Source organism: Amaranthus tricolor, chromosome 12, assembly GCF_026212465.1.
Source record: "Amaranthus tricolor cultivar Red isolate AtriRed21 chromosome 12, ASM2621246v1, whole genome shotgun sequence".
In the NCBI taxonomy this organism is placed as follows: Eukaryota; Viridiplantae; Streptophyta; class Magnoliopsida; order Caryophyllales; family Amaranthaceae; genus Amaranthus; species Amaranthus tricolor.
This window is the reverse complement of record NC_080058.1, coordinates 10656619-10728707: the sequence shown is the minus strand read 5'-3', so window position 1 is coordinate 10728707 and position 72089 is coordinate 10656619. Positions and strand designations below refer to the sequence as shown.

General features: G+C 33.7%; 3 protein-coding genes across 3 annotated transcripts; 1 reads left to right on the top strand and 2 right to left on the bottom strand.

Annotated features, from left to right (window-relative positions):
• Positions 1-17346: 17346 nt before the first annotated feature.
• Positions 17347-20000, bottom strand: LOC130797170 (uncharacterized). The gene is made up of 3 exons (XM_057659657.1): positions 18662-20000; positions 18441-18584; positions 17347-18355 (listed from the first exon to the last, which is right to left on the bottom strand). Exons 1-3 carry the CDS (start codon positions 19994-19996, stop codon positions 17414-17416), a joined length of 2421 nt encoding a protein of 806 aa, XP_057515640.1. The 5' UTR covers positions 19997-20000; the 3' UTR covers positions 17347-17413.
• Positions 20001-32812: 12812 nt separating this feature from the next.
• LOC130828161 (uncharacterized) lies at positions 32813-47317 on the bottom strand. The gene is made up of 12 exons (XM_057693990.1): positions 46935-47317; positions 41332-41442; positions 39886-39972; positions 39664-39717; positions 39433-39578; positions 39183-39333; positions 38963-39100; positions 38302-38373; positions 38142-38215; positions 37861-38002; positions 34257-34335; positions 32813-33250 (listed from the first exon to the last, which is right to left on the bottom strand). Exons 1-12 carry the CDS (start codon positions 47079-47081, stop codon positions 33153-33155), a joined length of 1299 nt encoding a protein of 432 aa, XP_057549973.1. The 5' UTR covers positions 47082-47317; the 3' UTR covers positions 32813-33152.
• Positions 47318-59560: 12243 nt separating this feature from the next.
• Positions 59561-63857, top strand: LOC130796869 (uncharacterized). Its single transcript, XM_057659289.1, has 5 exons — positions 59561-59957; positions 61286-62152; positions 62818-63188; positions 63389-63458; positions 63573-63857. The coding sequence occupies exons 2-5, from the start codon at positions 61401-61403 to the stop codon at positions 63643-63645; spliced, it is 1266 nt and encodes a 421-aa protein (XP_057515272.1). The 5' UTR covers positions 59561-59957; positions 61286-61400; the 3' UTR covers positions 63646-63857.
• The last annotated feature ends 8232 nt before the right edge of the window (positions 63858-72089 follow it).

The following is a 72089-nucleotide window of genomic DNA, read 5'->3' as shown; positions in this document are numbered from 1 at the left end:
GAGTTGTTCCACTATCTAGGAGGCATTAATATTTGAACCCATTTTCAAACTGATCCCTATCTTCATATTAAATAAATAGATAGTTAAAATAAAATTTCATTAAAAAAATAGGAATTAACTGTATTATAGAGGGTTTTCCCAAATTGTACAATATACTGTATTATTTATGTATACTTAAAAAAATACGTAAAGTAAAAGGTAAATGAAAAAAAATGCACATAGATATAAATGCAAATACAGCAAATAAAAATGCATATATAAATATTTGAGAATGAAAAATAATACTAACCGTTAGGCGGTAAAAAAAATTAACCAGCCAATATAGGCAATATAAAATAATAACAAAAGTAATAAAGTGTCCTTGTCATCCGTAAAGGTGACGTATTGTACATTTTATGGGTTATTTATCTTGCAACGTTTAGTACTTGTTTCTCCCTCATCATCTTTAGTTCTTTTATTACTTAGTGAGGGTTTATTTTCAGTTAATGTTGTTGGAGCATTATTAGTTGATTGTGATGATGAATTATTTGTTGATCGTACCGGTGGAATATTAGTTGGTGGGACTAGTGGATTATTCGTTGGTCGTATATGTGAATTACGAGTTGGTGGTACTGGTGGACCATTAGTATTATTGGGATTATTATGTCAGAGCTGATTTAAATCAGTCCTTGCTGGTAGGGATGCAGGCGGGGCGGGTCTAATAGGAGACCCGCCCCATCCCCGCGGTACCGGTTTGATGGGTCATGGGGCGAGTACGGGTATAAAATTCATACCCACCGCAGGGATGGGGATGGGGATGGGTTTTAGGTGATACCCGCCCCATCCCCGCCCCGCCCCGCCCCGCCTCACGAAATGTACAAATTTTAAGAATTGGAATACCCTAAATTATTTTTCAAATTTCTGAATTTTTTAAACCTTGAATTATTTTCAAATTTTTTTAAAAACTTTGGGTTGGGCCTTTGAAAACTTTTAAAAATTATTTTCACTGCTTCAAAAATCAAAAACCCTAAATTATTTCAATCAACACCTTGAATGCTGGCCGTCATTTCTCATTTGCTTCACTCATTCACTACTTCATTTGCTTCACTGCTGGTCTTTTCTCCAATTGTCATCTTCTCCAGTCACTACTGGTCTGTTCAATCTTGCTGCATATCGTCATCTTCTTCAATCGTCTCGGTCTTTTCTCTAGTCAACCAGCACTTCTTCAATCTTGAAACCATCAATAGGTAAGTTTCTGATTTTCTTGATTTTCTCCAGTCAATCGTCTCGGTCTCGGTCTGTATTTGTTTACCATGCGTCCATGCCAGATGATTTTCATATTTTCTCTTGAACTAAAGTTAATTTCGCAATCTTTACTCAAATGAAAAAATAAGGAAGAAGAACAAGAAGAAATCAAAACCCTAATTTTTCACTTAAAACAACCACAATCAAACCCAAAATGACAAAAAAAAAACTATGAAATCAACAAGGTGTAAATTCTCGTATTCTCTATGTACATGTTCCTGTGGCTCGCCGGTTTAGCCATTGGGGATGAGTCCAGCGGTCAACAAAGGGCTTCTATCTACAAGTGAAGAGGCAAGCTGAAGAGGCAGTGGGTAGGGGAAATGAAGGTCTGGAGCAGGATGAGTGAAATGAGTAAAGAGAAATAGGCAGAGGTGAATGAATGTGCTGTAGCATATGTAGTAGACTTCCTTAATATTTGTGAAAATTAAAATTGAAAGACGATAAAGGAAGATTAAAAGGCATTTTAAAGGAAGCTTTGGAGATGCTTGTTAACCTGGGAAACACCCTAGTTTTAGTAACCAAAGAAGCAAGTAGCAGCAGAGGGGATTTTTTTCCGCTTTGTAGAATGTTCTATTTTTTTTGCTTTCTTTTTTTTTTAAGGCTCTAAGGTTGTAGAAGCAAGTAGTAACCAAAGAAGCAAGATGCTTGTAGAATGTTGTAGAAGCATGTAGCGGTCAACTAGAATTAAGGCTCTAACTTTCTTTTTTTTTTTTTTTACAATATTTGAGATTATGGGCCTTTCAAAGGCCCTTTGCTCTTGGGTTTTTTGTACACCTTTATATCTTGGTGAGTTTATTTAATCTAATTTCAATGTTGCAAATAACTGGAATTTCAAGATGCTTGGTGAGTATTCCAGTGTTGCAAATATTTTATAGTATTAGTAAGAGGATAGTAAGGATATTACTTTTGGTTTGTGGAATGTTAAGATTTAATGTGTAAATACCTAAATATCTACTAGAAATTCTTTTGTCTTCATAAAATTTTTATTTTCTACTATTACATCATGAATATTCAATTAGTCATAGTATTATTAATTTTCCCTTTCCTGCGACGTATAACTCATACCATTACATATAAGAAGACAAGCTTCTCTTCAATTAGTCAATCTGAATCATATAAGTTTCATATCTCATAATGCTTATATTCTTGGTAATGACAAATATGGCTTTTCATACTCATTAATCATTCTTACTTGTTAGATAAATATGGCTTCAAACCCATCAACTACTGCAAGTTGTACTCCTATTAGCGTCGATGAGTATGAAAGTCCAGCACATGTTGTTTCCGATCCTAACGTGTTACCTATAACAAGTAAGCACACTTCGACGGTTTGGAATGATTTCAAGAGAAAGAGAGTTAGTGGGGTAGAGAAGGCTGAGTGCAATCATTGTAATAAGCTACTTTCCGCCGGTGCAAAGGCGGGAACTTCTCATTTGAAGGACCACATTCAAAGTTGTCGAAAGCGAATATGTCAAGATCTTCGGCAAACAAGATTATTCGGTACACAACATAATGTGAATGATAATAGTGATTCTTTGACTTTGGCTCCTTATGAATTCCGTCAAGAAGAGGGAAGAAAGAACTTGGCCGAGATGATTATATTGCATGAGTACCCCATTAGCATGGTTGAACACTATGGCTTCAGGAAGTACTCTAAGACTTTACAACCTGGTTTTAAAGTACCGTGTCGTACCACTACTAGGAAGGATATAATGAAGAGATATGAGGATGAGAAGGACAATATTCTAGCTTTCTTGAGGAAAGTCAAAAGTCGAATTTCATTAACTACGGACATGTGGACTGCAAGTAATCAAAGGAAAGGCTATATGGCAGTCACTTCACATTTCATTGATAATACGTGGAAGTTGCAAAGTCGAATCATAAGGTATTACTATCAACTAATAATTGTACTTGTGCTAACATACTTTACTTACCTATTTACTTCTGATGCAATTAATTTTTTTGACTAGGTTTCTTTATGTCCCTGCCCCACATAATGCCGAGGTTCTTGCAGATGCATTAAAACAATGCATTCAATCATGGAACTTGGATTTGAGATTGGCATCTATCACAGTAGATAATTGTACGACTAATGATGCTATGATGAACATCATAAAGGACTCTTTCCCATATGGTTCTCTACTTTTGGATGGTGAGTTCTTACATATGCGTTGCTGTGCACATATACTTAATCTAATTGTTCAAGATGGATTAAATGCTGTAGTGTGATGGAGTTAATCGAATAAGGGAAAGTGTTGTGTTCTGGACTGGTTCTGATAAGAGAGTGCAAAAGGTTGAAGGTGTAGCTAATCAATTAGCCTCCGGTTACAAAAGGAAATTAACCCTTGATTGTAAAATTCGTTGGAATTCAACATATGAAATGCTTTGTGTTGCTATTAATTATAAGGAAGTGTTTGCTGTTTTAAGTGGTCGAGAAAAACTATACAACAACCCACCAACTCCTGAAGATTGGGAAAAAGTTGGGAAAATATGTGAGTTATTGGAAGTGTTTGCTAAACTTACCCTTGATTTCTCTGCCTCAAAAACTCCTACGGCTAATATTTACTTTTCTAAAATTTGCAAACTTAAAATTACTCTATCTACTTGGCTTTCATCTCCATATGATTATGTTGTGAAGATGGCGGAAGTAATGTTAGAGAAATATAAGAAATATTGGGATAGTATGAATGGTTTGATGGGAGTTGCAACTATACTTGATCCTAGGTATAAAATGGCTCTTATTCGATTTTATTTTGCAAAGTTATTTGATAAATATGAGTATGATAGAGAGGTTAGTAGAATTAGCAATCTATTAAGGAGATTAGTTGATGAATATGAGTCTAGGAGTGAGAATAATCAAAGTAAGAGGCAACTACCTTCCAATTTAGCAAGTGGTGGGAGTTCTTGTGATGATGTTGATATGGAAGAGTTTGCACAATTTCTAGAGCGAGACAAAAATCAAAGTTATGAAAAATCTGATTTGGACAAGTATTTGGAAAATGCTAACATACCACTTGAAGATAATTTTGATATTTTAAATTGGTGGAAAACAAATGGAAGCACATATCCCGTTCTTCAACAAGTAGCACGGGATATTTTGAGTATTCCTATTTCTACGGTTCCATCCGAATCAGCTTTTAGCACAAGTGGTAGAGTTCTTGATCCTTATCGTAGTCGACTACTACCTCAAGCCGTTGAAGCTTTAATGTGTTCTCAAAATTGGATTTGGGCTGCCCTCAAAAGTAAGCATTAATCCTATCAATATTGTGTAATTTTTATGCATTGATAAATTTTGGTTATAAAAATATTTGTGTTTGCAGATTGTGGAGAATTCAAAGACAAGAATTTTGCTAAAATTGTTGGAGAGTTGGAAGAAGAATGCGAAATGAAATTTGATAGTGATGAAATTATTCGTGATTGATTTACTTTAGATGATTTTGAGTTGATGTTGAAACTTGAAATACTTTTGTTTTACTCTTTTAGACATGTATATTTGTTTGAGACTTTGATTATGTGTTTGTTTGAGACTTCGGATATATGTTTGTTTGAATTGAGACTTTGGATGTGTTTTTCTTTGAGACTTTGGAGTTCGGATATGTTTTATGGGTTTTAAGGCCCAAATAATTGAAAATAAATATGTGACACAGATGGGTATTAAGCGGGGATTTGACGGGTGGTGGGGCGGATAAAATGGGTATTAGACGGGGATGGATACCCAGATGGGGATGGGGATGGTATTAGGTACAAACCCATCGGGGCGGGGACGGGGAAAAAAATTATACCCGCCGCGGGGATGGGGATGGGGATGGGGATTGATTTACCAGATGGGGATGGGGATGGTAAAGCCAATACCCGCCCCGCCCCGCCCCGTTTGCATCCCTACTTGCTGGGTTTGTAGTGAAGGGTATGGAATTATGCTCAATATAAAATATAAAAAATGTGTTAGAAACACCTTGGATGACGATGTTGATACCATTTGATTGTTGGTTCATTTGTGGGTACCGATGAAAAAAGAATGCTCAATTAGGTTTTAAAAATATTACCTTTTTTATTATTAAGGGTAAAGCTCGTGTTGATCACGTGTTAAAACTTAGAGAGATAATGAGGGGATAGAATGAGTAAAAGTTAGAAGATAGAAATGTTTTTACTCATTGATGTATTTTTTACATTGGTGAACTTCTATATTTATAGGCAAGTTCACCCACAATTACATTGGATGTATTCACATTAAGTTCAATTCGTTAATTACCTTTTACACTATATTTCAACAAACATATTTTTTTTTCCTTTTTCTTACTCATGTAATCATGTGATGAGTATTTTTCGGTGATAGTACCGAATGATAGGGCCCACCGTCCTATTTGATTATTTTCAGTAAAATCTGTTCCATTTGATTTTAATTTTTTATTTTGAAAATTAGATTTTAAATGTTACAATTTTAATTAATTTATCATTTGGAATTTCAAAATTTATAAGTACATATCATTTTAATTTTTAATTTTTTTTGATTGCTTGTTATGGATTGAATTTGTAATTTTTGTCCTTTTTTCCCTAAATATTTATTGTAGACAGTAAATTATATATTTCTATTCACAAATTCTTATCAGAGATGATTGAATAGAGATAATCTCTTTGAGAGACCATCTCTAATTTGGTGAGCCTATTATTATTTTGTATTTAATTTAATTAAGCTTTAATCGGTTAAGTCTGTAAGACGTCTTTTAATAAAGACAATCTTTTAGAAAACCGGTTGTTCTCCATTAACATTTAGGTCCTTGATGTTGAAGTTGTTAGAGAATGTCATTGTGAAAATAATTGTGAATGATTTAACTTAAGAAATTTGTGAGAAGAGAAAAATATGTGCAAGTAAATACTATAAATTAAACCAGATTTTTCAAATGAATGTTGTAAGATGTTTACATTAAATGATTTAATATTAGGACAATTATATTACAAAGTTAACAAAGTCTAAAAACCATACCACACAAGAAATAAAAGCAATGACATTGCACTCTTGAATTGTCATTAGGATGAGATTGTAAGTGTTGTTGATGTTATGTAATCCAACTCCTTATCCTTAATCTTGAAAATTAGTCACATAACTCAATAATTGATTCACTAAATTGGAGTTATTATGAGAACAATAATAAGAAGGAAAAATTATCTAGAATAATAAATTACTGATTTATCTACAATAATCCCTATAACAATGCCAACTTTTGATTAACCATAAATAATCCCCAACTATAGAGGGTGCTTGCTAAAAATGCACCAAAAAAACACCTTACCTATACAACTTTTTGTCAAAGCTTATTCATTTTAAGTCAAAGTTTTCTTATATTTTAGTATTATTTATTATATTAATACCTTTCTTATTCTGTCGTCATCTCTTTTTAATTTTTGTCATAAATCTTTATAACTTTCTCTAAAAAATAAACTCTCTCAACTCAATTTTAATATCAAACCAAAATGGTTTTTGAACTCAACCTCAAAAATGTTGAGATAACAAATAATTTTTAAGAATTTCATTAAATTTATTTCATTTATTTTTTATTTTAAACAAAGAAAAAAATTGCACAACACGTGTGACTGGACCTAGGTCAAGTCGCACATCACATTCGACTTGATCTAGGCCGTCAAGTCGCATTAGTCGCACATCTTGTGCAATTTGACATAGGTTAAGTCGTGCCTGTGACTCGTCCAGGATCAAGATCGAAGTCCTCCAAGATCGAACGTTTTTGTGCCTGCGACTCGTCCAGGATCAAGATCGAAGTCCTCCAAGACGTTTTTGTGCCTGCGACATAGGTATTTATGCTAAAAGGGAGTTGATAGCTGCAAAGAGAGAAGGCAAGATGGATGCAAAGGCTATTAACAAGACATCTAAAAAGTTTATTTCTACATTGATTCAAAACTGTTAGAGTATATAACATATCCTGGGGCATCAACCATCAGCTTAAGCTTTTGGTTGAATTGGTTCCTACCATCTCTCCCATACCCAAGGACCCAGTTAGTGCTATTCGTGACCCAAATTGGAAAAATGCGATGTTAGATGAATTTAATGCTCTAATTAAAAATAAAACATGGGAATTAGTACCTAGACCTAAAGATGTGAATGTTATTCGATCTATGTGGATTTTTCGACACAAAAAGAATTATGATGGTTCTTTTGAGAGGCATAAAGCCCGTCTTGTAGGTGATGGGAAAACCCAACAACAGGGTGTTGACTGTGATGAGACATTCAGTCCGGTTGTTAAACCGGCCACTATTCGCACTGTTCTTAGCATTGCTCTTTCCAAGTCCTGGCCCATACATCAGTTGGATGTCAAAAATGCTTTCTTACATGGTCATCTAAATGAAACAGTCTACATGCATCAACCAATTCAACCAAAAGCTTAAGCTGATGGTTGATGCCCCAAGATATGTTATATACTCTAACAAAAACATGTAGCTAGAAAAAAAATTGACAGTGATTTATGATGATATGTTTTGTAAACTGTTTATGTTGCTATTTGCTAACAAATAAAACTAGTGTAAATCAATTTAGCATTGTAATTGAAATATTTATTTTAAATATGTCATGCATTTTTTTATGATTTTGAATTAGAATGTTTATATATGGTTAGATGTGCTAGGTCTAGGTCATATGCCGATTTGATGGATTAATTACACTGTTATAATAATCATTTTGGAGAGAAAAAAAAAGGTAGGGAGGGAAGGAAAAGGAAGAGAAAAAAATAGAAGGGAAATAATTTTTGTTTGTATTAGAGGCAATGGATGAGAAAGGAAGAGAGATGAGAGTTTTTCCTTCAAATCTTTCCAACTTTGAAAAAATTGAAACCTTACCAAAAAGCATTCATCAAATCCTTTCGATTCCCTTCCCTTCAAATCACTTCCCTCCCATTTTACTATTCAAATAAGAGATCTTTCTTCTCTCCAAATCACTCTTTTTCCTTTTCCTTTAATCCTTTCTATTCAAACGCATCTTTAAAGTGTACACTTCTGAGTAATATTCTAGATAGGTGCATGATGTATTCAAATTGTGGTAAGATCTGGTGGTGTAATTAGTGGTTGAGATGCATAAAATTTCAGACCTAATAGGTTAGTGTTTGTGAGTATATATCATTTAAACTTAGGACAAATTATTCTGACTAGTACATTAAGACTGTAAGTGATTACTTTAAAGTTATAAATGATCAGTAATTGCTTTTAGATTATGTAGTGATATCAGTCTAACACTTATTTGTTACAAGAGATCACTTTATTAATATAAGTGATCTAAGGTTATCACAAATTCTAGTGAGAGACCATCTCTAATTGAGTTGGCCCATTATACATTTTTTAAAATATTGTAAATAGGCATTAAGAGCAATGTAATTAGACATTTAAGATATTGAAAGTAGGCATTAAAGATACGATAAGTAAGCATCAAGAATAATTTAAGTAAGTATTAAGAATACGGTAAATAGGCGTTAATCTTTAATGGACTGGACTTAAGATACGTCTCTCAAAGAGACGGTCTCTCAAGAGACCAGCTATAAGGTTATAAGTTATCAGTTTTCACTTTTAGATTATGTAGTGATATTATCTAAATTTTCTAACACTTATTTGTTACAAGACATCACTTTAATAATATATGTGATTACGTAAAAGATCACTTTAAGATTATGTTGTGGTCACTCTAACACTTATATGTTATTAGTGATCACTTTAATACTTTAACTGTTCGTTTGGTTAGTGATATTAATTGATGGTAATAAGAATGATTTATAACGTAAAGTTTCATTTAAAAGTATCATGTCATGCCCATGGTGATGAAACATTAATTAATCATAAAAAAGTTCTTTTGTTTACAAATTTTCATTACCACTTAATCCCACCTTTCCTAATGTTAATGCATTGAAATGAATCTTATGAAGAAAATAAGATGATTAAAGTTGGACGAGCATGACCATCAAAGTAGCCAAGAGATTTTTCAATCAAAATTACACTAATTTTCATTCCCATTACTACTCTTTATTACCACCTATCAAACGGGCACTAAGTGTTTATTTTAAAATCATAAATAATTTTAAGATTACGTAGTAATTAGTCTATCACTTTAATGTTATAATAAGATTATTAATAATCACTTAAAAATGATTTTTCGATTAGTTGTAAACTTGTAATGATTGATAATGATGCATTCATTTGTTTTTCCATTCAGTTTGATCATATAATTGATAATGATTAGCCAGTTATTTGATTTTGAGCAACATGAAAATTGGAATTAGTTACATAATGTGTTTTTTTTCTTTTATAAATTTAAATTTAATTCATTAAATATCTAAGTATTACTTTAATTAAATAAATTTGACTCACAATTAAACCAATAGGATTAATAAATCCACTAAATTTGAGTATATTACATCTTCCTTAAATCAAGTTTGTAACGAAATGGGCCGATACGCAGATCTTTTATTTTGATTGAATGTGTTTTTTTTTTGTTTCTTTATGTGGTTGGGTCAATGGGCCAAATATGAGTTGTGCCTAAGTATTAAACCTTAACCTTCTTTCATACTTCAACCATTATTATCAGTTTGGTTTTGTATGGTTTTGTTTCTGATAAATAATAAAAAAAAAATTTTGTCAAAAAAAAACTTTAATTATTATAAAATGTTCATTTTAAGGCTTAAAATTTCTACGCCAATTTCAAACATTAACATGAACAAATTCCCAACTAATAACTTATTTTATTTTTTATTTTTTTTAATTATTCTTGTGAGAAGCATGGATTTTTACACAATCCAAATATTAAGATATATTGATTAGGGTAATTTAGAGATGTTTAATTCAGAACAACTTCCCTTATCAAATTTGATTTTGTAGTGAGGCAACGTAAATATTTTACTTGCATATTTAAGGGTCGAATTCAACACTAATGGTGTCAGATTTGATTTTAAGTTATCAGTTATCATTTTAAAACTGTGAGTGATCTCTTTAAGATTTAAAGTAATCATTTCAAAATAGTATATATATACATTGAATCAACCCAATATGATCTTCAAAAATAAATACTTCCAACATGGTAGAAATTTCTAGATATTTTCAAAGAATGATCCAAGTAAACAACTAACAAGATCATTCTCAACTTTAATTTGGTAGAAATATCTAGAATAATGCACCAATGTTGGCAAAGAGGTCACTTCACCCTTGTTGCTTCACGTTACGACCCGTTTGATTAATGGTATTAGTTGGTGGTAATGAGAATGATTTGTAATTTAAATTTTCATGATATGTATCATGTCATTATCATGGTAATAAAAGTTCGATCATAAAAAAGTTTTTTTGTTCACAATTTTTCATTACCACATAATACCATATGTTCAAGTAATAATGCATTGGAATGAATTTTGTGAAGAAAATGAGTTTGTTGAAGGAGAATAAGTGTGGTAATTAAATTTATCAAGAGATATTCTTACGAAAATTACACTAATATTCCATTACAATTTCTATCATTTAGTATCAATTACCAAACGGGTAGCTTTCCTATAAAAAGCCTTTTGGTCTTGTCATTAGCGATTTGGTCGCTACAATTCTCGTCTCAAATTTATTTAGTCAGCTTGTCATGGTCCTGCTTGAGTTCTTTGTAGTGTGTAGTGTGATGTTGTCGTTGACATCGTCATCATCATTATTAATGTTAACAATTCTTTAAAACTAAAGAAAATTATTATACCGATTTAATTATACAGTGTTAATAATATTATTTTTCTTAATTTTTATAAGTATTTTTTTAAAAAATTATCATCATAATGTATCAGACTGACACTAACCTAGTAATTTTTAAATTCAATTAGTTTAAATATTATCATTCTATCAAGATCAAAACATGTGCAAAATATAAAGACGTAAATGATAATAAATTTCTACCAAAAAATTATCATATATATCAATAAATTTCTATAGCTAATAATATCATTCTATCAATCAACTATACATAATTAGTTGGAAAACCAATTTTACACATGGATTGTTACAAATCTTCACAAAACAATTTAATTAGTTTTTAGACAAAATTCCCAACAAAACCATTCTAATTGAGATCAAATATCTATATAACTCCTTAACTTTCTCTTCTAAGGGTTTTAAACCTTCTATCACTCTAAAAGTTGTGGTCAAACTATCAAAATCAATGATTTTATGATTATGAGAGTTAACTTGATTTTGCAACATTTTAGCATGGATAACCATCTTCTCTAATTCACTCATCATCCAAGGAGAGCTTTTCTTTTGAGTTTCGGTTTTTTGATTTAAGATCATCTGCAATTGATTCAATGAACTAGACCATGTTGCAGGCAACTTGGACTTTATTTTCAAAGGCCCTTGTCTTGATTTGAATGACAAGGCTCTTTGAAGAATATGACAACCCATAGATGCTACTTCTCTTGAACCACTAACAACTTCTTGCAATTCAATATCATGTTCTCCATTTTCAACATGTAATCTCATGATTTCTTTCCTTCCTAGTAATTTGCACAATTTTGGACTACATTTGTCCAATTCCATACATTGTGCCTCTATTTTACCACATTCCTTAAATAATTCTTGGCTACGTGTTTCAATCCCAATTGAACGTATAGTTGTTTGTAATGAATCTACATACTTATACACCATGTCAATCTTTTCTACCAATCCATTGCAAGCATCGAGTAACTCAACATTATCTTCGAGATAATTATCAATAATTCTCTTATCCATTTCAGATAAAGTCAAATCACGAATATTGTTGACTAAGTAATCTTGTGCTACCTTTTGAGTGGTAATAGTAGCATCAAGAACATCAACAAGCCAATCAGCACTAGTAAACTCAAACTCTGATACTCGAAGTTTATCCAATCTTTTTGTAATTTTTCCTGAAAATGGACTTTGTTCAGGTAACGGTACCACAGTCGGAGATATCGATCTTCGTGCCAATAGCCGTGAAGAAACGCTTCTAAGGAAGGAAGTAGGTCTCATTTTGCCCTTTGACATGAGGTATCTTTTGTGAGATTGGATTGAAGTTTTTTTGTAGTTGGCTTGTTACAACTTACAAGAAACTAGCATATGTCACTAGGCTTATTTATAGAGTGCAAACATCATTGTAATAATAATTATATGATGGCCCATTCTGAAGGCAACAAAAGTGGGTCCTAGTTGGTGGCTTGTGCCCTTTGAAAGGGTCAATGTGGACCAATGACAACAAGAGTAGGGGGACTTTTAGTGGGGCCTACTTTAACCAAATTTAGCAAAATTATTGAGGCTGGTGATTAAGCATTAATGAGCTGTGTTGTATACTGTGGCCCATCTAGATTTTGACACGTATAAAATTAGCATGTCATTTAATTTTGTAGAGCCACGCACGAGCTTTGTTGCCTGCCACCCGTTGCAAAGTAGTTTCAAGTTTCAATATTAATTATTTACTATTATTAATTTAAAACAATATATATACTCTTACTCTTTATGTTTTTGAAATTAATATTATTAAATTTGTAAAATTAAATGATCTTGAGAAATAGCACAACATTTTACATTTATACTGGAGGTCAAAAATTTTGGTCTATTTAATTTGTTAATAGAATTGAATTACCCAATTTTATAAGTTATATTCTCTTTGTAATTTTTAGTTTGTACCATAAAATTTAAATATGTGAGAATTATTTGAGTTTTTATGATGTAAATTCAAACAGATAGAGGAAATAATGATGTACATTCTAAAAAAAATACTTAAAAATTATTATTCTAGATTGATTTTTATATATTAAACAATTATGTAATAAAGAAATTTACTCCCTTTGTTCCCTAATGAAGTTCCAACAAAAAATGTTTACGAAAATTAAGAGAAATAATATAAGTATTCTAAATAGTGGATATATTATTTAATTGAATAATAAATTTATTGAAAGTAAAAGCAGGGACAATAAACAATAAAAAAATATTACAAGAAAGTTAATGAAAAAAATATGAGAATCACAACTAATAAAAAATATTTTTATAAAGTTAGTGGAAAACATGTAGGGACATAAAAAATATAAGAATGTTACAATGAAGTTAGTGGAAGATATATAAAAACCATAAGCATTATAAAAATATTAAAATGAGAATGAATAAGGTTATTTTTGTCCAAAATTTGTGATATAAATGAGAAGCTTCTCTATGAGAACTACAAATAGAACACTTAAAATAGCAAATGAAAACTTCTTTAAGAAACAAAGGAAGTATGTAATAAGCATTAATAACCTCGACTAGTGTATAATTTTTGTCATAAATTAATAACTAAATTTTATTTTAGAATATGTAAGTAATTGTAGGATGATTTATAATGGTTTACTTAAAAATAATCATTTTATTCCTTTTGTTTTTTTGGTTGTTTTTTTAAAATTGTAAATAATCTCTTTAAGGCTATAAGACATCACTTTAAGGCTTCATTTTATGATTCTAAATAATATTTTCAAAATAATTAATAATTACTTAATTAAAATTATATATAATCATTTTGAGACCATAAATATATATATATTTAAATCAGTCCAATAAAAATAATTTCATTACTAAACCTCATTTGGAAAATTGTGTTTATATGTTAGTAGTTTGAATTTAAGTTGTGTATAGTTAAGTAAAGAATAAATTAATTATTAGATCCAATTTTAAAGAAGGGAGTTGGAATTGAGGACATAACAAGGCAATAGCCATCCACATGGCATGCAATTGACAAGAAGCATGGAGTGGTGTAATTGGGCAGTTTGCCACGTTTATAATTATGCATGCTGCATTCTACTCCCTCTCTGTTCGATTAGATGGATATATTGAAAATGTCACAAAAATTTTTAAAAATAGTAAAAACAATAGAATTTGGTGTGATGTGAGGATACAATCAAAAGAAAATATATGAATAAAAATTTAAAAAAATATTATTCAAAATAAAAATATCGTAAGATAAATTAAAAAAGAATACCCAAAATAGAAATATTAGCAAACTCACGATAATGCAAGGTCGGAGTAAAAAATGATAAATTTTATGAATACCCTTTGCAATTCCAAAAATTATGACGTTTTAAAAACTTTGTATCTTTCAACACCTAATATATTTTTTAATTTAATATTAGGGCTCCTATTTTTTTCGAGCCCTATGCGATCGAACATATTGAACATGTTCAGAACTTCCCATACGATAATAAACAATGATATATTTTAATTATAAATTTATGCAATTATGAGGCATGGTTTCTTTTTTAGGAGTAGTCTTTAATTTAAAATGAGTATATTCTATAAACAGAGTATTCATGGGCAAGGTTGCCTGGGCCAAAATTAAAAAAAATCCGCTCAAGCCAAGAATGGAATGATTTTTGCTTGTAATAATGTGCGGACAAAACATATATATAATATGTGTTAACTCTACAAAAGTTATAATGTATTCTATTTTTTTCTAACAAATATTTTATATTTACTTTTAATTTATGTATTATATGTATTATATTTTTTCTTATAAATATATTATATTGGATATTATTAGATTTAGGGAATGAGTGATAAAACAATATAATGATGTGTTAGAGTCAAGATGTTTTCTTTATTTTCATATACGGTAAAGGCTAACAAGTTTGTAAATTTTACTTAATTTTTTTATATTTTACATTTTATATGCATTATTATATTTATATTTTATATTTTTCGATGTAATGTAAAAAGTAAATTTTAATTTAATAGTGATTTAAAAAAATATTTAAAAATCCTGAGTTCGCCCTTGGAGAATATTATATTTGATAGCATATGGCCACTGACATATGGGTGAATGCACAACGGACTAGTCATCATGTACAAAATGTCAGATATTGTAAGGATATATATAATAATAATTGATATAAAAGTAAGATCATACTTCATACAAATAATATCTTTGAAGCTGATTATCGGGCATATATTACCAATTGCAAACGTAAGTGACACCAACATTTTTTTAGGGACATTGAAACTAGACGTTTTGTATCCATCCATGTTATATAAAGCCGTAACCGTCACTCATAATTTTGAATTTGAAAAAATTATAATGAACTTTGGCCTACTATATTTATCCATATCCACATATATAACATAGTGTTGCTTTCACATGATTGAAGCAATGATTAAAGAAACATCATCATAAAAATTAGGCAAAATGTTAAAAAACTACCTAACATAAACCCAACTTTGCAAATAACTACCTTAACTAAAAAATTTTGCAAAAAACTACCTTACATAATACATTATTTTGCAAAAGAGTACCTTGTAACGGAATTAGGCCTTTGACCGCTAATTTTGACGTTGACCAGCACGTGCCAGTCACGTGTCACCTTCATTAACCTAAGTCTCCTTCTTTTCACTTCCCAGCATTCAATCCTGCTTCATCTTCCATTCATTCCTCTTTTCTCCCATTTGCGATAAACCCTAATTCTCTCAAAGATCATCGTTTTCTTCCAATTAATCAGTTATGTCTGCTTCTTCTTCAAGCGAAAACTCTTCCATTGAAAATTGTGCGTGTGGAGTTCCCTTTGCAAGGAGGGTTTCATGGACCAAGGAAAATCCTGGAAGAAGGTTTAATACTTGCGTTTTTTATAATCCTGATACAAAATCGAGGGGTTGCAAAAAGTTTAAATGGGTTGATGAACCTGAAATGGTTGTTTGGCAAAGAAAACTCACTAACAAGCTTGTGGAGGAAAAGCGTCAATTGGCAACCGAAATCAAGATCTTGACATCAAGGATATGTTGCTTGGAACACGAAAATGAACAAGCTCTTTCAGAAATTAAAATGTTGAAGAAGAAATGGTTGAATCAGAGGGAGCTTGGAAATCATATCAAAAGCTTTTTTTTAGGGTTTTTGTTTTGTTTTCTGTTGGTATTTCTTGTATTAATCAAGGGTGCTAACTGATGTTTAGCACCTAGTTAAGCATTATTGTAAGATTGATTTGGATATTGTAACATGATGATTCTGATTGAATGAATGATCTTTTTATTTTTTCCATTTAATTTTCTTTGCAGGTATTGTTCTGTGCTTCCTTTGTTTGATGTGGTGCTATGTATGTTTGTTGTGGTGCTGTGGTGTTGTGTATGAATGAATGAATGAATGATGTACTGAGTTGTTGAACATTGCTGTGGTGCTGTGTGTGAATTGATTTGCCAAAATTTGCTGTGTGTTTGCTGGTGAACTGATGAACTGATGTGGTTGATGATCTGTTGAACATTGAATACTAAACATGGCTCTCTTCAATTATTGAACATTGCTACATACTTTAATGTTCAACATCAACATCAACATTGTTGCATACTAAAATGATCAGTTATGTTGGTGATGTGTTTGATGATCAGTTCAAAATCATCCTCAAACACAATTCAAACACATTTGCACCACAAGATCAGTTCATTGCTGTTTCAAACACCTTGTTGCACAACATCAACATCAACACCTTGTTTCAAACACATTTTCTGATTATGGCCAATATTGATTCAATTTGTTGATGCACACACATTCTTGATTCAAACACACATTGCTAATGATAAACTTAAATTACTGAACTGATCATTTCAACTTCTATTCAATATTCAATTTTAGTTGAATTACTGATTACTTCAATACATGCTGCACAAACAATCAGTTCAACTTCAAACACACAGTTGCTGCAATAGAAATCAACTTAAATCCACATGATCAGTTCAATTACTATTCAATTACTATTCAATCAACTTAAACAATCAGTTCAATTACACATTGCTGCACATATTTTCTGCATACTCATCTTCTGCATACTGATTCAAAGCACAAAAAGTACTGATTCAAAGCACACTTTGATACTCAGCTTCACTGATACTCTGTATACTCATCTTCAAAATGTGAACTGATTCAAAGCACTTCAGGGTACAGGGTACAGCAACATTACTGATTCACACATATATGCCTACTGATTCAAGATAGTGCAAATAATTCAATTACTGATTGCAAGGAACATTACATTAAGTTCAACTGGGTACAGCAATATTAGAGCAACAGTACATTCTGAGTATACATACTTCATTTGCTAAAACACATTTAATTAAGCTCAACATTACAGGGTACATCCCAGACATAATTCAACATAGTACAAGTCTATATTTGACTATTTTGATCCATTATACATGAAGTAGATGCAGCGTTTTGCGTTTGTTGTTGACCACTGGAGCTAGGCACATCATTGGTTGTAGATTGTTGAGTAGAAGAAGATCCCATTTTAGGCCTTCCACCTTTTGACTTGGTCTTTGTTGGTGGTGGTGGTTTAGGTTGATTTTTGCAGCCCTTTTTGTAGTGACCAACTTCACCGCAATTACCACATCTCCTTTGCTTGAATTCTGTAATAGCCTTCTTTCCTCCTTTACCTTCACCAACTTCCTTCTTTCTTTTCCTCTTGTTAGGCCTTCCAGGCATCTTTCTATATGGTGGAGGAAGTAGTTTGGCTAAAGTGGTTGTTGGCCACATTTTGTGTCCTGGCATACCATAAAACTTTGGACTATACGTTTTTCGATACGTTTCTATGAGATACGCCTCGTGGACAAAGTCTTTGGCATCTAATTTTCTAAGCACAATACAAGCAACGGCATGTTTGCAAGGAATTCCTATAAGCTGCCAACTTCCACAATGGCAAGTTCTATTGGCCAAGTTTACAACGTAACAGTCTTCAATATCATCCACCTCAAACTCATAAACATCCACTGGGATTACCCTTAAACCATATATTTCTTTTGCATTTTTTTCAATAATTTTAGTGATAGCTGGCATCAACTCACCTTGAAAGTTACTCAACCCTTCCCTTTTGGCTGCGCTTCGTTGCATTACATATCTCCTAATCCACTCCATTAGGGAAATTATAGGCTTCGCCCTTGCTTCTACTAACACATTGTTGAATGCCTCACAAATATTGTTCAATAACATCCCAGACTTACTCCTACTACAAAAAGCATGCCTAGACCAATGTTTTGCAGGAATAGCAGCTAGATATGCATATGCGTCAATAGAAATATTCTTTATTACATTCATTTCTCTATCAAAATGATTCTGTAACGAAAATTGTTACTAATTAGTTTGACATTAAATTCATTTATGTATCTAAAAGATTCTATAAACATAAATGATTCCATACCTTGTTGTAGGCTCTGGCTGCACTCCAAAAGTGTTGTTTGAACAACTCTCCAGGGAACTTGATCTTGAAGTTCGCCCATATATGCCTACAGCAGAACCTAATTTCGCATTCAGGAACCACTGAGTTCAAAGCTTCGACCAAACCCTGCATTTTACACAAGTTTTTTTAGGGTAAATTCATTAGTTACATTTGAAACAAGAAATGTATTAACAAGAAATTACCTTTTGCCTATCGCTCATGAAGGTGAAAGCTTCACCTTCTGCTTCAACCCAACTACTCGATGCAGTTACCGACCTAAGGTCTTCCACCAGAAGATTTAGAAACCATATCCATGTTTCTACATTTTCAGTTTCAACCACAGCCCATGCAATGGGAAAGATATTATTGTTCCCATCTTTACCAACAGCAGTCAACAAAACCCCAGGGAATTTTCCCTTCAGATGTGCCCCATCAACACCTATAATAGGCCTACAGCCAGCTACAAACCCCTCCTTACACGCTGTCAAGCATATATACATCCTTTGGAACAAAGGTGGGGGTGTGTCTATTCCAATGCATTTAACGATTGCTGTGCTTCCTGGATTAAACGTCCTTATTGCTTCCGCATAATCCCAAACCCTGCTATACTCTTCACTAGCATCACCATATAGCATTTTCATTGCAATTCTTTTAGCCATGTAACACTTAGAATACTTCACTTCACAACCTAACTCTCTATTAACCCGTTTCTTAAATGCCTTTAATTCCCAGGTTGGATTGTCCCTCCAATCATCTATGTATTTCTCAGCTAAATACAAAGCAGTGACTTTCTTATTTTGGTGTTGGTGACCACATGTGTGGTTTGGAAAATAACTCCTTATTTGAACTGTCTCCTCATCTTTCAATTTCACGGCATGAACCTTAAAATAACACTTCTTCTCCTTCCCACAAACACAGTTCACAATTCTACCTTTCAATTTCATGCAATCACATCTGTTGTAGCAATACACACTGATCCTATTTGTACCATTATGCAGGTAATAATAATTGTAACCACATTCAATAGCATGGTACCTTAGTGCTTTTCTAAACACATATGTCGAAGGAAACTTAAGCCCTAAAGACAAATTAATCTTACCCTTGAAATCAATCTCAGGGTTGAATGTAGGATAGCTGCATATACCTTCCTCATCATCAATCAAGGCACTCAAATCATAATCATCAGACTGCGGTTCATCATCATTAAAGTACATGTCTGTGTTGTTTTGCTCATCAACCTCCTTATCTAATATCAACCTAACTTCCTCATCGTCTATAAACACATCATCAAGACCATAAACTACATTTTTCGCAAACAAATCAGAATCATTCTCATATTCATCTTCATTAACACATGTATAATCATCATCACTACTACTATCCTCAACCTCATCAGCATTACCATCTACATTTGCTAAAAACAGCTCAGAACTTTCAATCAAGACATCATCTACCCTTACATTACCCACCTCAGTTGACAACTCACACTGCTTCTTTTTCGAATCAATGGCTTTTTTACGGATTGTCAATTTCTTCATCTTAGCTAATTACGGATTGATATAGCTAATTTTAAGAACCCTAATATAGTATTCAGATACAACAACAATCAAATTACAAATTAAAAGATATGAAACAACAAATTCAAATACAAAAAACGCTGCAGGAGGAAGCAAATCTAAAAACGAAAAAATTTAAAATTATAACTAAGATGCAACAAAGAAGTACAAAACCATAATTAATTAGTAGTACATACCGGATTTGCTTAGAAATTCCAATGAACTTGATCTTACGAGCTGGATGGGAGCGAATTGAGAAGGTGAAAGCTTCAGGAATTACGAGCTGGAAGAATGGCTGCGAATTTGGGAGAAAGGAGATTTAGGTTAATGAAGGTGACACGTGACTGGCACGTGCTGGTCAACGTCAAAATTAGCGGTCAAAGGCCTAATTCCGTTACAAGGTACTCTTTTGCAAAATAATGTATTATGTAAGGTAGTTTTTTGCAAAATTTTTTAGTTAAGGTAGTTATTTGCAAATTTGGGTTTATGTTAGGTAGTTTTTTAACATTTTGCCTAAAAATTATACTCTCTCTAATTCTTTTCAATTATCCCATTTGAGTTAATATTAAGAAATTGGAGGGAACACTTTAAATAGTATACCCATATGATGTAGTGGGTATTAGAGGGGTTAAAAAGTGTAGTTTAGTAAAAAAACAGGGTGTTTTGGTAATTACATGAATGGTATAAGGACAATTTGGTCCAAAAATATATGTTTTAAAATAGAAATGAAATAATTTAAGTGAATTGTCCGAATAAGAAAATGGGACAATTGAAAAGAATTGAAGGGAGTATATGATTAGAGTTTGTATATAGAAGGAGAAAAAATAGACTATACTTTTATCGAAAAAAAGTTGAGATCAATGAGAACCTAAACTCGAGAAAACATAAAAATAAGAAACAAACAAGATATGACAAGACATGACAAATGATAAGGCTAATAACCTAAACAACCAAAGAAATATAAAAAACAATCATATAAATAAAAACAATTATTCCTAATCAAGTCCTCATATAGATACAACTCGATCATCTAATTCTTCATTTTCTATTCTCATGTTTTCTTAGACATATTGTTACTTCTCCTTTCATCAACTGTAATGTTTTCCACCTTTCTCCTAAGTGCATAAGTGATCTTCTTTTGCACAAGCCCAAACCATGGGAATATGCTTTCACATATTTGCAAAGGTTGGAGCAATCCTTAGCCTCCCTTTCAAAGTTGATATTCAACCTTATCCATTCGTCCACACATTCACCTTAATATTCACATCTCTGCTACTTAGCTTCTATCTTATGCTCATATATCTTCTTAGATGGTCAACGCTCTATCCCACACAACAAGGTCGGTCCGACTTCAAATCAATGTCATTTACCTTTTGATTCAGTCAAGAAACTCTTATCACATAGTACCTTAGTGGCTAATCTCTATTTAAGCCATCCATCTTCGTGAATCACCCTACTATTCTGGGTTACCGATCCTAAATATTTGTACAACAACACCTTCTCTAACGGTTGCCTGAGGAACCTCCCACTTTCGGTCCCCCATTACACTTTCATCGTAAGTATTTAGTTTTAGAATGACTTATTCATAACCCGTTTCAAGCTTTTGTAGTATCCTCCAATAATCGAGTCTAGAATTCACTTCTTCATAAGTTTTTGCTATGAACACAATATCTTCATTGAATAGCATGCACCTTGGAATGTACTTACGAATCATCATCATCATCATCATCCTACTCAGTTTATCCCGCTCATAGAAAAACTAAGGACAAGGTTTGGAGAGGAAAAGACGGCGACAACTCATACCCATAAAGGAGAGCGCAGCCAAAGGAGTCCCACGGCTCAAGGAAGATAAAGAGACGTAAAAATACGGGAAAGATAACTTAAAGGCCTATAAATAAAATAAAAAGAGGAACCACTACAAAATGAAAACAAAGAACTAATAGAAAGGAAACGAGAAAAGCAAGAGGTTAAGTATACTAAAAGGTAAACTAAGAGGACTTTCTCCAACTACTCCTATCCCTAGTCAGGTCCGCAGAGAGGTTTAACTCATGCAAGTCAATTCTTATTTGCTCATCCCAAGTTCTCTTGGGTCTTCCTCGACTCCTCTTACCCTCTACTTTAATGCTTTCTACCCTCCTCACAGGGGCGTCGAAAGTCTTTCTCTGCACATGCCCAAACCACCTCAATCTATTTTCGCGTATTTTTCCAGATATAGGGGCAACCCCTAGTTTGTCCCTAAACTCTTGGTTCCTAATTCGATCCATCAATGTGTGCTCACACATCCACCTCAGTATAAACATTTCTGTAACTTCCGAATATATGTACTTACGAATATATGTAGAAAATTAATCCAGTATTATTGCAATACCTGAAAAAAGCTTTGTTACCCCTACAGATAACTGAATTCTAGTCGTGACTCCAACGTACATATCTTGTTTCTCCATAGGCCCATAATATACCTCAACGGTATTCCTTTCGCCACGAGGCTACCCCATGTAATTGTATGTTGTACACTATCATTAGCTTCTCTAGATCAATACACACCATATTCAAATTCTTATTTCTTTCTCTATACTTCTCCATCATTCTCCTCAAGACATGAATAGCTTCTTGGCAGTGGATCTTTCAGACATGAACCTAGTTTGTTTTTCTTTGATTACTCTTTGTTACCTAATCAGTCTCTGTCTCCTTATTAATACTCTCTCCAACAATTTCATCATGTAGTAGAGATGTTTGATCCCCTAAAATTCCCACATAATTAAGCATCGCGTTTGTTTTTACAATAAAAAAAAAGTTTTTACATATGATTTATATGTTATTGCCAATGATTTATTTGTATTTAGATATGACCATAAAACTTAAATTGTGTTTATTAAGGCATTTAATAAATTTAATACTCCTGTTACTTTTCATATGAAATTTGATATGTATTTAATAAACATAAGTTGGAGTATAATAAAAAAAATAATTTAAACTTTTATATACGCTTAAGAATCAAATATTCTATTTGATTTTTTATTTTTTATTAAGTTCATCACGTGAAAACCACTTAACAACGATGAAATAATATAAAATTATAATTTATTAAAGTATCATATTAAATTCTCCTTAGGTAACCAAAATTTATAGAGTACTCTTGGCATTTCAGAATATTAGATCGCAATGAAAAGAATAATGTTTGGAGTATATATTATTTTTATAATATCTTTTATCAACTAATGTAAGAGCTAGAGAATAAGAATTAAGATTCTTAATTCGATTTTCAGCTAAAAAATAGCCTTTTTTTCTCAGCCTACCCAGTAAAAGAAAAGAAAAATACCAAATTAGTAAAATAAATAATAGGCGAATCCAAACTTTACCATTAGTATGAAGTAAAGTAAATTGAACAAATAATCTTTTTGTTGAAAACAATGGTTAACTTTGTGTCTTTTGAAATTTACAGTCACACACTTTTTTTTTTTTTTCAAATTACAATCATGAAAAATTAAAACACATAAGCATTGTTGCTAACTAGTCGAATCGCAAAGGATGAAAATGTAATGAAGTATGATTGGAATAGAAATATAGAGAAAGGAAAAAAAAGGAATGGAAACTTTTAATTAAGTTGAGTTACGATAAAAAATAGTTATGTGGATTAAATCAATTAGGTTAGGTTAAGATCAAAAGTAATTGTAATAGTCAAAAGTAAATTTGAATTTCAGCAAGTCGACTTTACCAAAGTCGGATTAATTGACAACGATGCTAATCTACTTTGATTTCTGTGAATGTAATTCGAAAAAACAAAAGTTTTTGTAATTTTTAATAAAAAATTCAATCCAATTGTAATAAATTAACCTACCATTTATATAGTATAGTTAGGTTAATGTATAATGTTTATGTTGATGTGTTATCTTAACTACTAAGATCAAATCCATAAAGAGAAAGTTGAGCTTTAGACTTAACCACGTATATAATGAATACAAATAAGAGTTGTCATAAACAATATAATAATTTCACAACCATACAAAGAATCTATTGTTAGTTGTTATTATAATTTGGAAGCAAATCCACTAAGATTTAGATGCGTCCTAAATTGATTTATAATTAGTACTCTAAAACTACCACTAAATGCAATTACGTACATTTTTACAAGACAAAATAATGGACATAATTGAATTATATGTTAATGACGTACGGATGAATGTACCTCATTATTGCTTGTTAAGTAGACTAACTAATGCATGAACCTAAACATTTTTATTTGTGCTTCATTATTAAGCTTAATTATATTATCAAATCTTTTATGGGATTTTGGTTCTTCACAAAGGACAAATTATGATAATTAGGGTTTGTGAAGTTTCCTTAATTGTTATACTTATTTAGACGATTAAAACTTATGATTTGGTCTCCACGTGTTAATAGTGATACATTTCACTATGCCCATATTAGCAAGATTATTGTATGATACAAGCAAACCTACTAAAACTCTTTCTTCACTCAATGTGATGATCCCAAACTTTCCAAACCTAACTTTTTAGGAGGGACTCATAAATTTGAATACAGATATGGCGTATTCGACATAGCAGTTTAAGTAGTTGTTTGGGTTTCTTTGAGGTTAAAACAAAAATGTCATTGTTTGTGTTTAATTGAATTAGACTTATCGTAAAGTTCACTTTATAATCGAGAACACGAGGTGCACACATTTCATAAGCTAAGTAGATATCACCCCAATGACAATTGAAAATGGCAGGAGGGTTCTAATGACTTATACAGTGTGTACACCATTTTTAATTCATCGATGTGGTACAAACTGTCTGTAATATAGTAGTTTAAGTAGTGATGCACCTAATTATTAACTCTTTAAGCCTATAACTTAGTAGGATTTTAAAATCAAAAATAGATATTTGAGATATTCACTGCATTTCCTTAACAAATTATACAACTAACTACTATTTTTGCTAAATAATATAAATTTATACAACTAAATATCTAACCGCTATAGTTGCACAACTATAGCTACCCATGACTATAGCTACTTAAATAGACAACTATCCCCACAACTACTTCATGCCGAATAGCCGAAAATAGAGTCTTGTCTAAATTTGAGCATGTGTGATTTTCTTAATTGAAAACGATCGCCAAATACTTACGATGTTAAGAACAAACAACAATGAGCAAAATTAAGTTTGACAAAGTAACAAACAAGGACACAAAGATTTAAGGAGGTTCACCCAATGATGGCTACGTCCTCCGTGGTGTGTAGTTTATGTTTATATTATATCAAATGAATACAAACAACACTTCAATATGAAGAATTACAATTGAGATAGAGATAACAACAATAGGCTATGTGTTTGGCTTAAGGGTTGTGTTTGATGTGTTTTGCATACATGAAGTGTGGGTATGAGAGCCCTATTTATAGTGCTAGGTACTTGAAGATGAATGGCTCACATAAATACATAGTTAATTTAGGGTAATGAATACTATGAAATAACTCTAAGAACTTGAAAAGGCATTATCTCAAGAGTCACACACATGAGACTCTTCACCTTAATCTTCATTAACACCAATAATTCCCATGAATACTCTTCACCTTATTACACCCTTTTGGATTCCACAACTCAAGAGTTACACACATGAATTCAACCCTTTAATGTGCACTCAAGTCACACATTAGTATACTATCATTTATAATCACATTAGTATACTACCATTCATAACAATCTCCACCTTGACTTGAGTTCACCCAAGTCACAACATTCATCAATCCACTTCATATTCAAAAACATACACACCTCAAAATGCCCAAGAGGGCATTATCTCAAGCAAGGAGCTAAACCTACCAAGTCAACACATAACTCAAACTTGGTAGTAGGTAATGACTTTGTCATCATGTCGGCCGGATTTTCCGTAGTGTCAATTTTCTTCAATAACACCCTTTTGTGCTCAACTTCATCCCGGATAAAATTATACTTAATGTCAATGTGCTTGGACTTTCTATGAAATGTATTTTGATTTCTAGCCAAATGTATTGCACTTTGACTATCACAATGCACACTTACCTCACACACCTTATTGCACATTTCACCAACAAGACCTTTAAGCCATTTTGCTTCCTTGAATGACTCGGCCACGGCTATGTACTCCGCTTCGGTTGTAGAAAGAGCAACCACATCTTGCAAAGATGATTGCCAACTAATCGCCGAACCACCCAAAGTAAACACGAACCCACTTGTGGACTTTCTATTATCTAGATCACCACCATAATCCGAGTCACAAAACCCGGTTAGCTCACTTGAATTTTTCCCATACATGAGACAAACATTTGAAGTATCTTTCAAATACCTCAATAGCCATTTTAGTGCCTCCCAATGTCCCTTACCCGGATTAGACATATATCTACTCACCAAACTCACCGCATGAGCAATGTCGGGCCTAGAGCATACCATAGCATACATAACGCTACCAACGGCACTAGTGTATGGAATTCTTACCATTTGCTCTTCTTCCTATTTTGTTTGTGGACACAAATTCTTGGACAATTTGAAATGAGAAGCAAGAGGAGTAGACACACCTTTAGCATCATCCATGGAGAAACGTTGAACAACTTTCTCAATGTACTTCCTTTGACTAAGGTATAAGACACCCTTAGCCCGATCTCTCAAAATCTCCATCCCAAGAATCTTCTTGGCTTCACCAAGATCTTTCATATCAAATTCACTTGAAAGCAACTCTTTCAAGTCCTCCACCTTAAGCAAAGAGCTACATGCTACTAGCATATCATCAACATATAAGAGCAAATATAGTAAAGAACCATCTTCAAATTTCTTAAGATAAACACAGCTATCATAAGAACTTCTAACAAAATCATGTGAAATCATAAAGGAATCAAACCTTTTGTACCATTGCCTTGGAGATTGCTTCAACCCATACAATGACCTCTTCAATCTACACACATGATTCTCCTTACCGGCTACCTCAAAACCTTCCGGTTGCTTCATAAAGATTTCTTCTTCAAGCTCACCGTGAAGAAAAGCCGTCTTTACATCCAATTGATGTAACTCCAAATCCTCCATCGCCACCAAAGCAAGCAATGCCCTAATAGAAGAGTGTTTCACGACCGGAGAGAAAACTTCGTGAAAATCAATACCCTCAATTTGAGAGTATCCCTTTGCAACAACCCTTGCTTTGTAGATGGGAGGAATATCACTAGAAGGACCCTCCTTCCTCTTGAATATCCACTTGCACCCCACAATCTTCTTTTTCTTTGGTGCAACAACGATATCCCAAGTTCCATTCTTCGCAAGAGATTCCATCTCTTGTTTCATAGCAGTCAACCACTTGCTTGAGTCATTTGAGGCCATAGCCTCCTTGTACGTACTTGGTTCATTTAACCCTTCAACTTCGCTAGCAATGTTGAGAGCATAAACAACATAATCACACTCTTCAATGTACCTCCTTGGAGCCACGATCTTCCTTCTTTGCCTAGTTGTGGACAAAGGAGGAGACCTTTGTTGCACATCATCATTTTTCTCATTATCAACATTGGAGGATTCAACCTCCACTTGTGCTTCATTATCATCATTATTAAAAGGTTTTTCAACATTAGATACAAGCATGCTATCTTCATCAAAAACAACATCTCTAGAAACAATAATTTTCTTTGATTCATTACACCATACCCTATACCCCTTTACACCCACTCCATACCCCACAAAGATACCTTTTCTAGCCCTAGGTTCTAACTTACCATCATTTACATGAATATAAGCTGGACAACCAAAGATTCTAAGACTAGAATAGTTTACCGGAGTGTTGTACCATACCTCTTGTGGCGACTTGAACTTCAAGGCGGTATGAGGTGAACGGTTGATCAAATAACATGCCGTAGCCACCGCTTCGGCCCAAAATTGTTTCCCCAAATTTGCTTGATTTAGCATGCATCTTGCCTTTTCCAATAACGTTTTATTCATCCTCTCCGCAACACCATTTTGTTGAGGACGACCTGCACAAGTTCTATGTCTAACAATACCTTCATTAGAACAATAATTGAGAAACTTGCTATCAACAAATTCAAGACCATTGTCGGTTCTCAAGGTCTTGATGCTCCTACCGGCTTTCTTTTCAATCATCTTCTTCCATTCCAAGAAGACATCAAAAACTTCATATTTATGTTTTATAAAGTAACACCAAACTTTTCTAGAGTAATCATCAATAAAGGTCAACATGTAGCTACAACCACTAAGGGAGGGCGTTCGTGAAGGCCCCCACAAGTCGGAATGGACATAATCTAATATCCCCTTAGTGTTGTGGATGGCGGGTTTAAAACTAACTCTCTTGTGTTTCCCATAAACACAATGTTCACAAAAACCAAGGTTCCCAAAATTTTTTCCATCAAATAAACCTTGTTTAGAGAGTTCAAACATACCTCTTTCGCTCATGTGACCAAGCCTCAAGTGCCAAAGTTTGGTGTCACGATCGGACATTGTGCTTGTGGATACATTCGCCGAGCCAAGAATGGTTGAACTTTGAAGAGCATACAAACTCCCATTCAACCTCCCCTTCATCACCACTAGTGAACCCTTGGCTACCTTCATAACTCCACCTTCACAAGTGATTCTACACCCGATCTTATCAAGAGTACCCAAAGATAAAAGATTCTTTTTCAAGCCCGGGACATACCTTACATCGGTTAAGGTCCTCACAATCCCATCAAACATTTTAATTTTAATGCTCCCAATCCCAACAACCTTACATGTGGTGTTGTTTCCCATGGTAACATTTCCCCCATCAACACTTTCAAATGTATGGAAGAAAGTTTTGTTGGGAGTCATGTGGAATGTGCACCCCGAATCAAGAATCCATTCATTATTACCTTTGTACTCATGAGTGGCAACAAGAACATCGCCATCATCACTATCATTCACGTAACTAGCATTGGCATTGCTAGTTCCTTCCCTTGCCTCTTCTTCTAGCTTTCTCTTAAGCTTCCAACAATCCTTCTTGATGTGGCCCTTAAGCTTGCAATAGTTACAAGACTTATTTTTGTTTGGCCTCACGGACTTGGACCTTCCTTTACCCTTGTTTCCACTCCCACTAGTGGAACCTTTCTCTTGTGACCTCCCTCTTACAAACAAACCGTCACTAGCATTGCTTGGTGACTTTTGTGACAATTGTGTATCAATGAGATCCCTTTGAGTCAAGGCATTCTTCACATCATCACTACTCAAATTATCTCTACCATAAAGTAGAGTTTCTCTAAAATTTTTATAAGAAGGGGGTAAAGAACATAAAAGATAAATTGCCAAGTCTTCATCATCAAGCTTAACATCAATGTTTTGTAAATCCATAACAATGGAACAAAACTCATCCAAGTGAGGTTTTAAAGGTTTACCTTCCTCCAAGCGTAAGTCGTAGAGTCTACTCTTCAAAAGTAGCCTATTGGTAACACTCTTGGCCATGTAGAGTGATTCCAATTTCTCCCATATACTCTTGGTTGTTGTTTCTTTAACAACCTCTCTTAGAACTTCATTGGATAAGCATAATTGGATTGCCGATAACGCCTTTGTGTCTATCTCTTCCCGTCTCGATGCGGACATTCCTTCCGGCATCTTCTCTACACCATCAATCGCCTTGTGCACACCATTTTGAATCAAAATGGCTCTCATTTTGACTTGCCATAAGCCAAAGTTTACATTCCTATCAAACTTCTCAATATCGAGCTTCATTGTAGTCATGATTTTCAAGTAATAATTTCTTAAAACACCGCAAAATAACCTTGGCTCTGATACCAATTGAAAACGATCGCCAAATACTTACGATGTTAAGAACAAACAACAATGAGCAAAATTAAGTTTGACAAAGTAACAAACAAGGACACAAAGATTTAAGGAGGTTCACCCAATGATGGCTACGTCCTCCGTGGTGTGTAGTTTATGTTTATATTATATCAAATGAATACAAACAACACTTCAATATGAAGAATTACAATTGAGATAGAGATAACAACAATAGGCTATGTGTTTGGCTTAAGGGTTGTGTTTGATGTGTTTTGCATACATGAAGTGTGGGTATGAGAGCCCTATTTATAGTGCTAGGTACTTGAAGATGAATGGCTCACATAAATACATAGTTAATTTAGGGTAATGAATACTATGAAATAACTCTAAGAACTTGAAAAGGCATTATCTCAAGAGTCACACACATGAGACTCTTCACCTTAATCTTCATTAACACCAATAATTCCCATGAATACTCTTCACCTTATTACACCCTTTTGGATTCCACAACTCAAGAGTTACACACATGAATTCAACCCTTTAATGTGCACTCAAGTCACACATTAGTATACTATCATTTATAATCACATTAGTATACTACCATTCATAACATTAATCATAGTTTGATTCCGGATGCTCCTCTTAAGCCATTTTTTTCCCTCATCTTACCCTATACTAAAAAAACGGTTGATAGATTTTGAGAATTATGAGGTCTTATTCTACGCTCAGCATTATTTCAGATTATTTATGATCAATATGCTACAACATAAATAATTTTAAGTGGAAAAAAATAATTTGAGAATGTTTATTACCATAAGCTTCTTTTCACTAAAATTTACACTATAAACTTATATCATTATCACTAGCTCAAACATGAGAATGTCTAGTTTTCTAAAACTCCAAGAAATGTCTATGTTAATTAGATTATTAAGATAACCTTTTATTTTGTTTATTATAGTAGACTAATTCATAATAAAGTTGAAGTCAAAAACATTGAAATTAGCTGGATTAAAACAAAGAGTCTTGTCTCTTGCTAATGAATAAGATTAGTCTTAATGGGTGATGTTAGCTGTTGAACTTGAAGCAACTATATTTGTGTGTTTAAAAGGCGTTTTTGAGGGTAGTTTTGAGGTACAAGTCTAAGGTCAATTTATGAAGGGGCCTAAATTGAATTAATCTTTATAATTAAATTAGTATTTACATAAGTAGTATTTAGTATGGATCGAACTTGTAATATTAGATTTCTTAGTAAAGCACATATGACTAAGAGTCTTTTTTTTTAATTTTTCGCGTAATGCTCAAAAATTATCATAAACAACATTGTGTGTTTGGGGTCATAAATGTGTTGTCTTTTCCTTTCTTATTGGTCTAATACTATGTTATATGCGGCAAAAGATATACTCGTAAATTTGAGGCATAAAATGTTGACCCCATCTTTACAGAAATGTAAATACAAATTAAGCCGAATAGAATTGACTTGCTCATCCATATGATTTTGACTTTTGAAACTATTTTAAGTCTAGTCATTAGTCAAGGGAGGTATGACTATATATATTGGCGATTTTCTACAGTATGAAAGTATTACTTGATTGTCCGTTTATCATTTTTTTTGTACATGCTTAGACCAAGGGATGGATTGTGAAGAGAGTATGGGTATAAATTTTTATTATCTTTCCTCATTTAGACTCTATTTTCGAACGAAATATTGAATTAATTATAATAGGGAAATTCCACGTGGAAAACTCAAAACCTCAGGGTTACCACGTGATAAATAAAACTTTTAAAAAATCTACGTGGTAACTCTACGGGCACATTAAACGTTAGCAAATGTTAATTTATAAGCTTTAAAGTTGCTGCACGTCTATTTATGCCACTCATCATTTCAAATGCCATCAGTTTCAACATTTTCCCCTAAAACATAAACTGTAACTCTACAATCTTTCATCGAAATCACATTTTTCCCCTTAAATCTAAAGATGGTAGAGTTAGGGTTTATGTTTTGGGGGAAAAGGTTGAAACTGATGGCATTTGAAATGGTGAGTTGCATAAATAGGTATACAGCAGCCTTAAAGCTTCGAAATTAACGTTTGCTAAATTTTTATGTGTAAAAAGGCCACGGTGGAACAATTTGGTAAATCTCAAGGTTATCACTGGGATTTTTAAAAATTTTGGTTATCACGTGGAAAACCCAAAATCTTAGGATTATCACGTGGAATTTCCCATTATAATAATGATGATGCTTAGGCTAAGGGATGAGATGAATGGAACCCAAGATCTTATTTGGAAAAATTGTTATATATTTTAATTAAGACAAGAGCTAATTCTCAGTTTATGATATTTTTACAATTCTATCGCCTTAAATTTTGAATTGTGTTGATAATATTAAAATAAAGCTGTATTGTGTAAATTAAGAGTAAAGCAAATGATATAGTTTATTTCCAAAGAAGAAAATGATGCAAACTTTGTAGAGCATACAAATTGTAAAATGAACAATTCAGAGCAATTGTTCCATTTGATTTTTTGATACTATTTACTAATCACTCTTAATTTATATTTTGTTCTTAATTTGAATGTTAAAATATGACAACTGAAATCTTATTTGATTTGTCACAATGTAAATTTTATTAAATAAAAACATTTTATAATATTTAATTATATAAAATTTGAAATATTTAAAATTGATCATTAGTGTATTAAAGTGTAAAAATTAAATGGATCAATTGATTTGAGTATAATTTAAGAAAGACAAAAAGAGTAGTAAACATGATAAAAATTAAGTTTTGGCACCAATTCCACGTGGGAAAAAAATTACAAAATTGCTTCCATCTTGTGTTATGAGACATGATAAAATTAAAATGTGGTAGTAGAAATTGGGATATGATAAGCTCATTTTTAAGTTAACCTAGAATTATCGATTTGATCACCCATCTTTAAGTAAAACTTAGGATTTAGGAACAACCAAAAAACAGTATAACCATTAAATTCGCACTCGTGTCATAGCGACAAAAAAGGATCGAGCGAATAAGAAGGAACAAATACATTCAAAATCCAGCAATCCATGTCAAAATCTTAATTGCAATAATGTCATTTCAAACTTCACAGAGGAAGAAGTGGTCAGAAAAAAACTAATAAGCGAGAATTGTACCAATTTTTCAATATAAACCCAAGGAAGACAAGATTGAAGTACATTTGCCCCTCTCTAATCTCTTTACGTAAATGATATTTTGTCTTATCAGAAGAACAAGTACAAAGACCTAAGAAACTCTATAATTGAGATTTGAGGAGCAATGTCATTATATACAAGAATGATCAAACAAAATTAGGAATGATGGCGAAGATGAACTAAGTGACAGGCATTACTCTGCTTGATCGTCTGTGAATCATTCTAAAGTTTTGAGTAGCCTAAACAAACCAGCAGCTTCTCTTATTCGTGAGAACTCAATGCAGAAGGCCTGAACTTCGATAAAGAGATCTTGAACTGCAAATAAAAAAAAATCAAACGGGAAAGTATCAATATTTGCACCCCTCTTTCTATAAATTGAGATATTCTATTTAACATTCCTCTTCGAAGTACAAGGACTTTAACTGTATATCCTAAAGATCCAGGAAGTTTTTCCACTTTCTTCATCACCCTCCTCCCACGAAATACTTGATACTTGCTAGTCAAGTAGAGGTGATCAATTTAAATGTTAATTCTTCTCCTCTCTTCATCGTTTGCCTTTTTTCCATCCATGTTTTTCTTTATTTAACAAGACAAGATACACACTTTTATTTCCATCCAAATCAAATGTGAAGGTCATAACAAAAATACAGGATGGAATCAAAGAAATTATAACAGGAATACGGTATGGAATCAAAGGTTTGTACACAAATAATTTCCAGCATGGTATATAGATGCAATTTCATCAAATGTACAATTGTATGGAATAAAAAGCATTCACAAAGCAGCCTTCTCCCTCTACCAACCGACAAACAAAGATCAAGACAATAGTCCGAACAGAAAAGAAAAGTCTTTAAGAACTTCCAAGATCAAAAAGCAAAAGGGAATGGATCCTGGCCTCATGAGTGAGGGGTACATGCATTGAGCACATAAAATTCACTTATTATAACGGAAAAAACGTATCAGAGTAGCATGTTTCACATATTTACAGGTTAAGCAAACAATTACTGCCATAAGGTTAACTATCAACTATCAAGATTCAGTTTCCCCGTGTAATGACATGATTTTCCATTATATACACCGGTTTGTGCATCAAGGCCCCTACTAAAATAAACTCCCAAATTTTAGGCCAAAGCTTGTAAGTCATCACACCTCTATCAGATCCTATTCTATGCAAGAGTTAGATGAGGTAAAGACAAATGAGTAAAATATGTACACTGGCAACATATACAAATGTAATCATAAAATTATTTAGTGTGAGAACAAACTGATCAACAAACATTTTTCAGAATGTACAAAGCTACAGTGAGAAAAATGAACAAACCATTGATGATCTTATTACGAATTAAGCTCTGTAAGAAGACACATACAAGTCTGACAAGCCTGTTCTGCATATATTTGTCCTGCACAACATATAGCAAACTTCAGATGTTCAATTAATAAATTAACAAAAACTATAATAAGAACATTGCAATCACCTCTTTCCCTTCCATCCCTAATAACAAAACACGAGCTACTTAATTGTACAAAGAAAGTCATATTATAGTGAGAGGCACATAATGCCCTTGTATGGAACATTGATACAAGTTCTCTCTATAAGTCAATTGTATTGACGTATTGGCAACGAGACAAAGAGATAAAATTACATTACAATTACAAACTGAGTGGATGGAGAAAGAGAAGGGGTGAGGGGTGAGGGGTGAGAAAGAGTGTTGGAATGGAGAAAAGTAAAAAATAAAAAATTATGTTATGAGAGAAGAGTAAAATGTGATGTTATTTAAAATGCTTTAAACTCGGAAAATAAATACTAGTGTGAAAATTTTTTCAACAGCCAAAAAGGAAAATGTGAAGAAAAATAAGGGACAGTAATAAACACTAAACCCCAATCATTAATTTTGGATGCACATTAGACCTTCTAAAATAGTACATATTAAATGTGACCATTTCCATGCAAGCTTAGAAAGACAATTTCAGACCATAGAAGTCTTCTCAGGTTAAACAACTACCTTCAACTGGCCCACAAATGCATTAAAAATCCAACAAGATCTATATGCCTAACTATGTGCAAATGGTCATAGCTGCTACCTCTGCAGGACAGCACCCATGACCAAATAGGCCCCATGATTGAGCAGATCCTCAACAAGCTAGCCCAGAAAACCAATCAAGTTTCAGGACACCATGGTCCTAATACGTAAGGCAAGCACGAGGAGAATCAACGCAAACCCCAAATACCAAAAACCAGACAGGTATCAAGCCACTTGTACATTTTATCATTAATTCAAGGTTTGGAAAGGACAAGGGTGTTTGAAAAGACATGTATCAGAACATCAGTAGAAAATACACAACCTTAATATGCATAACCAAGGTCCACCTGATACAACATTCCATTAAACCAATGTCATATAATGGGTTCCACATATGCAAGATTTTGGGTGGGGGGGTTCAGATTTACAAGATCCACCTAATCCAACCAAAAAATAAAACAAAACACTGAAAATTACATGTGAAATGAGATCACACTCGGAAGCTAAAGTTGCATGTCCACAACTAAAAAAAACATGAGATATATATACCCTTTATTATAATAAGGCTTATTGTCATCACTTTTTAGGATTGCAAAGAGACACCCTAGTGTTTATAGCCTCACTCACCATGTTCACGGGACAACTAAACATACCAAGTTCTAACTATGAATATAATCTTGATGAAGATCATAATCCATCAATCATGAACTTCCTAAGTTGCTGCAATAGAGTTCAGCTCCCCGAGAGTTCACCAATGAGCATGGAGCCCACTGTTTTTGATTCGCATTAAACTAAGTTGTTTTAATCGTAGAGAGTAGATTTCAATTATTTGTTTCCATTTAGAGTCATGTTGTTTCACTTTCCTTAATAATATCCATTTGCATTTTAAATAAGGCTCTTTCGCCAATTTCCATGTTCTTTAGAGCTTTCTTTTTTCAAAACTCTTTTGATTCTTAGGAATTAATGAGAGAGTATTGTTTTGAATCTATAATATAATTCAGGGCTCAATATCCAACTCATCCCAAGAAGCATGAAATGGGCTATGCTTATAAATCCACACGAAAATCAAACGAAAGAAAGCCTTTTTAGTTGAATTCCAAGTCTGTGAATGAAGCTAAGGAGGGGATCCTACATGACGAATCCCAAAGACTCATCTACGGTTCATAAGTTTCGGTCTTTCTCAAGCTAAATCTGAAAATTCCAATTTTTCGTCCAATTTGGTGCAAGTTTTGAAGTTTATATTCAAAACATCTAAGAGCAACTTCTATGCATGAAAGTAAGAGCATGAGAAAGAGTCAAATGTTGGATGGCCAAATCATCTAAATGACCAATCAAAACAAGTCAATTGGAGTTCAAATTCAAGGAGTTTAACAAACCTATTTTTAAGAAATCAAACACCTATTCTCAAATTCAACATAATATTCACAAGGCTATCTTTAAGGAGAATTCGAAGCGTTTTAAACTGTTCAAAGAGGAGGAACATGTGGCGCCACTTTTACTTTCAAATTGCATGTTTAGATTTTAGATTAAATTTTAGACGCAAAATTTAATTTCATATTTTTGTTTTTAATTTTTAAATTCGAACTTAGATCAGTTTGTATGATATACAATCCATTTGGCACTTGGCAGCATGGGATAAACATATCATTGACAAACCTTTGAGACTTTAATTTGTCTTGCCTTTTATCTTCCAAATACTCTTTTAGGACAGAGTAAACACATATTGCCCATTCTTTCCAAATCCTAATTGAATATGTTCTCAGAAATTTGATTCCGTGATCATTATCTCTATAGGAGTTTTAGTCTAAATCTACCGCTCACTAAAATTCGTCCATCCTTATCATTGTCCCTTCACTCTTTCTCTCCTCAAAAAGAAAACCTTAAACACAAAATCCATCTCCATCCTACATCGTTCCTCTTTCACGATTCACAACTACAAAACATAAACCCCTTTATCCCATCGTCTATGCTCAACTCTAAAAGATCATCATCTTCCTTTAACCGTTCCATCCATAAGTCAATCCAAGACCCACATAAAAGTCCATCTCTTACTTTCCCTTCTTGGCCTCATGCCAAATCAAACCCATTTAACCTCAATGCAAAAGTGCGGTAACTATTGTGATCGAAATAATGGGATTGTGATGGGTAATGGGAGTGATGCGGTTATCCCAACTCCTTCGACTAAAAGTGTGAGATCTCCCTTGATGCGGCCAAAATTCAATTTTTTACAACTTTAGAACGCCGGAAATATCAGCTCATTTTTGTTTGAAAACCTTCATAGCAAAGAGATGTGATTCAATGCGACCTTATGCATGCATTATGCATTTAACCTCCCACCATACGTCCTTCATCATCCATAATCGTCAAAGGTTGAATCCTGAACCATTCTTATGCCCGACACAATCCAGAACCTTAACCTTAGATAATCGGGTCATCAATCGATTTCTATCCGATGACTGAACCTTTATTATTTTCTCTTCGTTAATTCATCCCAATACATTCCTCCATCCATCCGCCATCACAAATCCACGATAAGCTTTTGCCTTTCCCCTCAAAACACTTTTTTTTTTTTTTTTTTTTATAATCTAGGCATCTGCGCCAGGTTGTGCCTACCAACTAATTCCAGGGACCCTAAAGTTAACAACCACAAAAACCTCTAGTGGCCCTAAAGGGACTCGAACATGAGACCTCTAGAATACAATCCAAGAGCTCAACCAATGAAGCTACCCCTTACGGTTCCCAAAACCCCTAATTTTAGAAACCTCCAACCTCTGTTTCTTTAAAATCAGAATTAACTGTTTTAAAAAATCAGTCCAGCATTTGAATTTCGAGTATTTGAACATAACTTAAAATGTTCATTGAAAAAATAAAACAAACATGAGAATGAAGGTGAAGGGATTGAACCTTAATATTTTCACAAGAGGATATGCAGTTTGTTATGTACATATGTACAAATTTTGTGGGAAGGTTCACAGCTGTTGTAAGTCTGTTGACAACTTCCATGGAATGGAGACTCATATCCATATTGACGAGAACAGTGAAATAGCTGCATTGCACCAATAAGGAAAAGATATATAAGAGGTCAAAAGAGAGAATTTTGGAGAGAACAAATTTGGTACTGAACCAGATGTGTATGAAGAAAGCAGTTATTAAGGTAAAGACTATAATAGATTTAGAAAACAAACTCTGAAATTTCGGGTGAATTCATCAACTTGATAAGAACTTCAACTGCAATGAGAGGATTGTTTTCCACCAACTCCTGAAAAGCAAAATACAGGCTCCCATTTAATATTAAGATAACAAAAATTGCACAGAAAACACAAAAAGCATATCATTAATATATACCGGAAGCTTTCTTGGAGTCAATCCACAGTGATACACCAGCTTAGGATCATTTGCTAACTCCACTAGAACTTGCTAATGGAAGGAACGAGACAAAATGAGTCAAGGATCACAGAAAAGATAAAGTCCCTAAAAACTAGTCAAACAAACCCAAAAAGACGATTACACAAAAAAAATATGAACTTTAGGCTTCACAGGCATTTAAAACATGCCTCAAAGTGCTTCCCTAATTACATCTCGTAGAACCATCAATGAGAAAAAACTAAGAAAAAAAACACAGTAAAAAAGCATAAACTTAGAGACGTAACAATATCAGAACAGTTTCCATATTGTATGTATCAATAAACTAATTTTTTAAACAAAAGGCAACCTAATCTTTGTGGCTTACTGTATCAGCTTCAATTGTACAACACATGACAACCAAAAGGCGGGTCATTGGGAACAATACAGAAGAATCAAGTAGTTCAACTACTAATTTGAGTCTCATTTCTTTAGTATTTAGATGAATTTGAATTCAGTACAATGTTAAATCTATACATCAAATTACATTTCAGAATGACCGTAGAACAATATGATAAATTTACTGGTTAAGAAAACAAAAAGTAATCCCAAACTTGAATTGTACAACATTTATCACCATCATAATTCAGTTATAGTCAAGCACCTCTTGTTGCGCAGGAGCAAGTGGTCCTTTCAAAGCCTTTGATATTAAATCTCTCACTGCCGCTCCTCTACTTGTATCCGCGCACATGCCATAATCCCATAAAAGCTCATGATTATTGTCAGGGTTGAGCCAAACCAGCTGTAAAAAACTTAAAGAGCTTAAGTCAACAACAAAAGAAACAGTACTCTCACTAAGTCGATAAACTGATATAGGGTCTAACCTCTCCATCTTGAAGAGGAAACCGTGGTGGAAGAGGCCTAATCCACTTAGGTTCTAGCCCCTCTAGAGACAGATTTTCTAATAACCCAGTTAGAGTCTCATCTCTGTTACCAGATCCTATTTTGGGCATTGCTCCAGCTTGGTAGTCAAATCTGGAAAAATCCCAAACCATGATGAGAAAACATTTTCCCTAACAAAATGAATATCCAGTTCAAAATGTTAGCAAAACTAGATAAAGCAAAAAGCTATACTCTTCTGAAGATGTATCACATTGAGGTGGGACATCTGGATCTGGAATCACATTGATAACAGAAGCGTTCTTAAACAAGCAGTTATATGGCTCTGGATGAGCTTTACTGCAAAATTGCTCTTGCAAATGTTCACGACTTGGGAAGGTCTGATGGAGCAAATAAACATTTTCATCAACAAAAGAAGCCATAAGTAAGTAACACCTATAAGAAAGTACAACTAAACAAACTTACAATCGATGAAGGATCAAATCCTTTAATATAGTCCGACGCAGATTGTTTAAAAACCTGCAAAAATGAAATCAATATGACAATCCATCTCTACTAAGGAATTATCCAGATTCCAAGCACTAGAAAATTTTCACCATTATACTACCACTCATACATTCATACCTAAGTAGCAGGGAAAAGAAACTCAAGAAATAAAACAAGAGAACATATTAATGGACACATAACCTCCTTGTTACTTCCGTTGCCAGTTGAACCTAAGAACTGGATAATCAGTGCTCTCTCGTAATCAGAACCTTCTTCCTTAGATGCAGCCTGAGAAATTCAAATTTTAAAGATGATAACATTGCAGCAACAGAAGATCAAAGTCAACTCTAGAAACTCATAGCAAATTCATGCTACACAGATAATATTATGGAGTAAAGCTGCCCTTACTTAATAGTCATTCAGATCAAGTAGAGTCTGAAAAAGAGTCAACTGGTGATATCCCACTAAAAGGCAGACAATTGTATGATCTAGATCCTTAAGATACATATCAATTACACTCAATGACAGTGTGTTCAACCCTTGAGCTAATTGAGCCACATAGATTTTTATGCCATACAACAATGCAATAAAAATCTCAATCTTAACCCTCAAGTCAAGCAATATATCTACCTGGAAAGGGAGAATGTTGTACGGTGGTTTCAGAAGCTGCTGAAATACTGATACACAAGGAACCAGATGCAGAATACGGTAAAAAGAAAAGAATGTAAGAGAAGAAAAAGAAAAAAAGAAAAGAAATTTAGAGAGAATAGAATGCCACAATCCTGGACCTAAAACAACGCAAAAAGCAGACAGGACAGTAGGTCACAGGCTGGTTCCTTGTCAAGTTGGCCTCTTTGCTATCAGTTATATTAGCAAAGATAACAAATACAAGGTACTGACGCATGCCAATTCAAACCCAACCAATAAAGCATACACGACTATATTGTACAGCTAAACAAGAACAGACAAACTGGTAAATAAATGGATAATGTCTCTCACAAAAGATTTAAGAATCATTAATGGTGGCTTCAATAACAAAATGATGTTTCTTTAAGATTAACAATTATACAGTGGGGAAAACTGTTTATCAAGGGTGCTTCACCAAAATATGTGCATATGATATCACTTCAACAGTAAATTTTTCCGTCGAATCATGTGCTATGCAACTCGAATGTACAATTTTAGGTATTAAAGTCAAAAGAAACGGTTCCAATCAACTTCTCTTCGGCCCAGGCCACAGAAAGTAAGGTGCATAATTGCATATGAAAAAATTAAGCAACTTAGTAAAAGCAAGAGCTATATCACTTCATCATCTCTCATTCTAAGGTTTTATCAGCCCCATCACACCTTGATAGAAAAGTCTTTCTACTGGGTATAAGGAGCAAAAAGATCATTCTAAGCCACATTCAACAGCCATACCAATGTACAAAAAAAAAAAAAGAAAAACAGAGATTAACTCTATCCAACAGACTACCAATATTAGTAACTAATAGAATCAATCGATTAAAGGACGTAAGAGTGCACGATCAGGATGGGTTAAATGCCACATCCGTTTAAGACTTTCAAATGCAGGTAACACACAAAAGTAACTAGATTTAGAATCAACTTAAAAGGGAAATGGGGAATAAGATAATAAAATATACTTACATTGATCAAAAGAGAAACAAACGGATTATCTGAAACTTGTTGAGAAGAATATGCCTGATAAATTATACAAAATGCGCATAGACGTTGATTTGGAAGAAGAATGAGGTTATCCTACAACAAAAAAAAATCCACCAAGATTCACCTGAGCAAAATAATATATGAAAGGCAGACCCAACACAAACAATCCCAGTACACTCAAAAATCCTTATGATCATGGATGACTACACAAGTAGCAGACACACAATTATCCATTACTCACAGAAAATTGCTATTTTAAACACCATGTAATGCGCTATATTGGTAAAAGTTCCATTAACCGCTACAATTCATCAAAAATAACATTACTTGAACCTCCCTTTTTATGACAGAGATTTGCATTCCACCGATCAAAGCTAACGAGTATAAGGAGTAATGACAAAGCAAAAATTCGTATTACCCTCCTGTTCTCAAATCTAGCAAAAATAAAAACAGATGTTCACCATTGGCATGATGTCTAGTCGTCTACTGACTCGCTCCAGGTTCCAAATGATCATATCAGAAACCATTTATTTGTTGCACAATCAAAATCGAGAACATTCTCACATAAAGCAATCCAACCATAAATAACCTGAATCAAGGTTGGATACTGACACCATTGTATCCCTTGAAGAAGAAACTGGAGTTGCTGTTTTGAAGGGTCAAGACCTTAAACCTAAGTGTGGCACTGAATTGGGTTGGAAAGACACCCCTTCAGTAGGTGACTATGGCTTAGAGGTGCTTGTGCCTCCTAGAAACAACCTAAAAAAGCCAAATTCCACATTAGCAACTAACAACAGCACCAGCATGGCTAAGGCTGCTACTGAATTAGAAGAATCATAGACCCCCATTGAGGAGGGTGACTCCGAGTCTAATGAGCCACATTGAACCAGGGATGAATCAGAGACCCCCATTGAGGAGGGTGACTCAGAGTCTAATGAGGCCACATTGAAACAGAGACCCCCATTGAGTGTTTCCTGGAACACTCAAGCATAAGTCCAAGAGGAAGGCCACAAAGACAAGTGCAAGAATCATTCTGCTTATAGTATATCAATTCTTTTAAACACTTTGTAAAGTTAGAGTTAGTTATTTGGCTTAGTTGTTTCTTTTTTAGCCGTTGCAAGGGTTATTTCTCCTTAAGCAACTATAAATAGTCCCTCCTATGTAAAATGTTGATTTTCAGTTTTGACATAAGATTACTCAATGTAATTTCAAGAAGAACGTTTCTTCTAAGAGGACTGACAATGAGTTGTGTCCTATCATGATCACCAATATTTGTGAGTGAAGCAAGGGTGCGTATCAGCAAGAATCCACGAAGAACAAGATGAGTGATGCCTTGTTTGAAGAGTGTAAGGGCTAGGGAATACTGGTGAGTGAAGCCAATGGGTCCTGTATTCGATAGTGCATCTGATCAAATCCAAGAACCTTTTGAATCGGGGCAGAGGGTGTGCAACACCATTTCAGGGAAAAGGCCCATCAAATTCTAGCAGGGCATCATCAAGAAAGGTCTTGGGGACTTTCTTGGTGCAAATTTGGTATCAAAGCCACAGACATGTACCTACTGTGAACTATGTTAACTGGAACGCAGGACGACAGGCCGTTTTTCGATCTGGGACGATCGACCCCAAACGCAGGACGTTGGCGTACCGGAACACCATGGAACGCATACCAAATCGGCAAACATGGCGACCCATAATCATCTTCACTCAGATTTTCAAGGGTTTGGTGATTTCAAGTTTCAACCCAGAAAAAAAATAAAGAAAAATCCCAACAATCAAGCAAGCAAATTACAAAGAAATTTGGAAGTATACAAAATGAATTACGCTTACAGTCAGACACTGAAGCTTGAAGAAAAATCCTATGTCTATGTATTTTGCCATATTGTTAAGTTGGAGCTGTTGGAATTTGAAGACTTTGATATTTAAATTTACAGAGGAGTGTTGGGAAGGGAAATCTCTTTATCCCATGTGCATATGGAAAAACTCAAAAGTATTTATTTTTAATTAATTTTTAATATCCACTTCTACATTAGAAGCAATAAGGAGTAGAAGTTTATACGATGGAAATGGAATAGTAGTATAAGTAAAGTAATTGTCACTTCAAAAAGTAATTATACTCTTTTTACTTTTTAGATGTCATTACTCCTATTAATTTACTATCCTTTTTCTTTTTTAATTTTTCAAAAAGTAATTATACTCTTTTCTTTTCTAAATTTTGTCACTTCTGATTTTAATTAGACTTTGAATTTATTTATTTAAAAACTCTTAATCGTACCCCAACGTTCCATAGTCACCTTAAGTAGCATACCGCGTACCCGTTCCCGTCTCACGTCCCGAACCGTTTTGCGTTCCAGGTAACATAGACTGTGAAGAGGTAATCAATCACTGCACAGACTATAGAAAGGTAAAACGGGTTCTGAATCAAGAAAGGTAATCAAGGTATGTTGCAAACCATAATTTCAGTAGATAGAGTTCATCAACATCAAGCAATCGTCTAATTTCTCCTTAAATCCATTTGTTTTCGTGTAAAGGTTAAGTGTAGGTTTAGATTCTTGTTTCTGTGGTTGTATAAACCCTAGTTCTAAAAACCCTGAATCTTCGTTGTTTGTTTTCTATTTATAGTTTCGTTTTCCCTTTTCTTTATTTTTGTTCCTTGTGTACCAACGTCCTACCCCATGAATTTACAAGAGAGACTCAATGACCTGGCCTAAATCTTGGGTCAGCTACAATTTGAAGTCACTGGACAAAATCCCATCAGACGCCAAAATAAAACACCTGAGGATAGAAACCTTAAGGTTGAGGTTTTTTATTTTGATGGGGTGTCCCTTAACCCAAAGGACTACATAAAGTGGGAGAGTAGTCGTGAAAGGTACTTAAATTGACTAAGTTTGCTGCTACCTGGCTTCAAGGAATTCAGAAGCAGAGAAGGAGAGAGGAGAGAAATAGGATTGACACATGGGATAAACTCAAGAAACACTTGAGGAGAAAGTATGTGCCCTCTACCTTTAAACAACAACAATACATGGTGTGGAAAATTTTGAAACAAGGAACCAAAACAGTGGTAGAGTACATTCAAGAAAGGGAGAAACTCATTGTTCTTTGTGATATCAATGAGCCAGAGGAAATGAAAATAGGAGGGTTCTTAGGAGGATTGAGGGGGAAATTAGGGAAAAATCGAAAGCCACCCCCAACTTGACTTATGAGGCAACCTTGCAGTAGTGCCTTAGTGTAGGAGAAATACAACAAAAGAAGGGTACTGCACAACCCTACAACTATAGCAGGACTCACAAGAATTCTAATTCCAACCACCCTTTCACCCCTAAGCCGATCACAACCAAGACAGTGTCCAAGGATAGGCCTAATGTGCCCATGAAAGGTGTCATTTGCTTCAAGTGCCATGGTTATGGCCACTATAAGAATGATTGTACTAATGCTAGGGCTTTCTCACAGATAGAGTGGAAAGAAATTCATCATAGGGAAGGACCTAGAGCCATGTTAGTGTCTATGGATTGGAAGGAAAAAGTCTTGTACCCCCCTTACCCCAGTTGGTTGATGGCCTAGAGAGATCCTATGTGGTCAATAGTCTAGGAACTATGGAGTGGATTGGAGAGGACACGGATGAAGAGGACAAATAGAGGATCTTACCACAACACAACCTTCTTGTTAGGAGGATCTTTCATGCACCCCCTAAGTCTAAACAATCAGATCAGAGAGAATATATTTCAAACCAAATGCAAGATTGAAGATAATATTCGTGACCTGATTATTGATGGGGGTGTGAGACTAACTGTGTGAGCCAAAACTTGGTAAGGAGGTTAGGGTTAGGCACACAACATCACCCTCATCTTCACAAACTCAAGTGGCTTGATGACAAATCTGGGAATTTTGTGAAGAAACAATGCCTAATGAACTTTTCCATTGGCTCATTTAAGGACAAGGTCCTTTGTGATATGTTAGATATGGATGTTTGCATGTACTCACACCACGCATGATGGTTTTTCTAATGTTTACTCCCTTAGACATGAAGGTAAGCTTAAGGATTTGGTTCCCCTTCGACCCCATAGGGCAATTTCCCCCCTTAAGTTTAAACAACCTATTGCCTTATCAGTAGGAAGGAGCGTAGTAGGGAGCTTAGGCCAGGGGGAGAAATATTGGTTTTAATCTCTAAAGAAGTCCATTCTAATGAGCATAATATTCCCTACTATATTGCTCAATTGTCAAAGGAATTCTAAGATGTGTTTTCCTTTGAGTTACCAACCTATTAAAGGTATAGAATATCAAATAGATTCGGTCCCTGGCGCACCCCTACAAAACAAACCAACCTACAGAACCAACTCTGAGGAAACCAAAGAACTACAGAGGCAAGTTGATGAGCTTATGAATAAAGGGTATGTAAGGGAGAGCTTGAGTCTTGTTCTTACCTATTGGTTCAGATGAAAGATCGAACCTGGAGGATGCGCACTGATAGTAGAAGCATAAATAACATTAACATTAATTACAGATTCCCTATTCCTAGGCTAGATGTCTTGCTAGATGAGCTAAGCGAGGTTGAGTGGTTCAGCAAGATATATCTCATGAGTGGCTATCATCAAATAACGATGAAGGAGGAAGATGAATGGAAGACTACCTTCCAAGACAAAGTATGGGCTTTATGAGTGATTGGTGATGCCTTTTGGTTTAACTGGGGCACCCAACATATTTATGAGATTAAGGAATGAAATCTTAAGACCCTTCTTAGACAAGTTCATAGGTGTCTACCTAGATGATATCCTTGTGTACAACAAGAGCACAGAAGAACACCTAGATCACCTTAGGTAGCTCTTTGAAGTTTTGAGAAACAAAGGTTGTGTGGAAAACTAAAGAAGTGTGCCTTAAATTAAAGGAAATTTGTTTCCTTGGATTTATCATTAGCACAGAGGGAATTAAGGTTGATCCCTCTAAAATTGAAGCTATCTCTTCCTGACCCATGCTTACATGACTGGTTAGGTCCTTTCATGGCCATATCCAAGACAAGTGAATCTGATCATATCCAAGAACCTTCTGAATCAGGGCAGAGGGTGAGCAACACCATTTCAGGGAAGAGGGTCCATCAAATTCTAGCAGGGCATCATCAGGAAAGGTCTTAAGGACTTTCTCGGTGCATAACCTCACATAACAAAAACAACAAACAAAAGTTTCCACATGAACAAGCTAATTAGGTCACATAAAATATAAAACTAGAATCAGTTTTACTTGCAATTCATTTTCTTACACATGTGATACCTTTGTTTTCCCGATATATACCATTAACCCCAATCTACTAAACTTATCCAATTATAAAAATGACAAAAACTAAATTCACCAACACTAGCAGTACAAAACCTGCTTAATTCACATTTCAGACACATATCAGCTGCAAACAACTCAAATCGACAACAAATCGATATACACTAAAGAAACCCTAAATAAGCAAATCAATGCCAGCAACAAAAGTAACAACCTCTATAGAACAAATCATCGAATCGACAACTTCAATCGAACTCAAATGATACTAAATTATTATGCAAGTAAAGAAAATCAAAAGTAGAAAGAATTGAAAGGAAAAATAACCTCTAAAAGAGTGGCGAGAGCAGTGCATAATCTCAAGTGGAGATAGGAAGGGAATTTAGAGTTAAAATCCGCCATTACTTCACTGAAAGATGTTTGGTCTGAACTTATCAGGGAAATCAATGTCTTGGATTCTTCGACACTAATCATCGTGTTAGGTTCGTAGGAAAATGGAGAAGAATACGAACTCAACTAAACCCAATTTGATCTCCTCGCCCTGGAGGATGGAGTATTAGATTGTTATTGTTATCTTTTCCCATTGTTTTCCCAAAATGTCCCTGGTTTTTTTGTCATTTTCCTTGGGGAAAAATATGTTGTGCAAGTGCAAGTGCAAGTGTGGTATTCCCTCGTGTTGTTCTAATCAATTATCCGATTCAATAATGCGCTAATTGTAAAAAAAAAAAAAAAAAAAAAAAGAAAAGGACTACTCACATAGAAGAATTGAGTCGTGAGAGAATAATAGAAAAAATAATAAGGCAATTTGTATAAATAGTTGATCCCATGGGCCATGAGGACATAAATAAAAAAAATATTACTAAATATGAAGATGCAAACTTGATGTGAGTAGGGGCGGGCGAACTAAGAATTTTAGTTATGAGAACACATAATTGATAAACTAGCAAATTATCTAGGCAAATTTAATTTATACAATATACTAATGAAGAAACAATTAGGATATATGTCGACTTCACAATAAATATTTTCCTACTCTTTTCATCTACTTATTAGGTAAATATTTTTTTAGCATATCGTGTAATATCTTTCTAAATAGATTTGTTTAATAGATTAGTTACAAAAGATTTTAAAACTATATCTTATTTACTAATTTTTACCATATACAATCAATTAAGATATGAAGTATCTTTTAATTACAATGAATAATTATCGGATAACATATTAAGTATTTATGTAAAAAATTTATTTTCATTAAAATATTTTTGTAATAAATTAAGAAAAGAAAATAATTTTGAAATAGTTTTTTATAGATAATCATATACACTACATACATTACTATATTAAAAAAAACAAGACAAAATAAATAGATTATACATTAATTATTTTAGTAAATAATAAGGAAAAGATGGTGAAACATATTTCAAATGATAAATCTATTACATATGTTTGACAAACTTATCACCCATAAATAAATAAATAAATAAGGTTATATGTTGATTATTATTGTAAAATATTTTTTTAGTTTCTTAATGAAGTTCCTACAAGGAATAATGTTCCCGAGAATTCAGAAGAAAAAAAAATCTTTTAGATGATAGACATTATTTTATTGAATAATAAATCTAATAGAGGAAAAATAGAGACCATAAATATTAAAAAAAAAGGTAGTGGAAAAAATATGAGGACCACAACTAATAAAAAATATGAGGTACACAACTAATAAAAAATATTTTTATATAGTAAAAAATATGTGAGACTAGAGACCATAAAGAATATAAAAATGTTAGAATAAAATTAATGGGAGATATGTGGGGACCATAAGTATTATTGAAATATTAAATCATGATGAATAAAGTTATTTTTGTTCAAAACTTGTGACATAAACAAAGTGATTCTTTATGAGAACAATAAATAGAAACCAAAATGACAAATGAGAACCTCTTTAAGGAATAGAGCGAGTATGTTCTTTAGCTTGAAAACTTATTTTAAGGTTTTACAAGGACATTAAACATTTAAATTATTATTTATATTATTTTTTATGTGTTGAAAATTTCTATTATTTTTTAGTAATTACTTATAATCTATATCGTTTGGTGCATGATTTTATGATTATGTTTTATATATATTAGTAATATATATCTCAACCTAATAGTAATACTTTTACAATTTTTAAAACAAATCAATTTATAATTTCAATATAATTTAGGAATCATATAATAACTTAATTACATGTATAAAATTAGTAATTTTTTATTTAAATAATTCATAAACTATGCTTGACACGGAAATCTATCTAGTATTAATAATTTTGAGAATAATCCCAACTTTGCGTTATTTTTTAATAATCTCAACTTTCATGTGAATTTGCTGGCAGCATACTTTATAACATGTTCATCATCATCATCATCATCATCATCATACCCAGTGTATCCCACTCATAGAAAACTATGATCAGGGTCTTGGAGAGAAGAACGACGGTAGCTCATACCCATAGAGGAGAGTACGATCATAGAGTCCCTTGGCTCGAGAAAGGTCTTCAAAGAGAGAGAAACCTACAACTTACAAATAAAATAAATAGAATACGTACAAATAACTAAAAATAAAGATAAAAGTAAAGAAGGAGGTAAGAGCGATAATTAAAGGCAATGAACAATAACAAACGATGGGTAAAAGGGACGAGTTTAGTAATCAAAGACGTGGATAAGGCGCCGCCAACTACCCCTATTCCTGGTCAGGTCCTTGGAGAGGTGAAATTCATGCATGTCACTTTTAATCTGTTCCTCCCACGTTCTCCTAGGTCTTCCTCGACTTGTCTTGCCCTCTACTATGATGCATTCGATCCTTCTTACTGGGGCGTCATGTGTCTTTCTCTGCACATGCCCAAACCATCTCAACCTGCTCTCCCGCATCTTTGTGGTACTTTATAACATGTTAACATACTATAATAAGTTACCTTTACGAAAAAAAGGAAATAAAACCTTATTCCCCCCCTCATTTCGACCAACAAATCTATCACCCTAACCTTTCCATGCTGAGACTGGCCTAACCCCAAACACCCTAAGGCACCCACCATGCATGAAACACCGTCGCCTCACTACCCCTACGCAATCTCAACTGCCTCCCCACCTTGCTCGAAGCCCTAAACTACTCTAAACCTACCGTAAGGGTCCCACCCTCCTTAGTTCGACATAAAATATCCCCTTAAAACGCCATATTTAAGTAAGGTGTGGGTGGTTTTATGAGGTTCGGTAAGGATATTAAGAGTGGTGGCTGCGCATAGGGTGAAGAGAGAAAGGTGAGTCGCGCAGGGATATGGGGAGGGGTGGGGGACGATACCAGAGAAACGAGGTGTGACGTCGGTAGCGTCATAGGAGCGGTAGGCTTGGTGGTTGGAGTGGAAGGGGAAGGAATTAGGATTATTTTTATTTTTATATTTTTTGGCTAAGGCAACCTATTATAGTAGGTCAATAGGTTACGAGGTATGTTCCTTACAAATTCACATGAAAATTGATATTATTTAAAAATAATACAAAGTTGGGTTATTCACAATAGACATGTGAAAGGTGAGATTATTAATATTAAAATTTTCAATTGTTTATTTGAAAACTAGTAACTATGAAAACTTTACAAACCATACAGACTGAAACGAACTAAAATAATATATAGCAAAAAAAACATTTGCAACACATAGAGTTAAAGCTTTAATGTTATTATCCCATTTGAAATAAATAATTTTTTTTACTTTATATATTTGCCTAGTAAGTTCAAAAACTAAACACTATTAATTAAAAATAACAAAAATATGAATGCATACGAAAAAGATGAATTTAAAACTATGAAAGGGAATGAATAATAATATTATAATATAAATTTATAAGTTTATTTTTAAAATAGATACAAGTTCAATTAGGATTTAATATCCTTACCTAAGGTTTCAAATCTATTGCTCTAACTATTGAGCGATAGTAGTTTTGTGATATTGATTTGCTCTTCAAACTATATATCATATATATTAGTAAATGCGGTTAAAGCTAAAATACAAAAATTACATTGTTGGTAAGGAGCTTGTAGCTTTATCTTTAGATGTAAATGTGTAAAAAGAGAGGATAAGAGGAATTCTCACATCTAAATGGAGGAATTATATTTAGAATAAATTTATTTGAAATATAATTTTCTTCTACATATATATTTAGAGTTATTATATCCTTGTTTTGATTAGTTTTGACATTAGCATGGTGAACCTTAGAAGTAGGGATGCAAATGGGGCGGGTATTGGCGTTACCATCCCCATCCCCATCTGGTAAATCAATCCCCATCCCCATCCCCATCCCCGCGGCGGGTATAATTTTTTTCCCCGTCCCCGCCCCGATGGGTTTGTACCTAATACCATCCCATCCCCATCCCCATCTGCGTATCCATCCCCGTCTAATACCCATTTTACCCGCCCCACCACCCGTCAAATCCCCGCTTAATACCCATCTGTGTCACATATTTATTTTCAAATCCCCATCTAATCATCACTTAATATCGCCTACCTCTACACAACTCGTAATGAATATAAACAAATTTTATTGAGAAAAAAGGATAAAAAATAGACAAAACATGATTATAAACCTTACTCTAAAAAACATGATCTTAGACCTTAAAAGAAATATAAAAACGGGGTTTTTAAAGTTTTTAAAAAAATTTGAAAATAATTCAAGGTTTTCAGATATTTGAAAAATAATTTAGGGTATTCCAATTCTCAAAATTTGTACATTTCGTTAGGCGGGGTGGGGCGGGGCGGGGTGGGCGGGGCGGGGATGGGGCGGGTATCACCTAAAACCCATCCCTATCCCCGCGGTGGGTATGAATTTTATACCCGTACCCGCCCCATGACCCATCAAACCGGGACCCATCCCCGCCCCGATGGGGTGGGGATGGGGCGGGTCTCCTATTAGACCCGCCCCGCCTGCATCCCTACTTAGAAGTGAGACCTCATAACCTTTATTGGTCACTTCATAAGTTTTTAACTTGGATATGGCCTACAATACATTTGTTTAATGGGGGTGGGCCTCGATAAGACAAAAATTAGTTGGTCGAAGGAATATTTGAAAAAAATAAGACATTTCAACAACTTATTTCCCAAAATAAGCTTCGTGAAAACTTATTTTTCAAAATAAGCGTCCGCACATCCAAAGCTGTGGTTTGGGATTAGTCGCTGTTAGTAACAGCGAAAGAAGGAAAAAAAAATTAAAAGGCCTAAGTCGCTGTTACTAACAGCGACTGAGGTCGTTTTATTTTTCCAGTTTCTTCTTCCTCATTTCAGTTCGCGTTTTTTTCTTCATTCGACATCTCCCTCGTTTATCCTCCATTAAAATCACATTCAATCTTTCAACTAAATTCATCAAATTCGAAGTTGGTACCACTAATTTGTTGTATAATCTTCCTACATCGAATTAAGGTATTTTTTTTCTGTTTTTTTTTCAATTTTCGGAAAATTAGGGTTTAGTGAATTTTAATGAACTTTCCCATTAATATAGGTTCATATACTTGCAATTTACTAATTGTTGTTAATCTACAGCTTATTGAGGTACGTTTTTATTTGGTGTTGTTGTTCAAGTTGTTGTTGAATTGTTGCAATTTACGAATTTACTAATTGTTGTTCAATGTTAAATTTTTCTATTTGGTGTTGATTTTAAAATGTATGTCATGTATAATGGTCATTTAGACTTAAGCTCTACGAATATGTCGAATGTAGTTATTATTTGCCTTGATCTTCATAATTAATAGTTTGTTCGAGAATTTGTTCTTGAATTTAAAATGTGTAGTGGTAATATATTTATGAACATGATGGTGATGTTGATTTTGTATTGTGTTATTGTAGAAATGGATTCATTTCGTGAGACTATTGTATGCTTTTGGAATGGTTCAATACGATCAACTAGTAACAATGTTAAGTATGTTGGGGGAAGACGTAAACTGTTTGCATGCAATTCATACATGGATTTGAATGAATTTAAACATTTTATATGCTCTAGGATTGGCATTGACACTACAAGAAGTACTGTCAATTTAAGTTTTAAGTACAATCTTAGTGGAGATTTGTTAGCTACCCAAGAAACCCAAAATCCCTTTATGCAGGAGAGATGGATCTAGCAGCTCCAGGCCCGCTCGACCCTAGTGTCCTTACGATGCAGGCGAATCATAGGAGCAGCGTGCTATGGGATGTACAGGTCATTGAACTTACCCCTTTTTAATTTAGTACTTCATATTTCTTTAAGTTGAAGCTATCAATCCTCCCCTACCCGAGCGTCATGCGACTGCATCTTACTATCGTAGGAGGCGTCGTAAACCGTCACAATTAGACAGGGTACAGGAGGAGGATTAGCATTACAATAGTGTTTGTATATTTTGAAGATTAGTGACATTTTGTATATATTCAACACTTGTACATATTCAGAATTTGTAACATATTGACTTTTGTGTATACTTTGTAATATATGTGTACATGTATATATTTTAATCGTATTATCAAACGTTTATATTAACATTTAAAAATTAAAAGTAAAACTAACATAATACATAATGTTACCTTTAGAAATTAAGAAGTATGATGTAGAATTGATATAATGAAGTATGGGAAATGATGGAGCTATTTATAGAACATCATTACAACGGCTATTTTCAAGTTCCTAACGGCTATTTTTCTAATTAACAATGGCTACTTTACTTCATTAAAAAAAAAAATTTAAAGGGCCTAAGTCGCTGTTAGTAACAGCGACTTAAGGAGCTAACTGGTCAACTCCTTAAGTCGCTGTTACTAACAGCGACTAAGGCATTTTAATTTTTTTTTCCTTCTTTCGCTGTTACTAACAGCGACTTATCCAAAGCTCTGGTCTGGATGTACAGACGCTTATTTTGGGAATTAATTTGTTCAAATGTCTTATTTTTTTCACTTTTTCTTGGTCGAAGCGTGTTTTTAACGGACGGATCATGTTAATGGGACTTGTTGTACTTAGACTTATACACACGATGATTATTATGGTATGTTATTTTCAATTTGATAAATTATTATATAATAGTATAACTTTCTAGAATGATAAAACCAATAAAACTACCATTCTAATTGGTGAATGACATTGTGTTTGCTCAAGCTTGTTCTCACATAACTATACAAAAATTTAGTGGAGTTATTCCTCTTCCCTTAAATCAATAGTCTAACTCTTTCTTAATAATTTATATTTTGGTTAAATTAGGTAAAATATTATATAATTATTAGAGTCTAACAAGCTTTTGACCCGGCTTGTCCTAACTCCTTATGAAATTAACACGCCCCACTGGAATCTGCCGCTAAACACTTCTACTCAACAAGTTTGAACACAAATTTACGTATATAAGCCCTATGTCGATATAAATGATGTTAGGCCTTCAACTTCTTCCACCTTAGAAGTCTAGAATAAGTGGGTCACTTGTAAAACCATTTTTATCACTTTGATCTATGCCATGTTACAATCTAATACAAGAATCATATACACATTAAAAAAACTAATTCAACATTAATCAAATTGAAAGTATACTACTCGAAAGACAATAGAGTGGGATAATGAAAGAAAGTAAGATGTATCAATTTTAATTATGAAAAAAATTAAGGAGGATCAGGTTAAAAAATGGGAATCAATTATAATAATATTTTTATGCCTTATTTATATCCTAAACATGCTAATGGGATATAAAGCCTTTAAACCTAGTGATTAACTACTTATGAAATTTAAAGTAAAATAATAAAAAGCATAAAATTAGCATAATTAAGCTAAGTATGATTAATTAATAGCATGTTAAGAGTATCACTAACTATATATGATTAAGAGTAAATCAACAATTAATAAAACTAATCATCAAAACCTAAAAATGCATGAATAATAGCTCAAATCTAGAATACTACAACAATTCAGTAAGAAATGAATAAAGAAATTAAACATAGAAATGGTAAAGAAAACTAGTATGAACTTTACTACCATCAACAACAGTGGGAAAGAATCCCTTTAACAAAATGAAATTGTAAATTGCTTGAAACTTTAAGGAAATTTGTAATAACTTGATGTAGTATTAATTATTTCAAATTATGGATTTTAATTATGAAATCATAAATGAAGAATTTGAAAATGACAAGGTTTCGGTAGTCATTCTCAAATTCTCATCTTTAACTACTTTAAAAACAATGGTGAAATTTGATCCAAATTCAAATTTAAAATTTTTTGATTTTTTCAAACAATAAATTTGAGTCAATTCCAAATTTTCAAATGAAATCATCGTTCTCATACATGACATGAATTAAATCCCAAATTACAACTAGTAACACTAAGCAAATGTTGATTTCATTAGGAACTACAAATAAGAAAAAAGACACAAGAAACTTAAACTATCATCATCATCATCATCTTACTCAGTGTATTTCGCTCACAGAAAAACTATGGACAGGGTCTGGGGAGGGAAGGACGGCGACAACTCATACTCATAAAGAAGAGCACAGCCAAAGGAGTCCCCCGACTCGAGAAAAATAAAGAGACGTAACTACACAGGAAAGATAAATTAAAATGCCTATAAATAAAACAAGGGAAGTTCCATATGGTAACATTCAGTTTTCATTAAGCGCCAATGGTAGCACTTTTGTAAAATTTTTCCACGTGGTAGCATCCAGTTTATGCACTATCTAACTGCCGTAGCATTTTCCATTAAATTCTTGTTAATTTCTGTTTAATTCATCATTTTGTAAGATTTTTCCACACGGTATCATCTAATTTTTGCTCTCAAATGTTTAATCAACCATTTTAACGTTTAATTTACCGATTAATTTATCAACGCCCTTAAATGTTGTAACCATTAAGTAGATATGTATTAGTGCTTAGAATGCACCTTTTGAACTTATGAAATGCACCTTTTGAGCTTATTAAATGTTTTTTTGAATTATGTATTAGTGTTTGTAATGCACCTTTTGAACTTTATAATGCCATTAATTTGAATGAAAATAAAATTGTTACAACATTTAAGGGCGTTGATAAATTAATCGGTGAATTAAACGTTAAGATGGTGAATTAAACATTTGAGATCAAAAATTGGATGCTACCATGTGAAAAAATCTTACAAAATGTTGAATTAAGCAGAAACTAACAAGAATTTAACGAAAATGCTATGGCAATTAGATAGTGTATAAACTGGATGCTACCATGTGGAAAAACCTTATAAAAGTGCTACCACTTGCATTTCATGAAAACTAGATGCTACCATGTGGAATTTCCATAAAATAAATAAGTAGAACCAACTACAAAATAAATAAAACAAAAAAACTAATAATAAAAGAAACGAGAGAAGCAAGAGGGCAAGAACACCAAAAGGTAATCTAAGAGTACATCAGTGGTCTAAAATATGGATATGGCGCCTCCAAGTACCCCTATCCTTAGTCAGGCCATCAGAGAGGTTTAATTCATGCAAGTCAACTTTTATTTGCTCATCTCAAGTTCTCCTGACTCTTCCTCGACTCCTCTTACCCTCTACTATAATGCTTTCAACCCTTCTCACAGGGGCGTCGAAAGTCTTTCTCTGCACATGTTCAAACCACTTCAATCTATTTTCGTGCATTTTTTTAAAAATAAGGGCTACCCATAGTTTGTCCCTAATCTCTTAGTTCCTAATTCGATCCATCAATGTGTGCCCACACATCCACCTCAGCATACACATTTCTGTAACTTCCATCTTATGTTCAAAAATCTTCTTTACAAGCCAACATTCGGTTAGCAGAGCAAGTCTGATTGCCGCCCGGTAGAATTTTCCTTTTAACTTGCTTGGGAATTTCCTATCACATAGCGCTGCGGTGGCTGCTCGCCACTTGAGCCAATCCGCATGTATACAATGATTTACATCTTCGTTAATCTCCCCATCCCTTTTAATGATCATCCCAAATACTTGTACTTGATCGTACTTTTAACAACTGCTTCATCAATGGACACCTCTGGTTCACCTACCGGTAATGTCCCACTAAAGTCACAGCACAAATACTCGATCTTCGTACGACTAATACGCAACCCTTTACCTTCTAAAGCTTCCATCCACTCATCCAATTTATTACTAAACTCCTCTCTAGTTTCTGCTACCAGCACTATGTCGTCAGTGAATAGCATGCACCACGGTATCGTCTCCCAAATAGATTTAGAAATCTCTTCCATAATGACAGTAAAAATGAAAGGGCTTAGAGCCAACCCTTGATGTAGTCCAACTTTAACCGGAAAAGGCTTTGTTATCCCCATTAATGTTTGAATGTTAGTCGAAACTCTGTCATACATATCTCGTATAGCCTCAATGTACACTGAAGAAATACCTCTAGCCTTGAGGCTATCCCAGATGACACGTCGTGGTATGCTATCATACGCTTTCTCCAAGTCAATTAACACCATACGCAGATCCTTCTTTCGCTCCCTAGATTTCTCCATTAGTCTCCTCAAAACATGAATTGCCTCAATGGTTGACCTTCCTGGCATAAAACCGAATTGATTCTCTCTAATCACCGTTTCCTGTCTAATTCTCCCCTCTATCACTCTTTCCCACAATTTCATTGTATGGCTTAGAAGTTTGATACCTCTATAGTTCCCGCATACTTGCGAATCACTTTTGTTTTTAAACAGTGGTATTAGTGTGCTATTCCTCCATTCTTATGGCATCTTATGTGTCCTCAAAATAATATTAAAGAGGTTAGTCAGCCAATGAATGCCCTCTTCTCTTAAACTTCTCCTAAACTCCTCCACACATTTTCTCTTAAACTATATAATGGTGAAAATTAAACTGAAAAAGAATAATTATAACAATAAACCAAAAGGATGAAATCTTGAGACTTAAAAACTAAACGCACCTAAAAACTAAATTTAATTATACTAATATAAAAATTTCTCTTGAGGCTCCAAGAGAATGTGGAAGGAGGAGTAAAAAAATGATTTGAGATAGTTTTTTTTTATAACCTTAAAACCTTACTCCAAATCCTATACAATGGGTAGACACAAATTTCACACAAAAGAGCTCAAATAAAAAGATAGACAAATAGGATATCGGACAATAAAAAGGGTTATAGTAGTATGAAAGGCGAAATTTATTAGGATAAAGGAAAAAAAAAGAAGAAAAGGGAGAAAAGTTAATGATCATACCATGCTAAAGCTCAGTTGGATGCACCTTGTCGACGGGTAACAATGACAACTTGATGAAAATTGTGTCCTAACTTCTTCATTTGTAATCTGTTTTGACAAGTGACCAGTCAAATTAAATCTAACAAAATCAAGTTCGATCTATAGTCATCAAAGCCATCAAATTCTAGGTATACTGAATGTTGCGCACATTCTTAATGGACCATTATGCCTTTGATTAGTTTATATGTTGATATTTCTTTTTCTTGGATCTTTCTTCTTTCTTCCTTAGATTTTTGACTTTTTAACTCCATAACTTTGTATGGTTCAAGTCCGATTGGATTTTGATCGAGATTTGATGGCACAAGAATGGCTACACGTGCTCTTTTTGGTTGAGAATACCTATGAAACCAAAAAAGGCAAACCAATACCAAAAGCCTAAAAGCCATAAAAAACTAAAAAAAACCATTATATATAGGATCAAAATAAGGAGAATACGTGTATGAAGTATGACAAAGATCCAATGAATCACTTCATCATGAAGATGTTTCTATTGATGATGATGATGACAAAGAATTAGGTTTTGTGGTTGAAAGAATTACATTTATTATTATTTTAAGCTTTTTTGTAGTATCATATAATATGTTGTATAAAAAAAAATATTGTAGTATATTTTTATTTCAATGCCACCAAGTGCCCAGTATGTAAATATACAAAGTGAATCTTTTTACTAATTAAAGTACGCAATTTTACCACACAAATAGGATGTGAATATTTGAAGAATAAGGTTGATTTTTAAGAAGTAAAGTAGACATTTTAGCATCACAATTATGCAATTTAAGGTCGTAAGTAGATATTTTAACAATGAAAATGAAAGTGAGTATCTAAACAACAATATTTAGTTTTTAGAAGCAAAGTAGACATTTTAACATCATAAATTAATAAAAATTATAATATCACAAGTAAGAAATTTTTACATTGAAAGTGAATGTGAATATTTAAACAAAAAGTTAAGTTTTAAGAAGCAAATCATGGATTTTAACATCAAAATTATGCAATTTAACATCATAACTAGATATTTTAGCAATGAAAATAAAAGTGATTATTTAAATAACAATAATTAGTTTTAAGAAGCAAATTAGACATTTTAATGTCATAAGTAAACAATTTTAATATCGCATTTAGATATTTTTAAAATTATAGTAGATGCGAGTATTTATACAATAAAAGTGATTGTTTGATAATGATAAAGCCAAGAAGACAATTCAACATCATTATTAGTAGACAATTTAATATTGCAAGTTATCATTTTTAACATTGAAAGTTAAGCGGATATTTGAACAACAAAAGTGAACTTTTAATGAACAAATTAGTCAATTTACAAAAACAAGTAGGAACTTTAATATCTCATATAGACATTTTTTAACATTAAATTTAAATGGATGGACAACGATTTTGCTTGACACTTTGCTTGAAATTAGTTTTTTCTATACTTATTTTAGAAATTTTTTATTAAAAAAGTAAAAACCATTTATTTTTTTCAATTTTTTTCAAAAGTGGTTAACCCAATAGCAAAGGTAATGGGCCTTTATCGTCAACAACATTTTAGAACAAATAGCCTAAATTCAACCAGCTCTTTTTATATGAGACCATATCACCAAGACGCACCATATATAATTGACATATTTTTTTAATTAATCACTTTAAAATTATAAGTAATCATTCTAATAAACTAAATAATGTACATTGGTCGGTCCCGTAAAAAAATATATTGGCCAATTGAATAAAAATTATCTCGCCAAAGACCGTCTAAGTTGTTGCACCTCACAACTACACACTTCAGCCACAAAAACTGACTTTTCTTTTTAATGAAAACAAATAAACAACGAATCATTCTGTTTTCATCGTTTATTCCTCAACCAGGTCAAAAACCTCTCTTCTTCCTCCTCTTTTCTGGGTTTGTTCATTCAAATTCTCAAGAACAAAATTTTTAGGGTTCACTTTTATGGATTGTTTCGGGAACAAATGGTCTTCGTCTCTTTTCATTGCACCTCAATTGTTAGATTCTTCATTCTTCAAAGCTTCTCAGTCTGATCTCTTTCGTTCTCTTTCTATTAGATTCACGCCTTGGTTTCGCTACCTCCGTTTTACTTTCCTGGTTTAGCATCCTTCAAATTGTGTATTTACCTTTGTGTCTGGCCTCCAGGTACTGTATTTCCATTTGATTTTTTTTTGTTGTTTTTCAGGATTACCTATAATTTCTGTAATTGTTTTTTAATTTTTGAAATTATTTTGAGTGCTTTATTTTGTAGGGTTAGTTGGTTAATTCTGAAATTATTATACTTTTAGTGAATCGAATTTGAGTAATTTTCTTAATTATTTATCTTTATTTCAGATTTCAGATGAATCAATGTTAGTTTAATCAAATTTGTGTAAAGTTTACAACTTTTTATTAAGTTGAGGCTTATATATCTTGTAACGAATCAATCTATTTAGAGCATATAGTCTGCTTTTATATATGATAAACAATTAAAAAATTTAGAATTAATTGGCTTATATACTTGTTCCTTGATATAGATAATTGTTGGATTAAAATGGATCATTTAATTGGCTTATATACTTGTTCCTTGATATAGATAATTGTTGGATTAAAATGGATCATTTAATGGAGGAACCTTCTTTCGTTACATAATGTGATTTTTGGTGGCGAAGATTTGTAAGTTGGGAATTATGGATATTTGGGAAAACTAAAGTTCAAGCACCATGTAAGCTTGAAACATACAATCAGTATTTGGATTTTGCATTTTATTCTTGTACAGACATAATTCAAGTATGAAATTTCTTAAGATTCGTGTGTCCAACAAGTCTTATGAGAGTATGCTTTGATTCCATATTGTGTCGGTAGAATGTACTCCTATATCATATCAGATACTCACTCTGTTCCATAATGTTCTTTCACCTACATTAAGGGTGAGTATGCGGACGCGAGAAAAAAACAATAGTTTTTTTGGAGCTTGTTTAAATGACATAAATAAATGAGACTGTGGGTATACCGTAACATTGCCAAAGCCTTAATCCCAACAAAATCCGAACAATATGTGTTGGCTACATGAACCAAATTTACTCGATGTGGAAAGTTGTTGCTAACTAAGATTGTTGTAAATTTGAGTTTAAGTAATAATACAACTAACAGTATCAATTTGAATGATCATGGACATATATTTTCATCCTCAAATCATTTCTATGTATAGCTATGTATTCCTGCAAATCCCAAATTTTCATGTCATTCTTAGCTCTTAATTTCCATGATGCTTTCATTTATGAACACTCAAAATGGGAATTGATAATATCATTGGTGGGACTTTGGGAGTACAAAATAGTGCAGAATTTTGTGTTTTGTGTCAAGTGTTAGTTGTGCTAAGAGTGCTCGAGCATAAACTTTGAATATCATAGAATCATAGTTCATGCGGGAAATCATATTGATTTTCTTATAACTTATTTCAAAGTTTTAACTTTGCATTTCTGATTTTTCAGGTGGTGTTGCTGTAGAAAATTATTGGAGGCGTGCATTTGTTTTAAGATTGTAACTCAGTTTCAGGAGTGTGAAAAGAGCTTTAGGATTGACCTTCGCTTGTGGTTTTGTGGTGACATGATCACAAGCGAGGGGGACTCAAAAATGTCCTCAAGACGAGTAAAGACCTCTGGATGGGCTGCATTTGACCTTAAGCAAAGACAAAAAGATGATATTGTTGCTCAATCTGGTGATGAACTCTTTCCCTCACTGCGAACTACCACAAGCTCACTTCAACCTTCCAAAACATCCACGAGAGACAAGCATGTGAAATCATTCTCATCAGCTATACAGCCTTCACTTCATTTTCCCACTCTTAAACACTATAACATATTTAGTAAGTCTTCTGAAGTTGGTAGTTCTGAAAGTCCCCAGATCAGTGAGCTTTCTTTGGAGGTCAAGTTTAACTTAGTTTATAAGCAGCTCAAAGAGATGTTCGTCTGGGCCGATGATAGTTTGATCGAGGACGTTATAGCTGCTACAGGAAATGACGTGAACAAGGCATCTTCCTTTCTGAAGGCTATGGTCTCTGACCAAAGATCACATGAATTGGAAATTACTGAGGTGGAAAATCATAATAAATTAACGAGTAAGAAGGAAGATGAGTCTTCAAAAGATGTTCATGAACCTGCCAAGATGTGCTCTTTTACAGAGCCATGTCTTGGCAGCAAAAACAATAATGTGAGCAACAAATTTACAGAAAATCTGTACAATGATTATATGGAAATTAATGCAATTCTTGGACAGTTGACAAGTATACCTGTTGAGCCCGAGTGGGAAGAGGATGATGTCTACTTGAGTTGCCGTAAAGATGCCATAAAGAAAATAAGGTTTGTATTTTTGATGTTTTCTATTCATGTTAATGGACTGTTGTCAAATTATGTGTAATGCCCTTTTTTATATGTAATTAGAGGATAAATCACTTTCATTGAATGAAATGATCAAGACATTGCTTTAAATATAACGTAGTTTTGGAACATATGTTGTTATAAAATAGTTTTGAAGTCTTGGATTACTTTTTTAATCAACTATCTATCGCGAATAATATTGGAATGGCTAGGAATGCCCCTTTTTATTTGTCTAGGAGGGATGTTTGCTATTTATGAGTGCATATGTTTGTGAAACTGCGTGAGTAGTATACCATTTAAATCAATCATGCATTGCTTCATTAGTAAAAAAATGTGAATCAGACATTGTTATTTTTTTTGGCTGTCTGAGAGTGAATTGAGTCTTGTAAACCAAGAATGTTCTATGACTGAGCTTATCCTCTTTTTCGTATATTCTGTATTGAACGAAACTGTTAAATGAAGCTAGTCAAGGCTCAGTTTGATTTGGTTTAGTTTACATCATTTTCATTTGCAAATCTCGTTTATTGTGTTGGTGTTGGTCCGTTAATGTGCTGCCTGGTTTTTAAATGCCAGTATTTATGCAGATTAAGGTCTATTGTATCAAACCTGTCGGTCTAATTCATATGTTATCATATTTTTTTCAAAAGGGCTGCTACACGTCACTCTAAGGCAGCAACTAACTCATTTTTAAGAGGCGATCACAAATCTGCCCAACAGTTCTCTCTGAAAGCTCGGGAGGATTGGGGAGCGGCACAAAGTCTTAATGCTAAGGCTGCCTGTGAGATTTTGAGAATACGTAATGAGAATAATGGGATTTGGAGGTTGGACTTGCATGGTCTTCATGCATTAGAAGCAGTCGAAGCTGTGAAGAAACGTTTATTTATGATTGAGACCCAATTTCTATCTAAGGGTTCAAGGCACTCAGAACTTCCTAACAGTTCCAAGAGTATGCCTGAGAATAAATCTGAAGAGCAGGCATCTTATAGGTTGAAACCTATTTGGTTGGAAGTCATTACAGGTATTGGTGGCATTCCTAAATGAAAACGATTTGTAAATTTTTTGAAACACTGTGAACCTTATCTGAAAATATGAAATTAGTGTAACTCAGAACCTCTTAAGTATAATTTCTAACACTAATAACATGGGCCATTGCAATTAAATTCAAATTTTATTTTTTTTATGATTACTTGTATGGTAGTTAAACATTGTCCTTGGCAGGCATCGGAAATCATAGCCGTGGAGGTGCAGCACTTCCAACTGCAGTGAAAACCTTCCTTGTTGACAATGGGTGAGTTCATGTGACTTTTCCAGCTCAGGTTCATCAATACTGATTTCCGAATACATATTCCTAATGATGCGTCGATCTTTTTTGATATAATGAAGTGTCCATTTAATATTGCAGTTATCGATTTGATGAAACTAGGCCTGGGGTGATCATGGTTCGACCTAAGTTTCGTGCCAGTGGTATGACTTGAATGTTCTTTTGATGCAGCATGTCGGTGCACCTTGAAAGTATGTACTGTTCTTGGAAGCAGCTCGGTCCATGTCACACTTTTTAAAAAGGGTATAGTAGCCTGAAGTTCCGACTTAGTTGCTAAGTTAGATATGTTTATTGATCTGTATTTGTAAGTTCAATATCTGTAAACTATTTTCTACTAATAATGAGTTTCCCATTGTTTTATTTCTACTATAGTTGCCTGCTTTTTCTAGAAGCTTTATAAGTATGCAAATAATGAGTTTTATATCTAAAATTGGTTAATCTTGAGCTCTATAACCGTCACACCACAGACCACCGTTCAGCTTGTTCGGGTATTCTTATATCTGTCACACCAGTATTGAACATACTGCACATACCATACTAGTGTGCTTTACTATATAAAAGCTAAAACATACTAAATAGGCATATATTTTAACAAGGAATGACTCATGACGTAGAACACGGTCATGATACAAGGCAGTACAGAATACTTATCTGCTTTTGGCTGCTGATCAAATGCAGAGCGACCAGAGTCTTTGGGTCATGTTCTGAAAGATTCGAATTGCCCTTGCTCGTGATCGAGTCACTTTGTAACCAGGTTGCTAGGGTATTTGATCTTTTGTGTGGACGGATCATCAACAGGCACTTCTGTTGTATATATATCCGAAGAAAATGTGAAACAAATAAGCAATTTTTAAAGAAAAATAATAAAAAAAAATGAATTTCGGGTAAACTTAATTCTAAAAATAAGCATTTTCATGTTCGAGCTTAAGGTTAGGTTAATTTACAGTTACTAACAGCGAACAAAAAAATTGGTCAAAAAAAAGTCAAAATTGCTCAAAAGGTAGACAATGTCATACTGTCAGAATACTTATAATATGTTTGTTCTCAATAAATTATGTTTGTTCACAGTTAGTAACTGCGAACAAACATGTTTTTAATTTTTTATCCTTTCTAGTGTTATGACATTGTCTACCTTTTGTTCGCAGTTATTTACTGCAAACAAATAATTTTGACTTTTTTGACCAATTTTTCTATTCGCTGTTAGTAATTGGGAACTAACCTACCCTTAGACTTAGACGTAAAGACGCTTATTATTTTTCGTTGTTAATTTTGCATGTTTGTTTCACATTTTCTATATCTGAAGTTAGTAAATATGAAGGTTATGATACCAATGTAGGGATGATAAATATGAAGGCCATCATAAAAGTAGAAGTACGCACACAAATTTGGATCAAACCCAACCGAAATCATAAAATAATCATTTTGACCAGTTTTTAGTCCTACGTCAGTATTTACATTTTCTGTTCCGAGGCACCATTTTAGTTCACATTCATTGTGTTTTAGTGAATTTTTTAATTTTTGATTCAATATTTATTTGTTGTAGCCCTAAAATCGGTAATTGGTCTTTTAATATAAAAATCTTTTCAATAAAACCAAAAAAAGTACTATATTTTTTTTTAAAAATTAATGATAAGAAAAATTATTAAAATGTCATTGATCAATGAAAACTTGAAATAAACAAGAATAATTATAAAAAGAAGCATAGAATAAGAACTAAATGAACTTATCTTCAAATGTAAGCGCCTAATTTCCAAATCTGAGGTATGGGTCTGTTTGCAGTTACTAATGGTGAACAAGTGGTTTGATTTTAAAAAAGACAAAGAACCTGTTCGCACTTAGTAACTACGAATATGGGTGTTGACTTTTTTTGACAAAATATCTTATTCGCACTTATTAATTGCGAACACCATCGTGCCTACGTACAACAGCAGATCCCTTATTCTTCCTCATTTTCCCCAAATTCAAAACCTTAAGTTCCAAAAACTCGTCATTTCCCAATTAAAAATTATTCTTAGACTACCTTCAATCCATCAATTTTTACGTTCCTCTTTCAATTTAGCACTTTAAATTTAGTCTGAGATACTGTAGCTTGCACAAAGGTAAACTTTTATGCATTTTTTTAGGTTTTTATTTCGTTTTTTAGGGTTTTAATGAAGTTTATTTATTTACTCCAAATGTAGGTCACTAGTTCTCAAATTAACACTCTTCTAAGTCATACACAACTGATCAAGGAAATGTTTAATTGTTTTAATAGCTTTACTTTGTTGTTTTTAGAAGTATTGTTGTTAATGAGCATATTGAATTACTTGAATTTTATGTACATTATATATTATTAGAAATTTTGATGTTATTGTTAGAAATATTATTTATGAACTTATTAATTGATTTATTAGTTTAATTTTATGTACATTATATATTATTAGAAATTTTAATGTTGTTATTAATTGATTTATTAGTTGAATTTTATGTACATTATATATTTATGAACTTCGTTACATTATATGTTAGAAATACTATTTATTATTTATTATTATTTTATCACTATTTATTACTTTATATATCAAAAAGATTATAATCAAATGAAGATAATCTACTTGTATTGGCATGAAGTTGATGATGTTCTTGATTTTTTTTGTATTCATGTAGAATTGGCATTCATTTCGTGTGACTATAGTATTTTATTGGAATGGTTTTATTCGAGAAAGTAGTGGCAATGTTCATTATGTTGGTGGTAGACGTAAGTTGTTTACATGCAACTCGAACATGGATTTGAATGAGTTTAAATGCCTTAATATGTTCTAAGATTGGTTTGGACTCCACTAGAAGTACCGTTTATATAAGTTTTAGATATGACATGAGTGGAAAACTGATAGTCTTTCCGGTTGAGGATGATGAGGCTATAGATTTCATGTGGGAGCATTTAAAGTCTACCCAAATTCCCTCTTTGGAGTAATACGTAGAAGAAGTACCCTTAGGGAATGTAGTTGCTTCTAATCCTACTCCTACGCCTATGCCTATATCAACTCAAGAAACTCAAAATTCCTTTACTCCTTCTCCATCTCGTACTCCTTCTGAACCCCCTCCGAATCAAGTTCCAATTGATTCAATGGTGAACTTAGGAGAAAGTATTGAGATGTGAGGATGATGGTAATGAGAGCAATGAGCTTAGTGGCAATTCTTTTGAGGATGATGTGGATGTGGATGAGGATGCCCTAGCAAATGACATGACCCTAGGCAACATTCCTACAATCGTCATTTCTGATAGACACGCGGTTATTTTAGCAACCATAGAAAAGCTGGAGTGGCAACCACCTTATGCCCATCATAGGTTATGCTTACGTCATTTGCTTAACAACTTTAACCGTGTTATGGGTAATATTCAACTGAAGAAGTTTTTTGGTTGAACTGTTGAGCAAAGACAACAAGTTATGTTAATGAATAGCTTGAAGGCAATAGGGACTGCAAAACTAGAGGCAATTTTCTGGATTGATGAAGTGGGGGACATGTTTAAGTGGTAGTTATGTCATAATGAGGGTCATAGGTATCGCGTTACTAACACAAACTTAGCTGAAGTTTTTAACTTTGTGATGAAGGGTGTACATTTTTTGCCTTTGACTACACCTATTGAATTCACCTTCTATCGAGTAAATGATTATTTTGTTAAAAGACGTGAACGTAATAGTGCATGGTTAATTAGAGAGCACATGTACACATCGCATGCCATCAACATTATCAATAGAAACATTGAGAAAGAAAACTTTCATGAGATTGTTAGATTTGACTATAGAAGAGGTGTTTTCAAAGTTAAGACCGGGCGGGAAAATAGAGGATCGTCCAAGGGGGGTAAGATTCAAACTGTGGACTTGAATCAAAGGAAGGGCACATGTAACAAACTGAAGATATACCACTTAAGTTGTTCACACGTTCTTTCTGTTTGCATAAAACAACACCTATCATATGAACGGTTTGTGATCCGTGTTACTCCTCTTAGTCATATGCAAGTACATACGAACCTTGCTTCATGCCAATGATCGATAAGAGGTCATGGCCTCAATATACTGGCTTTGAACATAGACATGATCCTGAGAAAATTCGAGAAAAGGGGAGGCCTAAATCTAAAAGGATTGCAAATGAAATAGATGAAGGAAGAAAAAAACGCAATATTTATCGTCGTTGTGGGAGTGAAGGTCACAACACTAGAAACTTGTACATCCAAGTAATTTACTATATATATTATAGTAGTATAATAATATATAACATATAGATACAACTACAAAATATACTATTCAATTTATAACACAAATTCATGAAACATAAATATATAATAGTAATATTAACTAAAGTCACTGTAAACATAGTAGTACAGGAGATGGATCCAGCAGCTCCAAGACCCCAAACTCTAGGATCCAGCACAGGAGCACTCCTCTCTGGGATGCCCAGGTTAGTATACTGTTTTGTATTATTTGCATTTTAATAATGATAACATAGTAATAACATATTTAAATGTCTATTTTCGCAGGTGTCCGATAAAGACATGTTAGGCACTAGGCATCCAGATTCTTTTCCATGGGTGATCGACGAGAGGATCATCCCGGACCTTGAGCGCACGAGGTTATATGCCTTTCACCTCATTGCGTACAATAGAGTTGAACGTGCTATTATCACAACACTGGTAGAGAGATGGCGTTAGGAGACGCATACCTTTCATCTTCCTCTCGGTTAGGCCTCTCATCACACTACTTGATGTAGCCTTACTATCATGGCTTCCCATTGAGGGACGTGCCGTGGCTACCGCTGGATGCCAGCTATCAAGCTGGCGTGACATGGTTCACCGCATCTTGGGAGAGCGCCCTCTAGCGAATATTATTAGGGGGAGCGGTTTGCGGTGTACATGGTTGGTGCAGACCTGCTCACAGCACCCCGAAGGTGCTGATGAGGGCACCATTTATTTGATAGGAGTTGTCTTCTTTGCTGATAAGACAAACAACCAAGTTCAGCTCCTATATTTGACGTTACTGGACGACCCCTAGGAGCGCATCGCCGAGTACAGCTGGGGTTCCACGACCCTAGGGTACTTGAATAGGAGACTCTATGGTGCTGCCAAGAAGAATGTCAGGGAGATTGCAGGACCATTAGCCATATTACAAGTAATAATAATAACATTTAATTCTCGTTTATATTTAGTAAATTACATACTAATTACATTTGCGGTTGTAAGCTGTGGGTGTAGGAGCATATTCTAATCGGCCAACCTTATAGAAGTGTTGGTAATGGTGAAGTTGCTCCTTCGCAATAACCCCCACCATATGTTGCATATGGATCATGGTGGAATTTTGGGCGCCGAATGCGCAAACACACGAGGACTGGTCTACGATTCTACTGGGATCAGTTAGACCTACTACGACCTAACCAGGTAAAGATTTCACTACTCATTAACATCACTGCAATTTAATTAACACATCATTTACATTTTAATAACATATATTATAGTTTTTGTGGGACCCGTACCCTGCCGAAGCCTACGCAACTGTGCCCAAGCACTCAGGGAAACAGTCAGGTGCGTGGAGGGCTTCTGTGCCACTCATATGCTTTGACATTGTTGAAGTACATCTACCGAAGCGCGTACTGTGCCAATATGGGTTGGTACAGGGCATTCCACCACCTAGCGACACTGAACCCGAGTTGCACCTTATTTCGCGCAAGAAATAGGGTACGGCGAATTGGATGGAGATCAAAGGGCGCCACATCGCTCATTGGGATAAGAGGCTGGAGCTGCTAGCCTAAGGTGCGCCAATTGATGCTGTCGGCGCACCTACTACATGCTGTGGTTCCTTTCCATCACTCGCCGATGGATGACACCACGTGGCATCATTGCAGCGGCACAATATGCTCCTGCTACGCCTACAATGACACAATTTGTAAGTCTTCATTCGTATTTAAATGATCAAGTTGCAGATTACATAATATAATATTATATTAACTAACTATTAATTGCAGGCACAAGGTGTGGCGGCCATGATCCGGTCTAGCCACGAGGAGCCGATATGGGAGATTACGCAAGGAATGCTCGTCGGCACGCAGTTCTAGCACTTCATACCAGAAGTCACTGCGGAGGCATCACCGGCTACCACTGATGTGCACGTCTAATCTCCTCTTCATGACGTTTAATTGGAGGAGATGGACTTGTCATACCCCGGTGACATTGCAGGGACCTCGCAGGCTGGGCCATCCCAACCATCACAGTACCAGTCCCCTTCCCTACCAGGGCGACACAAGAACGCCTCTTACTACTGTAGAAGGCGTAGGAGAACAACTCAGTTGGATAGGGTAGATGAGGGTGATGAGCGTTAGTGTTAGGTTTTTGTATTTTGATTGACTATGTATATATATGTTTATTTAGTTGTATATATTAAATCTTTGTATATATTTAGCTGAATATATATGTTTATTTAGTTTATCTTAATCTCCAAGCATTGACTTACGAATGCTCGGACATTTGGCGATGAATCATCCGGCCTGGAACATACATTGACTTGTAAAAACCTATAGTGATGTCTTTATTGCAAATATATCAAACAAAAACTACTCAATAGTTAGGGAAAATGATGCGTAAAATTCTATATAAATTCATTAATAATGATTACAAATACATAGTTTATTCATGACTTACAACCATTACAACCTAGGGTTCCTTCTTAAACTTTTTCAATATCCTCTCAGTTTCTTCGTTCCTACGCGCCTAATCAATTGCTTCCTTTTCAAGTTATGTATCTTGTTTCTAAGCTCCTCATTCTCTTATCGAGCCTAATAGTGATGTCTTTTTGCCATTTGGTGCCTCCAGATCAACCCACCTAAAGTAGGTGCATCCCAATCCTTCATCTTGAAATAGTGGACAAGCAATATATTCATGCCCAGGATCAAAATCGCTCCAATCATGACCGTACTCGACTTCATGACCACCATAACAATGCTTTTCCATTGAATGAAGCTTTTAGATATATAAATGAAAAAGCATAAAGACTTTAATTTGAAGCATTAAGTATATTCAATAATAACATTAACATAATCAACAAAAATTTAATTCAATAATAACAATAAAGAATGAATCTAAATTATAGAAAATTACCTTAACTTAGGATGATAAATTGGTGAATATGAATGAATGAATTGAGTTATAAGGTTTTAGTATTTATAGAAAACGACTAGTTTGACAATATAATGGCTAGTTTGAACAAGTCAAAAAAAGTCAAACAGGCTGTTCCCACTTACTAAGTGCGAACAGATGTGCCTGGTCAAACAGGGTCAACCACCTGTTCGCAATTACTAACTGCGAACAACATCGAACTTGAGCTCTGAGGCTGGAGGCGCTTACATTTGGAAATAAGTTGATTTTGCTCTTATTCTGTGCCTTCTTTTTTAATAATTAATCTTATCTATTTCAAATTTTCATTGATCAATTGGGTTGATCCAAACTCGGCCAAAATCGAACCGAAACCAACCCATTAGGTTGGTGTTGGATTATTGTCATGTTCTTGAGGGATGGTCATAGGGCAGGTTTGGAGCAGATCCTGTCAGACCCGATCCATTTATTTTTATGGGTCTAGACTAGGATTCGAATTCCATGGATCTAAAATTTTCAAATCCAGACCGGAAGTTATTACAGGTATATAGTAGCCTTCAATTCCGAATTTCTTCATTTTGCTTAGTTAGTTAGTTAAGAGTTACTGTTATTCATTTCAAATGTATTCTTATTTCCCTTAATTAAGCATTTATAAGTTTATTGCTAAATGAACTAACAATATATATGAAGTATAATCTTTAGTTTGATAATTGTTAATGTGTGACTGCAATTTACATTAATTGTTAAGTACTTTACCATATTCAACTGAGAGTATGAGGCCACCTTTGTGCAGAGCCATCTTAGATAATATTGAGTCGCAAAGAAAAAGTTTAAAATTGGGGTCTTTAAAAAATAAATCGTGTAACATTATTTTTACTGTAGAGAATATTTTGTTTCTATTAATATTTTTTTAGTACACAATTTGCTCTAAACAAATATAAAAAAATTAAAAAAGCTTGTTATCCTCTAAACACCAGAAATAATTAATAAATTACACTCTAGTTGCATTCCCACTAGAAAAAGAGTTGAAATTGTTAAAATCCCACCCACCATAGCCCATAACAGGTCTTTAAAGGTATGGGAGGTGATCGATCGTACAAGACTTTTTCTTTCTCTTGTATACGAAAAGTCAATAAAAAAAAAATGTTAATTTTATTAATAAAATAAATTTATTTATTATAAATAAGGCGCAAAATATAAATTTTAAACATCACTCCTAAAATTTTTAATACGGTTATGGCCCATAAAACCAAATGATAATTTTCATTATTTCATTGGTCAATGCATATGCACTTCTAAATTAGTCTGCTATAAACAACCGTAAATAATAACTAAATAAGGTGTTGAGGAGGTAAGTGTTGGGAAGTTGGAACATACAATGACTTCAATGGCGTAAGAATTAGTAACGATAACACTCGTCTTCTTCATCGCCTTATTCATCACCCAAATTTCAAACTCCTCGACATATCTTGCAATTC

Coding starts and splice junctions, on each gene's coding strand:
- LOC130797170 (XM_057659657.1), bottom strand. CDS start 19,996: ATGAAGAAATTGACAATCCGTAAAAAAGCCATTGATTCGAAAAAGAAG. Junction 18,585..18,661: donor TCATGAGCGATAGGCAAAAG/GTAATTTCTTGT, acceptor TGTAAAATGCAG/GGTTTGGTCGAAGCTTTGAA. Junction 18,356..18,440: donor CAGCCAGAGCCTACAACAAG/GTATGGAATCAT, acceptor TTTTCGTTACAG/AATCATTTTGATAGAGAAAT.
- LOC130828161 (XM_057693990.1), bottom strand. CDS start 47,081: ATGATTAGTGTCGAAGAATCCAAGACATTGATTTCCCTGATAAGTTCA. Junction 41,443..46,934: donor CTCTCGCCACTCTTTTAGAG/GTTATTTTTCCT, acceptor TTTTTGTTGTAG/GATAACCTCATTCTTCTTCC. Junction 38,374..38,962: donor TTGCTCCTGCGCAACAAGAG/GTGCTTGACTAT, acceptor TCCTTCCATTAG/CAAGTTCTAGTGGAGTTAGC.
- LOC130796869 (XM_057659289.1), top strand. CDS start 61,401: ATGATCACAAGCGAGGGGGACTCAAAAATGTCCTCAAGACGAGTAAAG. Junction 62,153..62,817: donor GATGCCATAAAGAAAATAAG/GTTTGTATTTTT, acceptor TTTTTTCAAAAG/GGCTGCTACACGTCACTCTA. Junction 63,459..63,572: donor ACCTTCCTTGTTGACAATGG/GTGAGTTCATGT, acceptor TTAATATTGCAG/TTATCGATTTGATGAAACTA.